The sequence below is a fragment of the Syzygium oleosum genome, unplaced genomic scaffold (assembly GCF_021117445.2).
Source record: "Syzygium oleosum isolate NSW1041296 unplaced genomic scaffold, Sole_v2.1 Sole_v2.01, whole genome shotgun sequence".
Taxonomy (NCBI): Eukaryota; Viridiplantae; Streptophyta; class Magnoliopsida; order Myrtales; family Myrtaceae; genus Syzygium; species Syzygium oleosum.
This window is the reverse complement of record NW_026607485.1, coordinates 4,855,771-4,927,859: the sequence shown is the minus strand read 5'-3', so window position 1 is coordinate 4,927,859 and position 72,089 is coordinate 4,855,771. Positions and strand designations below refer to the sequence as shown.

At 41.0% G+C, this 72,089-nt stretch overlaps 2 protein-coding genes, 1 long non-coding RNA gene and 1 pseudogene across 4 annotated transcripts; all 4 read left to right on the top strand.

The window, feature by feature from the left end:
• Positions 1–31,836: 31,836 nt before the first annotated feature.
• LOC130138406 (uncharacterized) lies at positions 31,837–34,243 on the top strand. Its single transcript, XR_008816810.1, has 2 exons — positions 31,837–31,992; positions 33,947–34,243. It is a non-coding gene; the product is annotated as an uncharacterized LOC130138406 (long non-coding RNA).
• A 7,289-nt stretch (positions 34,244–41,532) lies between these two features.
• LOC115663205 (peroxisome biogenesis protein 7-like) lies at positions 41,533–42,277 on the top strand (annotated as a pseudogene).
• An 8,420-nt stretch (positions 42,278–50,697) lies between these two features.
• LOC115684765 (low-temperature-induced cysteine proteinase-like) lies at positions 50,698–54,932 on the top strand. Its single transcript, XM_030609640.2, has 5 exons — positions 50,698–51,296; positions 52,957–53,198; positions 53,529–53,669; positions 53,769–54,287; positions 54,470–54,932. Exons 1-5 carry the CDS (start codon positions 50,768–50,770, stop codon positions 54,611–54,613), a joined length of 1,575 nt encoding a protein of 524 aa, XP_030465500.2. The 5' UTR covers positions 50,698–50,767; the 3' UTR covers positions 54,614–54,932.
• A 10,084-nt stretch (positions 54,933–65,016) lies between these two features.
• Positions 65,017–69,015, top strand: LOC115684758 (uncharacterized). 2 transcript variants are annotated; one of them, XM_056315760.1, is made up of 5 exons: positions 65,017–65,369; positions 65,506–65,617; positions 66,135–67,265; positions 67,589–68,506; positions 68,599–69,015. In XM_056315760.1, the coding sequence occupies exons 3-5, from the start codon at positions 66,288–66,290 to the stop codon at positions 68,635–68,637; spliced, it is 1,935 nt and encodes a 644-aa protein (XP_056171735.1). In that variant the 5' UTR covers positions 65,017–65,369; positions 65,506–65,617; positions 66,135–66,287; the 3' UTR covers positions 68,638–69,015. The 2 variants fall into 2 exon arrangements, with proteins under 2 accessions (XP_056171735.1, XP_030465483.2); XM_030609623.2 differs by having other exon boundaries at positions 65,017–65,408.
• The last annotated feature ends 3,074 nt before the right edge of the window (positions 69,016–72,089 follow it).

The window sequence follows — 72,089 nt, the reverse complement described above, 5'->3', positions numbered from 1 at the left end:
CACGAAAACAATTTTGCATACAAACCATTTGATTGATGATTCTGCGAATCAACACATTAGGGAATCTACGACGGTAACTGTTCAAACAATCCTGGCGACATCACCCACGCGGTCCTAATAGTTGGTTATGGCTCTAAAGGTGGCGAAGATTATTGGATTGTGAAGAACTCCTGGGGAACAGATTGGGGCGTGGAAGGATACTTCCTGATACGAAGAAACACCGACCTACCGTTCGGTGTATGTGCCATCAACGCGATGGCTTCTTACCCGACAAAGAGTCTTCCGCGCCGTCTCCCTATCCGTCGTTCCGCCACCCCCACCTCCCCCACCATTCACTCCCCCACCGCCGCCTCCGCCATCGCTGTTAGAAATTAAACCAAATTCATTATTTCAAGCTTGTTGAGGGAATCGATGAAATGTCGTTGATGTCGAGACCGTCGATAAACTGCCGAGTTGACGATATTGATGACTGTTCAGTGTCATGAGTTACATAGAGTTTTTATTATATTGCTGCTTTCAAAATGTCTCTTCATGTCTCGATGTCTATTTAATGTTTTGAGAGTTCCCAGGAGTCTATCTCATTGGAATGTTGGTCTTATTTAAGAGTCATTTACGAGTTTGTTCAAGAGTCATGTATCAAGCCTATATAAAGGCAAGTCTTATAATTATGTAAGATATATGATATAAGGTGAAATAAAGAGAATAGAAAAGTCTATCTATCTCCTTCTCCTCTCTGAGATTGTGTGAATTGTGAGTGTTTCACCTTCAAATTTATCCCATCAAATTAATATCAGAGCTTACGGTTTGTGATCATTGCCTCAACAAACAATCAACTTCCTCTTCAATACCCTTGTCTTACCAAAGATAGATATGGTAATTGGGCTACTAGAATGAACGCCTTGCTCGGTGCGCATGGCGTATGGGAGATTGTCAACACTGGCTATGATGAGCCAGAGGACAAAGCCACCTTGAATCAAACTCAGAGGAATAACTCGGAGAAGGTTCGCACAAAAGATCAATTAGCTCTATCGATCATCTGTCAAGCCCCGGATGATTCTATGTTTGAGAAGGTCTTGAATGTTTCTACTTCAAAGGAGGCGTGGGAGATCCTTTACAACATGCACCAAGGAGTAGAAAAAGTGAAGAAGATCCGTCTTCAAACTTTGCGAGGCGAATTCAAGGTAATCCGTATCAAAGAATCTGAAGTGATTGCTGATTATTTCACAAGAGTTTTGGCGATTGTCAACCAGATGAAATGAAATGATGAAGATGTTTCAGACGTTCGTGTCATTGAGAAGATTCTTTGGTCATTAGACAAGAAGTTTGACCATATTGTTGTTGCGATCGAAGAGTCCAAAGACATGGACGCTATGACAATTGATGAGCTTCTAGGTTCCTTATAAGCTCATGAAGAAAGACTTAGAAGGAACAAGAATGAGTCGGTGGAGGAAGTACTCCAAAGTCGGTTATCTATCCGAGAAGAGAAGGACCAAAGTAGTAATCTTGTGTAGTCTCGAGGGATTAATCAAGATCGTGATCGAGGTTGAGGCCGAGGTCGATTTCAAGGTAGAGGTCGTGGACGAAGCAGAGGAGATGTTGCCCGCAATGGAAACCAATACCAGAGTCAAAAAGGTGTTCGTGGAAGAGGAACGAACTCGAGACAATAATGGTATGATAAATCGAAAGTTCGATGTTATCATTGTAATAAACTTGGTCATTATGCTTTTGCGTGTTGGAATAAAGATGGTAGTGGAGTAGACGAAAAAGCGAACTTGGTAAATGATGCCGATCCAGTTCTTTTATTGGCGTTTAAAGAAGATGAAGGTGAACAAAGCAATACGTGGTATTTGGATACCGGATCAAGCAACTACATGTGTGGAAGAAAGGAAATGTTTGCCGAATTGGATGAGACAATCAAAGGGAAAGTCTAGTTCGGTGATGATTGTAAAATTCTTGTTGAAGGCAAAGGTACAATTTTGATTCGTCCGAAGAACGGTGCACATCAGTTTATTTCTAATGTTTATTATGTTCCAAAAATGTCAAGCAATATCTTGAGTTTGGGACAGCTTCTTGAGAAAGGTTATACTGTCCACATGAAAGATCTTAGCCCTATGCTAAGAGACCAAAATAATAAACTGGTTGCAAATGTGAAGATGTCAAAGAACCGGATGTTTCTTCTCAATATAAAAAATGAAATGGCTTGATGTTTAAAGGCATGTGTGGATGATCCTTCCTGGTTGTGGCATTTGAGGCTTAGCCATCTTAATTTTGGCGGACTCATTATGCTCTCTCGCAAGAAGATGGTGTATGGCTTACCACATATTGATCATCCCAATCAAGTATGTGGAGAGTGTGTTATAAGTAAGCATTTTAGAAATAGCTTTCCAAAGAAAGCAACATATCAAGCGAAGAAGCCACTTGAATTGATTCATTCGGACGTGTGTGATCCAATCACTCCTCAGTCGTATGGTAATCATCGATACTTTGTTACATTTATTGATGATTTTACTCGAAAAACCTGAGTGTATTTCTTGAAGGAGAAATCGGAAGTGTTTGATGCGTTCAAACAATTCAAGAGGTTAGTTGAAAAGGAGAGTGGCTATTTCATCAAAGCCATGAGAACCGATCGTGGAGGAGAATTCATTTCAGCCACATTCAACAAATTCTGTGAAGATCATGGAATTCGGCGTTTCTTGACGGCTCCATATTCTCCCCAACAAAATGGCGTGGCTGAACGGAAAAATAGAACCATTCTTGACATGGTTCGAAGCATGTTGAAAAGCAAGAATTTGCCCAAAGAGCTTTGGGGTGACGCTGTTATGTGTGCAGTATATCTACAAAATAGATGTCCCACAAATGGCCTTGAAGGCGTAACTCCACAAGAAGCGTGGAGCGGGAGAACACCTAGTGTTTCATATTTGAGAATTTTCTAGAGCATTGCATATGCTCACATCTCGGACCAAAAAAGATCAAAATTGGAAGACAAGAGCAAAAAGCTCATGTTTATTGCGTATGACTCGTCTTCTAAAGCCTATTGATTATTTAATCCGAACACTTTGAAAGTGTATATAAGCCAAGATGTCAAGTTCGATGAAGGAGGCTTGTGGGAAGACTATCCAAAAGATGATGTAAATGTTTGTGGTGATTCCAGCCAAATGGAGTTGAAGGATCACTCTTCACCTTCTTCTCCACTATCTTCTTCGAGTTCATCACCGTCGACTTCTTCAAACGGTGTCAATGAACCGTTGGTGCCAAGAACGAGGAGATTGTCCGAGATTTATGAAAGTACCGATGAGCTTCACCTTGTGTGTCTTCTTGCCGATTGTGAACTACTTCTTTACGATGATGCTGCCAAAGAAGAATAATGGAGAAAAGCCATGAATGAAGAAATTGAAGCCATCGAGAAGAATCAAACATGGGAACTTGCGGGTTCTTCCGAAGGACAAGAAATTGATCGGTATGAAATGGGTGTATAAAGCCAAGAAAAATGAGAAATGAGACATGGCAAAGTATAAGGCCAGGTTAGTCGTGAAGGGGTACAAGCAAAAACCCGGGATCGACTATGAAGAGATATTTGCTCCTGTCATCTGCATGGAAGCGGTTAGATTGATGATTTCGGTTGTAGTACAAAATAATTAACGAATTTATTAAATAGATATCAAATCAGCATTTTTAAATAGCATCCTCGATGAAGAGATTTATGTTGAGCAATCCAAGGGGTTCATTGTGAAAGGTCATGAAGACAAAGTGTTGCGGTTGAAGAAAACTGTCTATGGACTTAAACAAGCCCCGAGAACATGGAATTCTAGAATCGATGCCTATTTCAAAGCAAATGGCTTCTCTCAATGTCCATACGAGCATGTATTTTATTTGAAGCATGAAAAAGGTGATGTTTTGTTGGCATGTTTATATGTCGATGATCTTATTTTTACGGGAAATAATCCATCGATGATCGATGCATTTAAAACGTCGATGGTGAAGGAATTTAAGATGACCGATTGTTGCGATCTAACCTCCCGTGGTGCACTACATAGGGCTTCGGCTAATGGATTGCTAAGTCTAAACCTAGCTCGGGCTCTCCCAAGTCCATACCAATTCGCAACTTAAGTTCAAGTTATTTATCATGCAAGATCATTTCAATTAGGAGTCGCCACTAATCTATTTTTGGTGGGTCGATTAGAAACCCAAGTAAAGTATCGGGAGTTCTACTTTACTCCTACGAACCAGAGATTATGGATTCGGGGACCTGATTACACCAGGTTAACCTAATGCCCCTTTCGGTACCTTTTCACTTTTATTAAAAAAATATTTAGCAGGCAACTTGGATTGATTTTAACCTAGGTTACTAACATGTAGGGAGTGATCAAGCGAATGCGCAACCATTAAAATAACAATCAATTAACAAAGCAAGCTATTGAGTTGCAAGGAAGTAAAGCAAATAAACACACCAAAACAATCTAACATTTTTTTTGGGTTTTCTTTTATTTAAAAAATTAAGAGTAATCCTTACCTAAAAAAAAAATTAAGAGTAATCTATATGACATGCGATTTTTTTTGTAATTTTTAGGAAAATAATCAAAGATGAGAAAAATATCATTCACCAAAAATATCGACAATTCAAAATTGGAAACATTATCTCAACTTGATATTTTCGCAAATATAGAATCAATATCCTAATCTTAAGGCTCAAAGATCAAGATAAATTTTTTGACCGCGCAATCTAATAATTCTATCTAAGTGCTTATAGATAGAATCAAAAGATTATATTGCGTTGCGGATTAGGAGATAAATCCTAATCGATATATGCTTATCACTCAAAATATGCACATTAGATATTGATAAACATATATTAGGCAATAAATTATCCAAATCAAATTCGGATGAGATTTTACCTAATCTTGCGGATAATGTTTCTAACTTCGTAACACCTCGGGATCGTGGATCACGGCTTGCGGATGAGGTTCGGTATGGTGACAATAGCTCTCGGTAGGACTCACGTTTGTAAGTGCTCGGTCGTGAGAGAGGGCTTTTACGTTGACAACAGCATGGACAGTTCCACAAGGATATTAGCAAAATGGAGTTTGCTTGGATGAAGAATATTGACTCAATCAATGCTAGACCAGCCTTAAGTGATCCTGTAAAATAAAACTCGGGTGTGGTAAGAACAATAAAACAACAAGCTGTAGCGTCGGACGAGACTGGGACCAACTGAATTGTCGGCTTGCAATTTTGGGGTCGAAGATAACTGGTCGCGGGCTGATGCAAGCACCGGTTGAGCAAGCGGTGTCCAGGGAAGTAGCAAATCGCAGCACGAACAGGAACACAGTAGTGTTGTCGTTGGAGCAAGAAGCGCGGCCGCGATTGTCGAAGGATCCTCGGCTCAGACGGAAGCAGTAACTCGTCACAGTACGGGGCAGCAGGGATCAGTAGCTCGGCGTCGCCGTCGGCGCAAGCAGGAAGCAACAGCAGCGAAGCGGCAGCGAGACCCTCGCGGCCACAGGTCTAGCCGAGAGGAAGGTGGTGGCCCGGTGAGCAGCACGGGCGCGGCGCGGCGGGGAGGCACGAACGGCGGCAGCGAGCACGGCGTAGGCACGGGCACGGCGGCGGGGTGACGCGGCGGCGGTTGCGCACGTACACGGCCGGGTCTCTTTCTCTCCTTCCAATCTCGCGTGTGTTTCTCCTCGTGTGTGAAACTCTCCAATTTTTTCTTTTCTGGGAATTATCCAAGCCTCCTTTTTATATGCAAAGTAAGATGGCTCTCAAGGAAAGAACAGGATGTGGTTTCCAATTATGGGTGCATTGAAATATATGTTTTTTATTCTCTTCTTGCAACTTTCCTTTTCTGTTCACGCCACCGAAGACGTGGCTTTCGTTAACCAAATTCCTTTGCTTCTTTCCGCAAGTGCAGATATACTTTTCTTTTTTTCAACCCTTTCTTTGTTGACCAATTTTTTATACGCAATCCACAAAATCAATTTTGCCCTATTTCTTTATATTCACTTCCTCATAAGCACGTCCAAATTCCACGAATATTATTTCCGATTATTCATTATGTGACCAAATCTTAGTAATAATTTAAAGATCAATTTTTTTCAATTTGGCACACATAATTAAAATTTCGGCTATGTATTCATCGATGGGCTTGGTCGAATTTTTCATTGTGGGCTTAGTTTGATTAAGCTCGGAACCATTCACTCGAGTCTGTCCGCCGACGGTCCATACGCAACTATATGAGCCTATTACTATAAATGCTCCTAAAAATCTATATGCAGTTTAATTATTATTTTTGCTAGGTGTCGAGATTGACTCCTAATTTTTCTATGCAATTAATTTTAAATGGTAAGCCAAAATTTAGGTGTCAACACCGATAATGGTCTAATGAGTTATTTCCTTGGAATAGAAGTGAAGCAAAGTGCAGATGTGATTTTTATTTCCCAAAAAGGATATGCAGAAAATATCCTTGACAAATTCAATATAAAGAACTCTACATCGGTCAATGCATCGATGGAGTGCGGCGTCAAGCTTTCAAAATTTGTTGATGGAGATGACGTTCATTCGACATATTATAGAAGCTTGATTGGAAGCTTGAGATACTTGACTTGTACGAGACCAGATATCATATATAGTGTTGGAATTGTGAGTCGATACATGGAGAAACCAAAGTCAATTCATCTTAAAGCTGCAAAGATGATACTTCGCTCCATCAAAGGTACTATTGATCATGGCTTACACTACACTCAGTCTAAATCATTTCAGCTTAGAGCCTATTTAGACAGTGATTATGGTGGAGACATCGATGATCGAAAAAGCACTACGGGCTTTGTATTTTTCTTGTGTGACACTGCTTTTGCGTGGTCATCAAAGAAGTAACCCAGTATTACTCTATCAACATGTGAAGCTAAATATGTAGCAACGTCCTCATGTGTTTGTCATGCGATGTGGTTGAGAAGGTTACTCAAAGAGATTCACATGGAGCAAGTGAAATCGACGGAGATTTTTGTCAATAATGTTTTTCCGATTGCTTTGGCGAAAAATCCAGTTTTTCACGAACGAAACAAACATATCGATGTTTGATATCATTTCAATCGAGAGCAAGTAAAAGAGAAAGAGATCGAAATTTCTCATGTGAAGACCGGAGATCAAGTAGCCGATATTTTTACGAAACCTCTCAAGGTCGATGCATTTCAGTTGTTGAAGAGCCTACTTGGAATGATCGATGGAACGGAATTTGGTTTAAGGAGGAGTGTTAGAAATTAAATCATGTTAAATATGTCTTGAATTTTATGTACTCGGTCCAATTTATCACCCGACCCGACATATTTTTTGTGCGACTCGAAAGTGAAGAAAAATTGAGATTTAGGAGCACTATTTTTTGGGAGCACTATTTATAGTGCGGCTAGGGTTTTTTCATTGGATAGTGAGAGAATTTTGTTTTCAGAGAGTTTTGTGAGCCGTGAGCTTTTGTCGTTGTTTCGACTTCTGAAAACTGTACTCTCTTTGATTATAGTGGAATCTTGTCTTGCCTCACCCGTGGACGTAGATCACCTTGTGATCGAATCACGTAAATCCCTGTGTTCTGTATTTATTTTTCCGCGTCTATTACTAACAAATCAAATTCATTGTTTTAGGCTTGTCAAGGGAATCGATGAAATGTGTTGATGTCGAGACCATCGATGAACTACCGAGTTGTCGATATTGATGACTATTCAGTGTCATGAGTTAAATAGAGTCTTTATTATATTGTTGCTTTCAAAGCATCTCTTCGTGTCTCGATGTCTAGTTAATGTTTTGAGAGTTCCCAGAAGTCTATCTCATTGGAATGTTGCTCTTATTTACGAGTCATTTACGAGTTTATTCAAGAGTCATGTATAAAGCCTACATTAAGGCAAGTCTTGTAATTGTGTAAGATATGAGATATAAGATGAAATAAAGAGAACAAAGAAGTCTATCCATCTCCTTCTCCTCTCTGAGATTGTGTGAATTTTGAGTGTTTCACCTTCAAATTTATCCCATCAATTGCCGCCGTCCCCGTCTCCTTCCACTACAAAAAAACACGAAATTTGCGACGGAAATTTGCGACGAACGTTTTTCCGTCGCAAATTTGCGACGGATTATATTTTCCGTCGTAAATTTGCGACGGTTTATTTCCGTCGCAAATTTGCGATGGAAAATATAATCCGTCGCAAATTCCGTCGCAAATTTGCGACGGCATTGTAAGTCCGTCGCAAATTTGCGACGAAAACTTCGTCCGTCGCAAATTCGTAGTTTATCAGCCCGTGATATTCCAACCCTATCTCTCACTCTCGCTCTCTCTCGTTTTTCTCCCTCTTTCGTTTGTCTGAAATAAGCAAAATCCGCGCACGCACATATTAATCTCGGTGAAGCTTTTGTACCGGTAAGTGTCGTAGCTAGCTTCGTGACTATTCGCCGTTGCATTGTAATTTCCATTTTTTTAATATATGTTTATGTTTGTTTTTTTTTTGTATCTGCATCACCGGTTTAACGACCGGCGACACCTCGCCGGCCTTTGGATGAGGCCGAACGGCCACGCCTTTTTGCGACGGAAATAGTTTCGAACGCAAATTTGCGACGAATAAATGAAAATTCCGTCGCAAATTTGCGACGGATACCTGATGCCATCGCAAATTTGCGACGAATGAATGAAAATTACGTCGCAAATTTGCGACGGATACCTGATTCCGTCGCTAATTTGCGATGAATAAAGAAATTTCCGTCGCAAATTTGCGACGGATACCTGATTCCGTCGCAAATTTGCGACGAATAAAGAAAATTCCGTCGCAAAATTTGCGACGGATTTGAATATCCGTCGCAAATTTGCGACGGAAGACTATTTCCGTCGCAAATTTGCGACGGAACTTGGTATCCGTCGCAAATTTGCGACGGATACTAAGTTCCGTCGCAAATTTGCGACAAATAAATGAAAATTCCGTCGCAAATTGCGACGAAGTTGAGTATCCGTCGGAAATTTGCGACGCAAAACTAATTCCGTCGCAAATTTGCGACGGATACATTCCGTTTCCATCGCACATTAAAAATTATTAAAAAATGATTTTTAAGTGATTATTCTTTTTTGGGTATGTGCCTAATTGAAGGTCTCGCAATCCAAGTGGACGTTGCAATTCTCATCAAATTGATCACTTTCTCCTACAAATATTTCAGTCAAATATTTGGGTAAGTCTTCTTTACATTGTAGTTTTTTCTATTTTTGCAATTTGATATTAATTGTTGGGTGAATAACATAAATTATAATTTCCAAAATTTTATGGTTTTAATTAACAACAATAGATATGATATTTTAAATATTTTACCATAATTTTTTATTTTAATACAGACACAATGCAAAGAGAAAGGGCTTGGATGTATAATAAGAACTTACCTAGACGTCAAGGATTAACAGATGAGTTTCGTACTGGATTGGAACTATTTTTAGACTTTGCTAGTAGTAAATATGAGTTTATGGATGGAAATAAGTTAAGGTGTCCGTGTAAAAAGTGCGGTAATGGTAAATTTCTTGTGTGTGATCAAGTTAGAGAACACCTTATTAGATTTGAGTTTACTCCGAACTATTATAATTGGACTTCCCATGGTGAACCATTTATATCTGATGAAGGATATGGAAGAAGCGACCAATTTTCAGTTAGGGAAGAATGTGGCTATTATGAGCAATTGAACCCATACGAGAGGATGGTGATTGATGCAGCTAGTTATAATTTTGTCACAGAAGCAAATCATGCAAGTACTAGTTTTACTCCTACACGTGAACAAGTGGGTACTAGTCATGCTTCACAATTGGAAGATATAGGAGTAACGGGTTTTGAGGAGAATGTGTATAATGAAACTTTTCAATCTAATCAGTTCTGGGATGTCTTGAAAGCAGCAGATGAACCTCTATGGACAGGTTGTGAGGACCACACTAAGTTATCGGTGACAGCCCGACTATTAAATATCAAGGCAGAGCATAATGTGTCTGCAGATTGCTTCAACTCTTTTGTTGAAGTAATGCGGGAATCATTGCCTCGTGATAACAACATGCCAAGTGATTTTTATGATATGAAAAAGCTAGTGGATAACTTAGGTCTTCCGGTTGTAAGGATTGATGTATGTAGTAGGGGTTGTATGATATATTGGAGAGATGATAAAAATGCAGAATCTTGCAAATTCTGTAGCCAACCTAGGTACAAGATTAACAGGAGGCCGGGTCGTAATCAGAAGCGTAAACCATGCAAGCAAATATTTTATCTGCCCTTAATCCCCATATTGCAAAGGCTTTATGCGTCTAAAGCCACTGCTGAACACATGACTTGGCATGCAAATCATGAAACAGAAGAGGGTCTAATGTGTCATCCTTCAGATGCAGAGGCATGGCAACATTTTGATAGAACATACCCTGAGTTTGCAATGGAGCCTCGGAACATCAGGTTAGGTCTCTGTGCCGATGGATTTGCTCCATTTGGGAGAACATGAAAAAATTATTCATGCTGGCCAGTTATCTTAACGCCGTACAATCTTCCACCTGGTATGTGCATGAAGACACCTTATATGTTTTTGACATTGATCGTGACAGGGCCGCAAAATCCGAAAAAGTTGATAGATGTTTATATGCAACCATTGATTGAGGAGTTACAACGGCTATGGATTGAAGGTGTCCCTACGTATGACGTTTCTACCGATCAAACATTTGTTATGAAGGCTGCCCTTCTTTGGACGATAAATAACTTTCCAGCTTACGGAATGTTATCTGGATGGAGTACAGCTGGGATCTTAGGATGTCCGATATGTTTGGAGAGGACAAAGTCATTTAGATTAAAACATGGAAAGAAACCTAGCTATTTTGACTGTCACAGACAATTTTTACCGCCAAGTCATCCTTTCAGAAGGAATAAGAAAGAGTTCAGCAAGAATAGGACTGAAAGAATGCGTCCACCAATGAGGTTGACTGGCAAACAAATTTGGGAGCGTGTGCAGGACTTTCCAACTGTTGTTGAAAACCCGCACGGCACGACTTTTGAGTACGGAAGTACACATAAGTGGACAAAACGCAGTATATTTTGGGATCTACCATATTGGAAGGCCCATCTTATTCATCATAATCTTGACGTCATGCACATAGAAAAGAATGTTTTTGACAATGTCATAAATACTGTGATGGATGTCGCCGGAAAAACAAAAGACAACTTGAACGCAAGAAAAGATATGAGAGATATTTGCGATCGGTTAATACTAGCTGTGGATGTAAGCAGCAGGGGACCAAAACCGAAAGCAGTTTATACATTGGATAAGGAGCAGAGGCGAGTTGTTTGTCAATGGTTGAAATCTGTGCGGTTTCCTGATGGATATGCTTCGAACCTCGGGAGATGTGTTGATTTGAAGGAATGCAAGTTGACAGGTTTGAAGAGTCATGATTGTCACATCCTGATGGAAAGACTAATTCCAATAGCTTTGAAGGAAGTTTTACCGAACTTTGTATGGGGCGCCATTACAGAATTAAGCAATTTCCTCCATGATATTTGCTCGACAGTGTTAAAAGCATCGCACATGGAAAAACTAGAGAGAGATATTCCAATTATTCTTTGCAACTTAGAAAGGATATTTCCTCCGGCGTTTTTTGATTCGATGGAGCATCTCTTAGTTCACTTGCCTTATGAGACCAAAGTTGCAGGTCCCGTCCAATTTCGATGGATGTATCCATTTGAGAGGTAATGTTTTCTTTAAAATACAGTTCAAATGAGTTTATCATATAATATGTCCCGATAAGCTTCTTTCTATTTCAACTAGATTCTTATATCATTTGAAGAAAAAAGTGAAGAATAAGGCACATGTTGAAGCTTCAATTTGTAATGCATATATTGTGGAAGAAGTGACGACATTGCATCATACTATTTTGAGCCGCACGTTCAATGCAAGAGGCGGAGAGCAGACAGAAATGATGAGGGCCCCATTGATCCCAATTGCATAGCATTCTCTATTTTCAATTATCTGGGTCGACCAAGCGGCGGATGTCAGTTTCGTTACTTATCAGGCGAAGAACTTCATGCAGCCCTTACTTATATTTTACTGAACTGTCCAGAAGTCGAGCCATACTTCAAGTAAGTGTAAATTTGTAAATATATGTTTTGCATGTCAAATTTTTGCTAATAATGATATGGTTTTTAATATTAGGATTTTCCAAACTTCAATGTTTGGACTACAACCAAATGAGTTTGACCGTTTGTGCGATGAACAATTTGCAGCATGGTTCAAGAGATATGTAAATTGCCTATGGATCAAAATCACGTTATTAAAATTATATACATCATTTAGTTAAATATATATTATTAACTTTGCATGTATAACCTTAGGTTCACAGTAATTATGATGAAATTGGAGGGCAAGGATTGCTACATTATCTGTCATGGTGTCCACAGTTAAGAGTTCGAAGTTGGCCAGCATATTTCATAAATGGATATAATTTTCATACTCAAGAATATGGAATGGGAAAATCCACAATGAATAGTGGTGTGTCTGTTCGGTCATCCAATGGTGACAGTTCGAAAGATGATTTTTATGGCTTGTTGGATGAAATCATAGAAATAGAGTACCCTGGACCATTAAAGATGCGGGTTGTGTTATTTAAGTGCACGTGGTTCGACCCCGTCAAAGGAATGAAGGTGCATACGGAGTTCAATTTGGTTGAAATAAATCACAAGAAAAGGTATATGAAGTATGAACCATTTGTCTTGGCACAACAAGCAATTCAAGTATGTTATGCATCATATCCTAGTTTGAAACGTGACAAAGCTGATTGGTGGGCTGTATGTAAAATCAAAGCACGGAGGAAAATCGAGGAATACTGGACGGATAGAGCCTACCAACAGGAGGAAGTGTCTAACACGGTTGAAATTGAGGAATATAACATACCAACTTTACGAGATCCGTGTGGAGCAATGATAGATGTGGAGCCAACTGAAATTTGCGAGTTAAATGTACAAGAATGTTCAGAATCTGATTTTCAGACAGATGACGAAGACGAGGACGAGGACGAGTACGAAGACGAGGACGAAGATTAAAATTTTTGTCACAAAACACTACAGATGTGTAATTATTAATGTTACAGGTGCTATTTTGGTTGTTATCATTATTGTTCTTGTTATTACTGTTATTGTCGATTATTCTTTTTATTTTAATTGATCGTCCGAAATTTTGTCCCTAAATGCCGACAAGTCTAACATTATTAACGTGCCCTAACATTTCCGATATTCTAATTTCTATTGCAACATTTGAGATGCCTAAATTTTTGATTGAAAAAAAGATGTAGCAAATTTCGGACCCAAATAAATGAAATGCTAAATTTTTGACCGAAAAAAAAAATTCACAAATTTACAACGTTCATGTAGTATGTGCATATTTGCGCCAGACTCAAGCTATCCGTCGCAAATTTTGCGAGAGAATTTGTACCGTTCGAAATTGTATACGGATAATTTAATCCGTCGCAAATTTGCAACGGAATTTTTTTTATGTCGCAAATTTGCGATGAATTTTTATTTCTGCTGGAAATTTATTGTCGATCGCAAAATTTGCGACCGATATAGAAAGTCCGTTGCAAATTTGCGACGGATAGTTGATTTTGCGATGAGATTTTTACCGCTCGAAATTTTCGGCGTAAAAAAATGCATTGTAAATTGCGACGGACTAAGATTTCCGTTGCAAATATTGCGACGGACTATGATTTCCGTCGCAACATTTGCGACCGACGGCTGAGTCCGTCGCAAATTTGCCGTCAAAAATTTTCCGTTTAAATTTGCGACGGAAAAATCACTCCGTCGCAAAATTTGTGACGGACAGCTGAGCCCATCGCAAATTTGCGACGGACAGCTGAGTCCGTCGCAAATTTTGCGACGGACTGAGGTTGTCCGTCGCAAAATTTGCAACGGAGTGATTTTTCCGTCGCAAATTTAAACGGCAAATTTTTGACGGCAAATTTGCGACGAACTCAGCCGTCGGTCGCAAATGTTGCGACGGAAATCATAGTCCGTCGCAAAATTTGCGACAGACTCAGCTGTCCGTCACAAATTTGCGACGGGCTCAGCTGTCCATCGCAAATTTTGCGACGGACAACCACGGTCCGTCGCAAAATTTAGGAGGGAATTGTTACCGCTCAAATTTGCGACGGAAAAATTAATCCGTCGCAAATTTGCGACGGATTAATTTTTCCGTCGCGAATTTTTGTCGGTGGCAAATTTGCGACGGACCGAGCAAGTCCGTCGCAAATTTACATGTTATTACCCCTTCCCGACATCGGCCCCCGCCAGATCTGCGCATTCCCCCCGCCCGTTGCCGTCGCAGCCGTCGCCGTCGCCGCTCGTCGTCGGTTGGCCCGCAGAGCCCCCCGCCCGTCGCCGGCCGACACGCAGCCCCCTGCCCCGTCCCTGGCCGCCCCCCGCCCGCCGCAGACCCCCCGCCCGTCGCCCGCCCTCACTCCCGCCGGTCGCGCCTCCCCGCCTCGCCGACCTCCCGCATCGTCACGCCGTCGCCCGCCTCGTCGCCCGCCCCGCCTCGCCGCCACCCCTCGGCCCGTCGCCGGCCCCCCGCCGTCGCCCCCTAGCTCCCGCTCGTCGCCCGCCCCACGGCCGCGTCCCCAAAGAAACTCGGAAGCCTCCGTCGCCGCCTCGGCCTTTGCGCCACCTTTGCCGCCCGGCCTTGCTGCCCAAGCTCGGCGCCGCCGTCGCCGCCAGCAGGGCAGAGCCAGCCGGTCGCCGCCGCCGACGCCGTTGCCATCAAGCCGCACTGCCAGCCGCCGGCGCGGCTGTGCCGCCGCCGACCAGCCCGCCACCCGCCTCCTCGGCCGGCCGGCTATGGCCGGTCGGCCCACCGCCGCCGCCGCCGACGCTCGTCGCCGCCCCCCACGCCGTTGCCGCCGCGCTGACGCCGTCGCCGCCTCGACGCTCGCCGCCGAAGCTTCGCTGTCGTTCTCCTTGGCCGTGGCCGAGCACCGGCCGACTAGTCACCATTTGAGCTCAGGGCTTGCGCCGGACCGCCACCGTTCTATCGGCCGATTTTATTGTCCTTGAACCAAGTAAGCAACTCTCTAAACCCTAGTTAGTATAATTAGGTAATTAGTCGGACTTGTTTAAGGATTATCTAGAGTCACTTTTCGTTGGCTAAATGACTGGTCGATTTTAGGATTGCATGTGGCATTGATCAATGGTCGACTGGTTAATTTGTCTATTATGTGGATGATTAAGCGTTAAATGACGATAAGTTGATTGATTAAGCGTTTTCACAGAAAATGCTTGAAAATTGAATAATTCTATAAAAAATCAAGGAAAATTACGGAAAATGCCAACAATGGTATATGTTGGCAACAAATATGAAATTTGACCGTAAAAGTTTTTTAAACTTTTTAAAAAACAAAAATTTCAGAATATCACAAAATGGCAAAAATTAATAGTGACAACCCATTTTTAATGAAATTTAGATTTTTTAACGTTCCGGGGAAAAATATATTAAAAAATGAAAAATTTCAATAAAATTATAAAATGTGGTCACCCATTGTGAAGGAAATTTTTATTTTTTTTGGGTGAAAAAAAAATTAAAAAAATATAAAATTTCAATACTGCACAGAATTGCCTAGAAATGTAAATTTCTTTAGATGGCCAAACAAAAATTAGAATTTAAAAATTTTCAAAACTTCACGGAATGACTTATAATACCTGTGGCCACCCACTTTTAGTTATATTTAATTTTTTTAACGTGCCCTAAAAACTATTAAAATAAATAAGGACAAAAATGTTGGAAACTTTACCTAATAGCTTAGACTACCTGTGGCCACCCAATTTTAGTATGGACAACTAAAAAAATTTGTATGAAAAAATAATAATATAAAAATGCTTATAATTTTAAAATTTCAAAACTTTACAAAATGTCTTAGAATATCTGTGGCCACTAACTGTTAGTGAAATTTTTTTTTAGGGCCCAGAATTTTTTTTTGCAATAATAATAATTTTTTTCTTACAAACCGTATGTAATGACTCGTAATACTGCTGTGGCCACCCACTTTCGAGTGAAATTTAAATTTTTGTACGTTGTAAAAAAAATTTAATCAAAATGAATGCGATTCATATAGTGATGTTTAATACCTGTAGCCACCCAAGTCGTGCTCATACATTGATGTTTCATATCAAAATGAATGGGATTCATAGTATATTTGTTTGTAGGAAATTGCACGTCATAAACACTCGACATTGGCTCATTTCAAGGAAACATTTTCTCAGTCTTTCCATCAAAATGGTAAGCTTCGTCATGTACATCATTATGTGTTCGTAATACGTGTCAATAGTTTTGTACATATTCGCATAACCTTCCTACTTGTCAGTTTAAACGTGGAGGTCACATGCCTAGAAGACAAGGCTCTTCCTCGTCCTCGTCCCCGGCCCTTTCCTCTTCCCCTGTCCCGGCATCTAACCCTCAACCACAGTATGGTCCGTCACAATATGGACACGTTGGCCCTTCCTCCAACGCTCAACAACATGTTACGGGACTTGGCCACATGCGAACTGAACGTTCTCCAGTTCAATCTCCTTTAGCTCCCTCTCCTTCCGTTCCACCCCATTATTCGGCGGAACAATCGAATTTTGACGGAAACATAGGTCAAGAAGATAACCGATTCTTCATATGCCCATTTGGAGATTCGTAAGTACTTCATTTTTATTTTAGTATATGTAATATTTAGGGCTTTAGATATTGATGTCAATTGAATTGTCCATGTTGCACAATATTCATATGAATGCAGATTCACGGATGCTCCATCTGTTGTGAGGGAATTGAACAAAATAGTAAGAAACTTTTGGATGGGAGAGTATATTACTTACAGAAATGTTCCACAAGAAGTGAAAGAAATGTGGTGGAATGAGTTCAAGGTAAGTTTTACATATTTTATTTTCTCACCAATTAAGTGTGGTGTAGTATATTGATGGTCAAGAATGATGTAAAGGGACCAGAACAACTCCGTAGTTTTCGATACCTAAAGGACCAGATATTTTCCCTGACATGAACTTTACAAAATCTGTCTATATTTGTCTGGTGCATGGTTATGGATATGTAATCATCATAATAATTTTTAATTTGTGTTTTTATTCATTGCAGCGGAAGTTCAAGTGGGAGGAATCGGAAGACAATGAAGTGAGAAGAATTTTCGATAAGAAAATAAGTGATTTTATGCGAAATGTCATGAATAGAGCGAAGAGCAAGCAAGCGAAGCCGTCTTTCTTTACAGCTGACAATTGGGAGGCAATTAAGACATTTTGGGCATCTGAACAGAGTCGGCAACTCTGTGAGCGGAATAAGAAGAATCGATCTTCTAGTTCTAGTGATGGGTCAGCCACATATGCTGGGGGCTCTATCAACATTGTGGAGCATCGCAAACGAATGGTAAGTCTGTTAAATGAGTTATCAGTTAATTTAACTCAATTACTCATGTTTACATTTTGTAGGCACATGAATTGGGGACGGAACCCACATTTGCAGCTACATTTGAACGCACATTTCAAAAGAAAGATAAGACATGGACTGGCGATCGAGCAAAAGCTGTTAAGGTATGTAAGGTTATACTTTGGCTTATATGTAAACTATAATGAAAACCGTGAATGCTTTCAATATTTTCGGTAGATATATATATAGTGATTTTATTTTCATCTATATTGTTAATGTAGGAAAAATATGATGAACTTTTAATGAGCAGTGCTAGTGGTAGTGATGATTGTCCTGAGTTTGGGCCACCAGTTGATAATATGGCATTATGGATGGAGGCAACGGGTGGGGCGAAAAAAGGGAAAATATTTGGGATGGGATCATTATCAAGGATGTTCATGCCGAATGGTCATGGAAGTTCATCATCCACTGGGACTGGTCGAAGGAAGTCACGACCAGACGAGAATTTGACCCAAGAAGTGCATCGTCTCAATAATTTACTTGTTAAGAAGGATGAACAAATACAAAACTTGGAAGAACAAATGAGAGTCGTTATGCAACACCTTAACATCAATCGCTATGGCGATCCTCCCGTACCTCCAAACCAATCCAAAGAGGTGATGGGTACAATGATGACCAACACATTGATGCCGAGAATGCTGCTGATGATGATGATGATGAAGATTTTCTCCGGTCTTTCTAGTTAAATTTCTCAAAATCGGGGGTAAGCTTGCTTCATAATATTGATTTTTCATAATTTCACTCATATTCATATGTAAAAACATTTATGTTCGTCCCTAAACGTATTTTTGTTAACCCTTTTGTTATTTTACTCCTAGTTCCACATCCATGCATAAACGCTTTTTTTATATTCTGGACTGATTTATGTATCGACATTTCCTCAGGTCTCGACAAAAGTGACTACTTTTGGTGTCCTGCCATCGTACCAAAGCCGCGTCTTCTTCTGTATGATTTTTTTGCGTCTTCTATGGTTGTCCCGTCTCTTAGTTCATGTTTTGACTGTATTGTAATATTGGATATCAAATAGTATAATGTAAGACTCTACAACTTTCCTTCTGTTATTTGTTTCAATTATATGTCATTGTGGCTGGTTTGTCAGAATTTATGGTTTGTTCGTTTTTCTGTTTCAATTATATATCATTGTCTCCTTTGATTGATATGGATAAGAATTTATGGCCGAAATGATATAAAAATAGCGACGAATATTTTAAGCCGAATTTTGCAATCATTAAAGTTTGTCACTAATTTGCGACGAAATTCGCGACGAATTTGCTAACGAAATTCGCGACAAATTTTATGACGAAAATTGCGACGAATTTTGCGATGAAATTGCGACGGATTTGTGCAATGAATTTTGCGATGGACAAGCGTACGTCGCAAATTTTGCGACAGACAAGCGTTCGTCGCAAATTTTGCGACGGACAAACGTTCGTCGCAAATTTTGCGACCAATTGCGACGGATTTTTTGCGACGAATTTTGCAACGAACGGACAAACGTTCGTCGCAAATTTTGCGACGAATTTTGCGACGGACAAACGTGCGTCACAAATTTTGTGACGAAATTTGCGACGAAATTGCGACGGATTTTTGCGACGAATTTTGCGACGGACAAACGTGCGTCGCAAATTTTGCGACGAATTTTGCGACGAAATTGCGACGGATTTTTGCGACGAATTTTGCGACGGACAAACGTTCGTCGCAAATTTTGCGACGAATTTTGCGACGGATATTTGCGACGGACAAAGTTCGTCGCAAATTTGCGACGGAATATTTGCGACGAATTTTGCGACGGACTATGTGCCGTCGCAAATTTGCGACGAATTCTTTTTCATCGCAAATTTGCGACGAACTTGTGAATTTTCCGTTGCAAAATTTTGCGACGACCGATTAGCGACGGAATTTTTTCCGTAGCAAAATCCGTCGCAAATTCGATTTGCGACGGATTTTTCCACGTTTTCCGTCGCAAATTCCGTCGCTAATCCGGTGTTTTTTTGTAGTGTTCGCCCACCGAATGCGGAGACTTCTCGTATTGCCCCAGCGACGAGACGTGCTATTGCCTCTTTGAGTTCTACGATCTCTGCCTAATTTACAGCTGTTGTCCTTATGAGAATGTGGTGTGTTGCATCGGGACCGGCGATTGCTGCCCGAGTAATTATCCGATCTGTGATGTTGAAGAGGGACTGTGTCTCAGGGTATGTGAACTTGAATCTTAAGGCTTCAGGTTCTTTAGTCAATTTCAACATCGCTCATTCATATTACAAATTCACTGATCATATTTCACAACTGAAGTACATAATCATCTGTGCTAGGAATTTAGTCCTATCTTTTTATACCTGCGTCGAACTCTTACGCTTCTCTTGCTTAATCCTAACAGAATGTTGGAGATTACTTGAGAGTCGCCTCAAGGAAGCGAAAGATGGCAAAGCACAAACTCCCGTGGAATCGGTTTGAAGAAAACCAGAACAAGATTTACCGACCATTGGTGTGGAAGAGGAACCGTCTCGCGGCAATTCGCTGACCACTAGGGAAGCGCCAATTGGGCCGAACATCTCTCAGTTTTGATACTAGTAATCGTCGGCACTAGGCATCGACCAAAACCCTGTATCAGGCTCATGTAGATATGTATGGATTTGAGCATGTCCTGGCTTCAGGTCAATGGTTATTTTTCTTCACTACATCATATGTATTATGTACACTACTTGCAATTACTGCTACCGGTACTTATTGTTTCGTTCTAGCCGAAGTCGATGCTTGAACATCTCTGCGTCATTCCGGAATCTGAATATAAGGAGTATATAGTCAAATAATGTGTTTTTCATCTTATTTTTCTGCATTTTGGAGGGTTGGGTTGGGGGCACATTTACCAATGAGATCGGAGAATCCTTGCTCGGCCATAGGCGAGAGCAATAACCCTCGCGCGTGGCGGCGGCAGTGCCACCACATGCTTGAAACAACGAGAGGTTTAATTGACCCTCATTTGATCGTCGTGAGGACCTACCGACCCTCACTTGTAATGTAACGACTTGGTCCGACAAGGGGAGAGAGTGGTCACCGGGGATAGAGAGCTTAAATAAGGAACAACTCCTAGCAGGCTTTTAGGACGACAAATGAGGCAAGATAAACCGAATTGTACTCCGAAAGGGGCAGAGCATGCCTATGATAAATATGTGTGTGTGCACGCGCGCGCACGCACAAATTAGAATTAATTCACGAAGGCACCTTTTGAGGTAAATGCTAACTTTGCTTTAAAACTCCAAAGTTAAGTGTGCATCTTGATAGTGTTCTAACAAGTACACCAAAGGACAAAACCACGTAGCTCACTTCCTATGCAATCAGAGATATATAAGGTCAGGGATTTGATTATACTAGTTATCCGACTAATGCGTTTTCGATACCCAAAATTGATTATTTGTCAACTAAGTGTCACATACGGTCTTTCATTATATTATGAGTCCTAAAGCTGCCGTCAGCTAAATGTTTTATGCGATGTTTTTGTAATTATTATGATCCTAAAAATGTAACCTAATATTTAACTAGAACACGCAAATGACGACGCAAAAGTGATATAAAAGAATCACAACCAATTCGTCAAAAAAAATAATAAAGGTACATTAAAAGATAAAGTGTAGTAAATTAACACTAAAAAAAAACATGTAATTTGCGACGGAAATTTTTCATCGCAAATTTTGCGACGAAATTTGCGACGGATTATATTTTCCGTCACAAATTTGCGACGAACTTATTTCCGTCGCAAATTTGAGACGGAATTTGCGACGGATGAATAATCCGTCGGAAATTTGCGACGGAATTTTTATACGTCGCAAATTCCGTCGCAAATTTGCGACGGAAAAAAGTTCGTCGCAAATTTGCGACGGAAAAAAAAAACCGTCGCAAAATTCGTCGCAAATTTGCGATGGAAATAAGTTCGTCAAAAATTTGCAACGGAAAATAAATCCGTCGCAAATTTCCGACGGAAAAAAAAACCGTCGCCAAATCCGTCGCAAATTTGTGATGAAAACGCACGTCCGTCGCAAATTTGTAGTTTATTAGCCTGTGATATTCCAGCCCTATCTCTCTCTCGCTCTCTCTCGCTCTCTCTCGCTTTTCTCCCTCTTTCATATGTCTGAAATCAGCAAAATTCGCTCACGCATATATTAATCTCGGTGAAGCTTTTGTACCGGTAAGTATCATTAGCTAGCTTCGTGACTATTCATCGTTGAATTGTAATTTTTTTTATTTTATATATGTTTATGTTTGTTTTTTTTTCGTATCTGCATCACCGGTTGAACGACCGTGGACACCTCGCCGGCCTTTGGATGAGGCAGAACGGCCATTTCCGTCGCAAATTTGCGACGAATAAGTGAAAATTCCGTCGCAAATTTGCGACGGAATAAATGAAATCCGTCGCAAATTTGCGACGGAATAAATGAAATCCGTCGCAAATTTGCGACGGAATAAAGGCAATCCGTCGCAAATTTGCAACGGATGAATTCCATTTTCCATTGCACATTAAAAATTATTAAAAAATGATTCTTCAGTGATTATTCTTTTTGGGTATGTGTCTAATTGAAGGTCTCGCAATCCAAGTGGACGTTGCAATTCTCATCAAATTGACCACTTTCTCCTACCAATATTTCAATCAAATATTTGGGTAAGTCTTCTTTACATGGTAATTTTTTCTATTTTTGCAATTTCATATTAATTGTTGCGTGAATAACAAAAATTATAATTTCAAAAATTTTATGGTTTTAATTAAGAACAATAGATATGATATTTTAAATATTTTACCATAATTTTTTATTTTAATACAGACACAATGCAAAGAGAAAGGGCTTGGATGTATAATAAGAACTTACCTGGACGTCAAGGATTGACAGATGAGTTTCGTACTGGGTTGGAACTATTTTTAGACTTTGCTAGTAGTAAATATGAGTTCATGGATGGAAATAAGTTAAGGTGTCCGTGTAAAAAGTACGGTAATGGTAAATTTCTTGTGTGTGATCAAGTTAGAGAACACCTTACTAGATTTGGGTTTAGTCCGAACTATTATAATTGGACTTCCCATGGTGAACCATTTATATCTGATGAAGGATATGGAAGAAGTGACCAATTTTCAGTTAGGGAAGAATGTGGCTATTATGAGCAATTGAACCCATATGAGAGGATGGTGATTGATGCAGCTAGTTATAATTTTGTCACAGAATCAAATCATGCAAGTACTAGTTTTACTCCTATACGTGAACAAGTGGGTACTAGTCATGCTTCACAATTGGAAGATATAGGAGTAACGGGTTTTGATGAGAATGTCTATAATGAAACTTTTCAATCTAATCAGTTCCGGGATGTGTTGAAAGCAGCAGATGAACCTTTATGGCCAGGTTGTGAGGACCACACTAAGTTATCGGTGACAGCCCGACTATTAAATATTAAGGCAGAGCATAATGTGTCTGCGGATTGCTTCAACTCTTTTGTTGAAGTAATGCGGGAATCATTGCCTCGTGATAACATCATGCCAAGTGATTTTTATGATATGAAAAAGCTAGTGGATAACTTAGGTCTTCCGGTTGTAAGGATTGATGTATGTAGTAGGGGTTGTATGATATATTGGAGAGATGATGAAAATGCAGAATCTTGCAAATTCTCAGAGCCAACCTAGGTACAAGATTAACGGGAGGCCGGGTCGTAATCGAAGCGTAGACCATGCAAGCAAATGTTTTATCGCCCTTAATCCCCAGTTGCAAAGGCTTTATGCGTCTAAAGCCACTGCTGAGCACATGACTTGGCATGCAAATCATGAAACAGAAGAGGGTCTAATGTGTCATCCTTCGGATGCGGAGGCATGGCAACATTTTGATAGAACATACCCTGAGTTTGCGATAGAGCCTCGGAACATCAGGTTAGGTCTTTGTGCCGATGGATTTGCTCTATTTGGGAAAACAGGAAAAAGTTATTCATGTTGGCCAGTTATCTTAACGCCGTACAATCTTCCACCTGGTATGTGCATGAAGACACCTTATATGTTTTTGACATTGATCGTGACAGGGCCGCAAAATCCGAAAAAGTTGATAGATGTTTATATGCAACCATTGATTGAAGAGTTACAACGGCTATGGGTTGAAGGTGTCCCTACGTATGACGTTTCTACCGATCAAACATTTGTAATGAAGGCTACCCTTCTTTGGACGATAAATGACTTTCCAGCTTACGGAATGTTATCTGGATGGAGTATAGCTGGGATCTTAGGATGTCCGATATGTTTGGAGAGGTCAAAGTCATTTAGATTAAAACATGGAAAGAAGCCCAGCTATTTTGACTGTCACAGACAATTTTTACCGCCAAGTCATCCTTTCAGAAGGAATAAGAAAGAGTTCACCAAGAATAGGACTGAAAGAACGCGTCCACCAATGAGGTTGACCGGCGATCAAATTTGGGAGCGTGTGCAGGACTTTCCAACTGTTGTTGAGAACCCGCACGGCACGACTTTTGCGTACGAAAGTACACATAAGTGGACAAAACGCAGTATATTTTGGGATCTACCATATTGGAAGGCTCATCTTATTCATCATAATCTTGACGTCATGCACATAGAAAAGAATGTTTTCGACAATATCATAAATACTGTGATGGATGTTGCCGGAAAAACAAAAGACAACTTGAACGCAAGAAAAGATATGAGAGATATTTGCGATCGGCCAATACTAGCTGTGGATGCAAGCAGCAGGGGACCAAAATCGAAAGCAGTTTATACATTGGATAAGCAGCAGAGGCGAGTTGTTTGTCAATGGTTGAAATCTGTGCGGTTTCCTGATGGATATGCTTCGAACCTCGGGAGATGTGTTGATTTGAATGAATGCAAGTTCACAGGTTTGAAGAGTCATGATTGTCACATCCTGATGGAAAGACTAATTCCAATAGCTTTGAAGGAAGTTCTACCGAACTTTGTATGGGGCGCCATTACAGAGTTAAGCAATTTCCTCCATGATATTTGCTCGACAGTGTTAAAAGCATCGCACATGGAAAAACTAGAGAGAGATATTCCAATTATTCTTTGCAACTTAGAAATGATATTTCCTCCAACGTTTTTTGATTCGATGGAGCATCTCTTAGTTCACTTGCCTTATGAAGCCAAAGTTGCAGGTCCCGTCCAATTTCGATGGATGTATCCGTTTGAGAGGTAATGTTTTTTTTAAAATACAGTTCAAATTAGTTTATCATATAATATGTTCCGATAAGCTTCTTTCTATTTCAACTAGATTCTTATATCATTTGAAGAAAAAAGTGAAGAATAAGGCACGTGTTGAAGCTTCAATTTGTAATGCATATATTGTGGAAGAAGTGACAACATTTGCATCATACTATTTTGAGCCGCACGTTCAGTGCAAGAGGCGGAGAGCAGGCAGAAATGATGAGGGCCCCATTGATCCCAATTGCACAGCGTTCTCTATTTTCAATTATCTGGGTCGACCAAGCGGCGCATGTCAGTTTCGTTACTTATCAGGCGAAGAATTTCATGCAGCCCGTACTTATATTTTACTGAACTGCCCAGAAGTCGAGCCATACTTTAAGTAAGTGTAAATTTGCAAATATATGTTTTGTGTGTCAAATATTTGCTAATATTTATACGGTTTTTACTATTAGGATTTTCCAATCTGAAATGTTTGGACTACAACCAAATGAGTTTGACCGTTTGTGCGATGAACAATTTGCAGCATGGTTCAAGACATATGTAAGTTGCCTATGGACCAAAACCAAGTTATTAAAATTATATACATCATTTAGTATAATATATATTATTGACTTTGCATGTGTAACCTTAGGTTCACAGTAATTATGATGAAATTGGAGGGCAAAGATTGCTATATTATCTGTCATGGGGTCCACAGTTAAGAGTTCGAAGTTGGCCAGCATATTTCATAAATGGATATAATTTTCATACTCAATAATATGGAATGGAAAAATCCACAATGAATAGTGGTGTGTCTGTTCGGTCATCTAATGGTAGCAGTTCAGAAGATGATTTTTATGGCTTATTGGATGAAATCATAGAGATAGAGTACCCTGGACCATTAATGATGCGGATTGTGTTATTTAAGTGCACGTGGTTCGACCCGGTCAAAGGAATGAAGGTGCATACGAAGTTCAATTTGGTTGAAATAAATCACAAGAAAAGGTATATGAAGTATGAACCATTTGTCTTGGCTCAACAAGCAATTCAAGTATGTTATGCATCATATCCTAGTTTGAAACGTGACAAAGCTGATTGGTGGGCTGTATGTAAAATCAAAGCACGGAGGAAAATCGAGGAACACTGGAAGGATAGAGCCTACCAACAAGAGGAAGTGTGTAACACGGTTGAAATTGAGGAATATAACATACCAACTTTACGAGATCCGTGTGGAGCAATGATAGATGTGGATCCAACTAAAATTTGCAAATTAAATGTACAAGAATATTCAGAATCTGATTTTCAGACAGATGACGAAGACGAGGACGAAGACGAAGACGAAGACGAAAATTAAAATTTTTGTCACAAAACACTATAGATGTGTAATTATTAACGCTACAAGTGCTATTTTGGTTGTTATCATTATTGTTCTTGTTATTATTGTTATTGTGCTTTTTTATTATTATTATTGTCGATTATTCTTTTTATTTTAATTGATCATCCGAAATTTTTTCCCTAAATGCCGACAAGTCAAATATTATTAACGTGCCCTAATATTTCCGATATTCTAATTTCCATTGCAAAATTTGAGATGCCAAAATTTTGGACTGACAAAAAGACGTGGCAAATTTAGGACCCAAATAAATGAGATGCTAAATTTTTGACCGAAAAAAAGACGTCACAAATTTACAACGATATGTAGTATGTCCATATTTGCGACGGACCAGTATATTCCGTCGCAAATTTGCGACGGACTCAAGCTTGAGTCCGTCGCAAATTTTCGCAAATTTTGGGAGGGAAATTTTACTGTTCGAAATTTGAGACGGATAATTTAATCCATCGCAAATTTGCGACGGATTTTTATTTCCGTCGCAAAGTTGTCACGGATTTTTTTTTGCGTCGTAAATTTTTTGTCGGTCGAAAATTTGCGACGGACATAATTTAATCCGTCGCAAATTTGCGACGGAAAGTGGAGTTCCGTCGCAAATTTGCGACGGATCAGTATAGTCCGTCGCAAATTTGCGACGGATTAAATTATGTCCGTCGCAAATTTTGCGACGGAACTCAACCTATCTGTCGCAAAATTTGCGACGGACCATACTGATCCGTCGCAAATTTGCGACGAACTATACTGATCTGTCGTAAATTTTGCGAGGGAATTTTTGCAGTTCAAAATTTGCGAACGGATTTTTTTTACGTTGCTTGCAACTGATTTTTTTTTCCGTCGGAAATTTTTTGTCGGTGGAAAATTTGCGACGGACATTCAAAGTCCGTCGCAAACATTCAAAGTCCGTTGCAAATTTGCGACAGAAGGAGGAGTTCCGTCGCAAATTTGCGACGGGACATAGAAAGTCTGTCGCAAATTTGCGATAGAACTTAAAGTGTCCGTAGCAAATTTGCGAGGGACCTAATGTCCGTCGCAAATTTGCGACGGAACTCCAATTTCCGTTGGAAATTGCGATATTATTACCCCCTTCCCCGACGCCGCCCAAGCCCGATCTACGCTGCTCCCCCGCCGCCGTCGCCCTTGCAGCCGTCGCCGCCCAGCCTCGCAGCCGCCCCGCAGCTCCCCCGCCCGTCACTGTTCGCCCCGCCAGCCCCCCGCCCGTCGCCCGCCTCCCCCACCCCGCCGGTCGCGCCCTCGCCGTCGCGGCCGTCGCCGTCGCCGCCCGGCCCTCGCAGCTGCCCCAGCTCCCCCGCCCGTCGCCGGTCGCGGGCCAGCCCCCCGCCCGTCACCCGCCGGCGCGCCGCCCCGCCCCGCCGCCCTCGCCGCATTCGGCAGCGGCCCGAAGTCTCGCCGCCGCGCCAGCGCCAGACCGACGCCGTCGCCGCCCAGCCTCGCCGTCCTCGCCCGCCCGCCAGGAGCCGCCCACGCTGTCCTCCCGCAGTCGCCGCCATCGCCGCCACCATCGGACGGCCGAGGCTCTCCATTGGAGGCCCCCGCCCGTTGCCGCCCTCGCAGTAGCAGCCCACCGTCGCCGCTTGCCCGGCCCGCCGCCGACGCCGTCGTCCACCGTCGCCGCCGTCAGCGCCGCCTCGCCGCCACCGGCCAGCCGGCCACCCGCCTCTTAGTCGCCGGCCAACGCCGTCGCCGTCACCGCCTACCGACACCGTCGCCGCCGAGTTCCGCCGTCGTTTGCCCGGTCATGGCCGAGCACTTGGCCGACTAGTCACCATTTGGGCCCACGCCCGCGTCGGGACTGCAACTGTTCGATGGCCGGTTTTTGTTGTCCTTGAACCAAGTAAGCAACTCCCTAAACCCTAGTTAGTATAATTAGGTAATTAGTCGGACTTGTTTAGGGATTATTTACGATCATTTTTCGTTGGCTTACGGGTCGATTTCAGGATTGCATGTGGCTTTGATCGATGGTCGACTGGTTAATTTGTCTATTATGTGGATGATTAAGCGTTAAATGACGATAGGGTGATTGATTAAGCGTTTTCACAGAAAATGCTTGAAAATTGAATAATTCTATAAAAAAATCATGTAAAATTACGAAAAATTAAAAAAACGGTATATGTTGACAACAAATATGAAATTTGACCGTAAAAGTTTTTTTAAATTTTTAAAAAACTAAAATTTCATAATATCACAAAATAGCAAAAATTAATAGTGACCACCCATTTTGAGTGAAATTTAGAGTTTCTAACGTTCCAGGACAAAAAATATTAAAATATTAAAAATTTTCATAACCTTGTAAAATGGCTTAAAATAAATGTGGTCACCCATTGGAGGAAAATTTTTATTTTTTTGGGTGAAAAAAAATTAAAAAAATATAAAATTTCAAAATTGCATAGAATTGCCTAGAAAACATGTGGCCATCAACTTGCAGTGAAATTTAAATTTTTTTAGATCGCCAAAAAAAAATTAGAATTTAAAAAATTCCAAAATTTCACGGAATGGCTTATAATACCTGTGGCCACCCATTTTTAGTTATATTTAATTTTTTTAACGTGCCCTAAAAATATTTAAAATAAAGAAGGACAAAAATTTTGGAAACTTTACCTAATAGCTTATACTACCTGTGGCCACCCAATTTTAGTATGGAAAATTTTTTTATTTCACAGGAAAAATTTTATATTAAAAAATAATAATTTTAAAATTCTACAAATTTTTAAATTTCAAAACTTTACGGAATGTCTTAGAATATCGGTGGCCACCAACTTTTAGTGAAATTTATTTTTTTTAGGTCCCAAAAAAAATTTAACAATAATAATAATTTTTCTCTTACAAAATTTTACAGAATGACTTAGAATACCTGTGGCCACCCACTTTCAGTGAAAAAATTTAATCAAAATGAATGCGATTCATATAGTGATGTTTGATACCTATGGCCACCCATATTGTGCTCATATATTGATGTTTCATATCAAATGAATGGGATTCATAGTATATTTGTTCGTAGGAAATTGCACGTCATAAGCACTCGACATTGGTTCATTTCAAGGAAACATTTTCTCAGTCTTTCCATCAAAATGGTAAGCTTCGTCATGTACATCATTATGTGTCCGTAATACATGTCAATAGTTCTTTACATATTCGCATAACCTTCCTACTTGTCAGTATAAACGTGGAGGTCATTCGTATAGAAGACAAACATCTTCCTCGTCCTTGTCCCCGGCCCTTTCCTCTTCCCCTGTCCCGTCATCTAACCCTCAACCACAATATGGTCCATCAGAATATGGACACGTTGGCCCTTCCTCCAATACTCAACAACATGTTACGGGACTTGGCCACATGCGAACCGAATCTCCTTCGGCTTCAATCTCCTTTAGCTCCTCTCTCCTTCCGTTCCACCCCATTATTCGGCGGAACAATCGAATATTGACGGAAACACAGGTCAAGAAGATAACCGATTCTTCATATGCCCATTTGGAGATTCGTAAGTACTTCATTTTTATTTTAGTATATGTAATATTTAGGGCTTTAGATATTGATGTCAACTGAATTGTCGATGTTGCACAATATCCGTACGATTGCAGATTCACGGATGCTCCATCTGTTGTGAGGGAATTGAACAAAATAGTAAGAAACTTTTGGATGGGAGAGTATATTAATTACATAAGTGTTCCACAAGAAGTGAAAGAAATGTGGTGGAATGAGTTCAAGGTAAGTTTTACATATTTTATTTTCTCACCAATTAAGTTTGGTGTAGTATATTGATGGGCAAGAATGATGTAAAGGGACCAAAACAACTCTGTAGTTTTCGATACCTAAAGGACCAGATATTTTCCCCGACATGAACTTTACAAAATCTGTCTATATTTGTCTGGTGCATGGTTATGGATATGTGATCATCATAATAACTTTCAATTTGTGTTTTTATTCATTGCAGCGGAAGTTCAAGTGGGAGGAAGCGGAAGACAGTGAAGTGAGAAGAATTTTCGATAAGAAAAACAGTGATTTTATGCGAAATGTCATTAATAGAACCAAGATTAAGCAAGTGAAGCCGTCTTTCCTTACAGCTGATAATTGGGCGGCAATTAACAGATTTTGGGCATCTGAACAGAGTCGGCAACTCTGTGAGCAGAATAAGAAGAATCGATCTTCTAGCTCTAATGATGGGTCAGCCACATATGCTGGGGGTTCTATCAACATTGCAGAGCATCGCAAACGACTGGTGAGTCTGTTAAATGAGTTATAAGTTAATTTAATTCAATTACTCATGTTTACATTTTGTAGGCACAAGAATTGGGGACGGAACCCACATTTGCAGCTACATTTGAACGCACATTTCAAAAGAAAGATAAGACATGGACTGGCGATCGAGCAAAAGCTGTTAAGGTATGTAAGGTTATACTTTGGCTTATATGTAAACTATAATGAAAACCATGAATGCTTTCAATATTTATGGTAGATATATGTATATATATATAGTGATTTTATTTTCATCTACATTGTTAATGTAGGAAAAATATGATGAACTTTTAATGAGCAGTGCTAGTGGTAGTGATGATTGTCCTGAGTTTGGGCCACCAGTTGATAATATGGCATTATGGATGGAGGCAACGGGTGGGGTGAAAAAAGGAAAAATATTTGGGATGGGATCGTTGTAACAGTATGAATTTTCGATCCTTTTTCTCGGGATTTAGGAAATGAATTTGACCAATGCGCTATAGTGAGATCTCACCTGGGAACCGCGCCTTCTCGAGATGCTAACCTTAGGGGTAGGGCTATTACGGGATTGAGTTCGCACGACCAAAGAACTCGACCTGGGTTTGATCTTCGACTATATGGATTGACGAGGGAATGTTTTGAGCCAACCGAGATCGGTCTATTTGATTGATCGTGTCCGAAGGGCACTAATGACAGACTCTCGCAATTATATGACGATCGAGGTCGCCTTGGTTCGAGCAAACTTAAACGTGATTTGACTTAGTGTCGGTCACGGGTCGAGAGCGCGTAATCCTAATGAGCCACCCGTTAGCAAGAGATAAGCTAAAGTCGCGATTGGTCAATTTTAGTCATTTCTTGGAATTCGGGCCCGGGAATCGAGAATTTTGAAAGTGACAATTTTGAGCGGCCGATGACGTTTTCGGCTTGGCCAACCTTGGGGCCACCCATTTCTGCAAAAAAAAATAGATTTCGGTCCGGGGCCGGAAAAATTACGGTTTTGCCCCTGTGGACACCGATGTTGGATTTTGAGATCGTTTGAGGTTATTTTTCGAGGCCAAGGTCATTTTAGAGTGGCCACGCATATTTGGAGTGGTTACGGCCAAAAATTAGAATTTCGACAAAAATTGAAAAAATAATATTATTTTATTCCCGAACTTCGCAATGATTTTCGAGGACTTAGAAAGTGAATTTTGCGATTCTGACGCCATATTATGTTGGCCACGCACATATGGAACACGTACGTGCAAAAATTGGAATTTCGCCCCGGGACCGGAAAATTACGATTTTGCCCCTAGGCTTATTTTTGGGTATTCCGAATTTTGGGGATTTGGAAATTGAATTTGGGGATTAAGTGTTGATAAATATCAGCCCCAAAATATTGGACAAAAACGCCCTTAGATATTTTGGTTTGGAAGAATGTGGACCAAGTGTTTTAGGGGCAAAATTGGAATTAAGAAAAAAATTGGTCAAACCTTAGACCAAATATTTAATTGTTTCTCTCCTCTCTCTCTCTCCTCATTCCCTCTCTTCTCTCGGCAGCCCCCCCCCCCCCCCCCAACAGAGAACTCTCTCCCTCTCTCCCTCACCAAAAATCCTCTCATCTCTCTCTCGGCCTTGGATCGCCGATCATCGCCGGAGCATCACCGGAGCAAGCCGCCACCGCCGATCGCCGCCAGCCAGGCGTTCCCCCTTGCCGCTCTAGCCGAGTTAGTCTAGAGTTCGGGTAAGTCGCGATCTAATCCCTATTTAGGACGTCGGGTATTTTCGGATTCGTTCGGGTATGGTTTAGACGATTTAGAGGTTGATTAAGGTGTCGATAATGGTTTTTGGTGGTTGATCGTGGTTATTGGTGGCTGATCATGACTATTAGCAGTTGTTGCGGGTTGGATTAGACGTCGGGAAATGAGTTTAGGCGGTTGGAATTCGGTAGAAATCGGTTCGGGTTTGAATCCGTGAGGTTCGGGTGAATCGCGGATTCACGGTTACTGTACCCGCTCGGTTTACTATTTTTGTAGAAAATTTTGTGTGCCGAATTTGAGGAAATTTTCTTCATGAAAGTTGTTTCCAACATATTGATGTATGACATATTTTAATTTGGGAATTTTTGTAAATCATTTGATACCATTCGAAAGTCTATCTTTGGACCGAAATAAAACTGCCCGATTTACTGTTCACCCGACCCTCGGGTCTGTTCGAATTTTTATAAATTCTTTTAGGCCTATTTTCAAAATACTTCCTTCACAAAAGTTGTTGGGGACATTTGTGATTATAACATATAAAAATTTCAAAGCTTTTCAAGGTGATTTGTGTGTTTAAATAAATGTATTTTGAGGACAAAATATTCTGTTGGAGCAAACTGATTTTGGTCTGATTTCGAGGGACAAAAAGGCATGGTTGCAGTTTGAACCGGATTTCGTGTTCTTCATAAGAAATGTTTATCGGGGTGTGTTTTGTGACATATCCAAAATTGAGAATTTTTGGAGTTCGTTTACTATTTATTTTGATGGGATTTTGGTCACTGTATAAACTGCCCAATTTTACCCTGATTCTTTGGATGTTCGTTTTTATGAGCGGAATGGTGGGGGTGTCGAGGTTGAATGGTTGCTGCCCTTGTGGCGGGAATTGAGCCTGAATGTGTGTTTGAATGTGGATTGGTGATATGCCGTTTGTGTTTGGCCGTGAGATGTGGTGGTGTGATAGTGCATTCGCGTATTGTATTCGCGTGCCAAGAATGTGTGATTGGGTGGCGTGTTCGTGTGACGAGAATGTGAAATTGTGAAATGTGTGTGAGGTGTGCGTGTTTGGCAGTGTGTAGGTATGGCCGTGTGACAAATGTGATTTGAGTGGAACGAAGGTACTGGAATGTAGGATTGGTTTGAAAAGTGAGACCCTGAGGCGTGTACGTTTACGCGGGGTGAGGTCCGTCCTGAGGCGTGTACGTTTACGCGGGACGATGCCGTCCCTGACGAGGTGACGATGCCCGGCCCGATGGGGTGACGATGCCTGACGTGGTCAGAAGACCGTTGGCCTGATGCGTTTTACGCGGGCGCGGTAGAAGGAAAGTGTGTGTAGGATTCCGTCCTGAGGCGTGTTCGTTTACGCGGGATGATGCCGTCCCTGACGAGGTGACGATGCCCGGCCCGACGGGGTGTCGATGCCTGACGAGGTCAGAAGACCGTTGGCCTGACGCGTTTTACGCGGGCGCGGTAGTGGTGGGAAAGGTTGAGAACGAGCGGGATTTGGCTTGACATGTGAGGATTGTGAAAGTGATGCATGGTGTGAGTTAGTGTGCGAGTGTGTTTGTATCGCGTGATGCAAAGGCGCGATTATGGGGTAAAATCTGCTAGGCATGGTATGGGACGTGCCCAAGTAGGTTTTGCTTTATAATCGAGGCACGCGCGCGGCTGTGATGTACTGCTGTGGTATGATTGGCGTGTGTATTGATATGTGGAAAGTGTGTGATGGCATGTGTGCAAGAATTGTATGTTGGGATTGTGGGCTAACGTGCATGGTGCGTATGCAAAGAGTCCAGGTATGTGTGAATGTTTGATTGCTGGCTGTGTGGTTGTTTGGTTGCGCGTTTGGATGTGTCTGGAATTACGTGATAGCCTAGGTGGGGCTTAGGTTGTGACTTATTGAGATGTGATCTCATGGTTGTTTCAACCAAACCATTTCAGAGCCCCCGCCTGAATGTCGAGATTGAGGTCGACTCGAAGTCGTCGGGTGAGCAGACAGCTGCGGAGGATTCAGGTGGTGATGCCGAGGACAGTGAGTCAGAGTGGACGCCTTCGAGAGGGCGTAGGGGATAGTTCTGGGAGGAGGATGCGCCCCATTTTTGGATAGTGCTGACCTAGAGAGCTGATCTTGATATTTTGGTGGTTTGGAGTTCATAATTCGGTGTGCTTATAAATTATTTTGTGGTTTGTATTGGCGGATGATGTAAATATTTGGAAGTGTAATATATGCTTGGTGGTTTGTCGATTTGTTCCTTCCTGGTGTTCTCCAATTTTAATGTCCGGGATTTTTGATTGCTTCCGCCGCGAGTTAACTCTGATGGATCGTTGGGTCGGCGACGTTATTCCTGGGACGTCACACTCTGTTCGACCGGAGGCGGGATGTCGCGGGCTCGACGGGGGTTCGGGGCGTGACATTCACAGTGTTGAATTGGTATCAGAGCAAGGTTAGCTCGATTTAAGTCGATCGAAGCTTGGAGTGATAAGGAGTGGAGACCCAGGATAGCTGTAGTTAGTTAGGGAGACCTTAGTGAACCATAGTGTGTCTAAGGCTACATTTTATTTCTAGACTGTTGTTGTGATTGTTGAGTGAATTTGGTGTTTTATTGGAATGCAGGTGCATCTGGACGTTAGGTAATTGCACAAACCCTTCTGATGTGGTTTGGTGCTGTATGATTAATTGCCTGCTAAGTGGATTACTGTGTCAACTCACTGCCTAGGACTAGACTGGGTTAGTTGGCCTAAGTCTTTAATTCCTAGATGGAATTATAGCAGATAGGAGAGTGATAGAAAGCTGGGACGATGAGCAGCCAGGGAAGAGGTGCAGGAAGAGGAATAGGAAGAGGTACAAGAAGGGGTGCAGGAAGAGGAGTATGGGGTCGAGGTCATGCTCGAGCTAGAGCTGTAGAGTACATTGATATGGGTGCTAGAATGGTAGAAAACCCTGGAGTTGGTGTAGGAGCTGTAGTGGACCCCCGAGCTGGTGTTAGACCTGCGAAAGATCTGCGTATGGAAGAAGTCCTCAGAGTATTAGAGAGGATTGGGAGTATGATGGATAGGCAAGCCCAAGAACGAGATAATGCGACTGCCCAAGCTGCTGAGGCTGCAGCTGCTATAGTTAATGAGATATGAGTGTTGTTGGAATGTTCAGGCTGTGAAATGGTGTTTGGTGGTGTAGAAAACGGGATAGGCTGTATTGATCATGTGTGATTTTGAGATAATCGTGGGCTTGAATTGGTTAGTTAAACAGAATGCTGTAATGGAATGCAGCAGTAGGGTGATTCAGTTTAGTCTGGCTGGACACCTTAGATTTGAGGTTGTAAGGAGTCGAGGAGGAACCTCGATAGTTGCGTTGTTGACGGAATTTAAGGGAGAAATTCTTATTGACCAGTTTGGAAGGACTATACGGACTGTAAAAGATATGTTGGGAATATGTATATTGGATTTTAGGGGCAAATGGGAAGGAACAGGTTTTAAGGTATAAGACGGTCCCATTGGTCAAAGATGTTTGAGATTATTACAGGACAGAAGGTACCATTTGAGAAAAAGGAATAATAAGACGTCATCACCCCCATCTGTTTGGATAGAAGGTATAGTTGTAAATTTCGAGGACGAAATTTTTATTAGGGGGGGAGAATTGTAACAGTCTGAATTTTCGATCCTTTTTCCCGGGATTTAGGAAATGAATTTGACCAATGCGCTATAGTGAGATCTCACCTGGGAACCGCGCCTTCTCGGGATGCTAACCTTAGGGGTAGGGCTATTACGGGATTGAGTTCGCACGACCAAAGAACTCGACCTGGGTTCGATCTTCGACTATATGGATTGACGAGGGAATGTTTTGAGCCAACCGAGACCGGTCTATTTGATTGATCGTGTCCGAAGGGCACTAGTGACAGACTCTCGCAATTATATGACGATCGAGGTCGCCTTGGTTCGAGCAAACTTAAACGTGATTTGACTTAGTGTCGGTCACGGGTTGAGAGCGCGTAATCCTAATGAGCCACCCGTTAGCAAGAGATAAGCTAAAGTCGCGATTGGTCAATTTTAGTCATTTCTTGGAATTCGGGCCCGGGAATCGAGAATTTTGAAAGTGACAATTTTGAGCGGCCGATGACGTTTTCGGCTTGGCCAACCTTGGGGCCACCCATTTCTGCAAAAAAAAATAGATTTCGGTCCGGGGCCGGAAAAATTACGGTTTTGCCCCTATGGACACCAATGTTGGATTTTGAGGTCGTTTGAGGTTATTTTTCGAGGCCAAGGTCATTTTAGAGTGGCCACGCATATTTGGAGTGGTTACGGCCAAAAATTAGAATTTCGACAAAAATTGAAAAAATAATATTATTTTATTCCCGGAACTTCGCAGTCGATTTTCGAGGACTTAGAAAGTGAATTTTGCGATTCTGACGCCATATTATGTTGGCCACGCACATATGGAACACGTACGTGCAAAAATTGGAATTTCGCCCCGGGACCGGAAAATTACGATTTTGCCCCTAGGCTTATTTTTGGGTATTCCGAATTTTGGGGATTTGGAAATTGAATTTGGGGATTAAGTGTTGATAAATATCAGCCCCAAAATATTGGACAAAAATGCCCTTAGATATTTTGGTTTGGAAGAATTTGGACCAAGTGTTTTAGGGGCAAAATTGAAATTAAGAAAAAAATTGGTCAAACCTTGGACCAAATATTTAATTGTTTCTCTCCTCTCTCTCTCTCCTCATTCCCTCTCTTCTCTCGGCAGCCCCCCCCAACAGAGAACTCTCTCCTCTCTCCCTCACCAAAAATCCTCTCATCTCTCTCTCGGCCTTGGACCGCCGATCATCGCCGGAGCATCGCCGGAGCAAGCCGCCACCGCCGATCGCCGCCGGCCAGGCGTTCCCCCTTGCCGCTCTAGCCGAGTTAGTATAGAGTTCGGGTAAGTCGCGATCTAATCCCTATTTAGGACGTCGGGTATTTTCGGACTCGTTCGGGTATGGTTTAGACGATTTAGAGGTTGATTAAGGTGTCGATAATGGTTTTTGGTGGTTGATCGTGGTTATTGGTGGCTGATCATGACTATTAGCGGTTGTTGCGGGTTGGATTAGACGTAGGGAAATGAGTTTAGGCGGTTGGAATTCGGTAGAAATCGGTTCGGGTTTGAATCCGTGAGGTTCGGGGTGAATCGCGGATTCACGGTTACTGTACCCGCTCGGTTTGCTATTTTTGTAGAAAATTTTGTGTGCCGAATTTGAGGAAAGTTTCTTCATGAAAGTTGTTTCCAACATATTGATGTATGACATATTTTAATTTGGGAATTTTTGGAAATCATTTGATGCCATTCGGAAGTCTATCTTTGGACCGAAATAAAACTGCCCGATTTACTGTTCACCCGACCTTCGGGTCTGTTCGAATTTTTATAAATTTTTTTAGGCCTATTTTCAAAATACTTCCTTCACAAAAGTTGTTGGGGACATTTGTGATTATAACATATAAAAATTTCAAAGCTTTTCAAGGTGATTTGTGTGTTGAAATAAATGTATTTTGAGGACAAAATATTCTGTTGGAGCAAACTGATTTTGGTCTGATTTCGAGGGACAAAAAGGCATGGTTGCAGTTTGAACCGGATTTTGTGTTCTTCATAAGAAATGTTTATCGGGGTGTGTTTTGTGACATATCCAAAATTGAGAATTTTTGGAGTTCGTTTACTATTTATTTTGATGGGATTTTGGTCACTGTATAAACTGCCCAATTTTACCCTGATTCTTTGGATGTTCGTTTTTATGAGCGGAATGGTGGGGGTGTCGAGGTTGAATGGTTGCTGCCCTTGTGGCGGGAATTGAGCCTGAATGTGTGTTTGAATGTGGATTGGTGATATGCCGTTTGTGTTTGGCCGTGAGATGTGGTGGTGTGATAGTGCATTCGCGTATTGTATTCGCGTGCCAAGAATGTGTGATTGGGTGGCGTGTTCGTGTGACGAGAATGTGAAATTGTGAAATGTGTGTGAGGTGTGCGTGTTTGGCAGTGTGTAGGTATGGCCGTGTGACAAATGTGATTTGAGTGGAACGAAGGTACTGGAATGTAGGATTGGTTTGAAAAGTGAGACCCTGAGGCGTGTACGTTTACGCGGGGTGAGGTCCGTCCTGAGGCGTGTACGTTTACGCGGGACGATGCCGTCCCTGACGAGGTGACGATGCCCGGCCCGATGGGGTGACGATGCCTGACGTGGTCAGAAGACCGTTGGCCTGATGCGTTTTACGCGAGCGCGGTAGAAGGAAAGTGTGTGTAGGATTCCGTCCTGAGGCGTGTTCGTTTACGCGGGATGATGCCGTCCCTGACGAGGTGACGATGCCCGGCCCGACGGGGTGTCGATGCCTGACGAGGTCAGAAGACCGTTGGCCTGACGCGTTTTACGCGGGCGCGGTAGTGGTGGAAAGGTTGAGAACGAGCGGGATTTGGCTTGACATGTGAGGATTGTGAAAGTGATGCATGGTGTGAGTTAGTGTGCGAGTGTGTTTGTATCGCGTGATGCAGTGCGCGATTATGGGGTAAAATCTGCTAGGCATGGTATGGGACGTGTCCGGGTAGGTTTTGCTTTATAATCGAGGCACGCGCGCTGGCGTGATGTACTTGTGGTATGATTGGCGTGTGTATTGATATGTGGAAAGTGTGTGATGGCATGTGTGCAAGAATTGTATGTTGGGATTGTGGGCTAACGTGCATGGTGCGTATGCAGAGAGTCCAGGTATGTGTGAATGTTTGATTGCTGGTTGTGTGGTTGTTTGGTTGCGCGTTTGGATGTGTCTGGAATTACGTGATAGCCTAGGTGGGGCTTAGGTTGTGACTTATTGAGATGTGATCTCATGGTTGTTTCAACCAAACCATTTCAGAGCCCCCGCCTGAATGTCGAGATTGAGGTTGACTCGGAGTCGTCGGGTGAGCAGACAGCTGCGGAGGATTCAGGTGGTGATGCCAAGGACAGTGAGTCAGAGTAGACGCCTTCGAGAGGGCGTAGGGGATAGTTCTGGGAGGAGGATGCGCCCCATTTTTGGATAGTGCTGACCTAGAGAGCTGATCTTGATATTTTGGTGGTTTGGAGTTCATAGTTCGGTGTGTTTATAAATTATTTTGTGGTTTGTATTGGCGGATGATGTAAATATTTGGAAGTGTAATATATGCTTGGTGGTTTGTCGATTTGTTCCTTCCTGGTGTTCTCCAATTTTCATGTCCGGGATTTTTGATTGCTTCCGCCGCGAGTTAACTCTGATGGATCGTTGGGTCGGCGACGTTATTCCTGGGACGTCACACTCTGTTCGACCGGAGGCGGGATGTCGCGGGCTCGACGGGGGTTCGGGGCGTGACAATCGTTGTCAAGGATGTACATGCCGAATAATCCTGGAAGTTCATCATCCACTGCGACTGGTCGAAGGAAGCCACGACAAGACGAGCAATTGACCCAAGAAGTGCATCGTCTGAATAATTTACTTGTTCAGAAGGACGAACAAATAAATAACTTAGAACAACAAATGAGACTCGTTATGCAACATCTTAACCTCAATCGCTATGACGATCCTCCTGTACCTCCAACCAATCCAGTAGGTGATGGGCACAATGATGACCAACACATTGATGCCGAGAATGCTGATGATGATGATGATGATGATTTTCTCCAGTCTTTCTAGTTAAAATTCTCAAAATCGGGGGTAAGCTTGCTTCATAATCTTGATTTTTTATAATTTCACTCATATTCATAAGTAAGAACATTTATGTTCGTCCTGAAACGTATTTTTGTTAACTCTCTTGTTATTTTACACCTAGTTCCACATCCATGCATAAACGCTTCTTTTATATTCTGGACTGATTTATGTATCGACATTTCCTCAGGTCTCGACAAAAGTGACTACTTTTGGTGTCATGCCATCATACCAAAGCTGCGTCTTCTTGTGTATGGTTTTTCTGCGTCTTTTATGGTTGTCCCGTCTCTTAGTTCATATTTTGAATGTATTGTAAGATTGAATATCCAATAGCATCATGTCAGACTCTGTAACTTTCCTTCAGTTATTTGTTTCAATTATATGTCATTGTGGCTTGTTTGTCAGAATTTATGGTTTGTTCGTTTTTCTGTTTCAATTATATGTCATTGTGGCTTGTTTGTCAGAATTTATGGTTTGTTCGTTTTTCTGTTTCAATTATATGTCATTGTCTCCTTTGTTTGATATGTACAAGAATTTATGGCCGAAATGATGTAAACATAGCGACAAATATTTTAAGTCGAATTTTGCGATCATTACAGTTCGTCGCTAATTTGCGACGAGTACATTTTTCAACGAATTTTTGCGACGAACTTTGCGACGAATTTTGCGACGAAATTGCGATGAAATTTGCGATGTAATTTGCGACGAATTTTGCGACGGATTGTATTCGTCGCTAATTTTGCGACGAAATTTGCGACGAATTTGTGCGACGAAATTTGCGACGAATTTTGCGACGAATTTTGCGACGGATAGAGTTCGTCGCAAATTTGTGACGAAATATTTGCGACGAATTTTGCGACGGATTGTATTCGTGGCTAATTTGCGACGAATTTATGTTCATCGCAATTTTGCGACGAACTTTTAAATTTTCCGTCGCAAAATTTTGCGACGACCTAGTAGCGACGGAATTTTTTCCGTCGTAAAATTCGTCGTAAATTCGATTTGCGACGGATTTTTCCAAATTTTTCGTTGCAAATTTCGTCGCTAATCCGGTGTTTTTTTGTAGTGTAATCTAATACGAGTTAGTCAAGAAAAAAACTTGGCCTTATTATTAAGCCCCATGACAGCAACCTGATGAGCTAAATTTAGATAAAATCCAATTTCATTTCTAAAAGATTAATCTTCCTAAACCTAAACTAAATCAAAGGTATTAATTAAAATCCCTAAAATATACGTATACAAGCTAAAAGAAAGAATTCGATAAAAAAAAACTAAATGAAACTAAGATAAATTTAATATTAAAATCTAACAACCTAATCAAGGCCTATTTTCCTAAGCATTTTCCAAATTTTCATTTTTCGATTATTTTATTATTATTTTTATTGTCACCACGCTTAAACGTAAGCTGCACACTCTAATATGTTTTTCCTATATATTTTTTTTATTATTTTCGATTTATTTATTATTTATTTGTTCTAATAAAGGAGACACGGTCTGGGCCCTTGGGCCTGGTCCTCACATGGATACTTGATCAGCTAGGGTTTGGGCTGTAGATACAAATGGGCTCTTACATCAAGCCCTTTTTCAATTAGAAAAAAATCAAACTCAGCCCAAATCTATCTAAACTATAACCAAGCCTATACTTTCTAAAACTAAACCAAACCCAATTCAGTTAATAACCCAAACTGAGCCCATTTAGGTTTTTTTCTCATTTTCCTTTTTTTTCTGTTTTTTTAAAAATTAATATCATGAAAAATCCTAAACTGATACGTTGATAAATTTATCTAAAATTAATTTTTTAACTACCGAAAATCTCAAATTTTTATACTTCTATAATAAATTTACTCAAAAATAATATTTGGGATTGTACCCATCCGCCGTGACTCATTCCTCTCCGCCGCCTAGGACGACACCATCAAGCTCTGGACCGTTGACCGCCCCGCCAGCCTCCGTACCTTCAAGGAGCACACCTACTGCGTCTACTCCGCCGCCCCTTGGAACCCCCGCCACGCCGACGTCTTCGCCTCTGCCTCCGGCGACTGCACCGTCCGCGTCTGGGACGTCCGCGAGCCCGGCTCCACCATGATCATCCCCGCCCACGAGTTCGAGATCCTCTCCCTCGACTGGAACAAGTACGACGACTGCGTCGTGATCGTGCACAACGGGCACGGGTACGCAGTGAGGAAAGGTGAGGTTCTCGCCGCACAGGGGGAGCTTGATGGCGTCGTGCTCCTACGACATGACGGTGTGCTAGTGGGATTACATGGTGGAGGATTCGCTCGTGGGGAGGTATGATCATCACACGGAATTCGCTGTGGGCGTCGACATGAGCGTGCTCGTCGAAGGGCTTCTCGCTAGTACAGGTTGGGACGAGCTTGTTTATGTTTGGCAACATGGGACCGATCCTAGAGCTCCTTGAATTAGGATAAGAAATTTCATTTTTTTGGGTCGTCCGCTCATTGAGCTGTATCAACTTGGGATCAGGATTCTGAATGGCCAAATTTGAAAGCGTAATTGTCGTTCTACGGTTGATCTTGATAAATTACTCGCAAATAAATAGACTGTAAATTAGATTCAATGAAGCAGGGAAAATTTCTATTTGCATTTTCAGAATGATGAGTTTGCGCTCGTTATGTTCACCTTGTATGGGATGGCATCAGTGATGGTTCTCCTGTGTTTGTTTATTGCTGCGATTGTTTTAACTCAGCTTTGTAGTCTTATTATAAGGATCTAGTTGCCGTTGCTGTAGTGAAATTAATGTCTCGATTATGAATTTTCAGTATTACCTTGTTTGATCAAGGAAAGACCATGTAGCTGCCTCTTCTTTGTCATGTGAGGATGAGGTTGACTTTCAATTTTATCGGTTCCTTTGTTTGGTTAGTGCAGCATTCTTTGACACTTCTTACTTTATGGTCACTCTTTCTAACTTGTATATCACCTGTTCCGGGCATGGGAGTTCCAACTTCTTTGACAAAATAGTTCTGGTGCTTGTCTCAAAACATCTTTTCTTTGTTAATTGTGTTTTTTGAGCATTTCAAATGATTTGAAAGTGTCATTTTAATGCCTCTCTCTGACGTGTCTAGTTGGGTTACTTACTATTCTCTGATCTTCTTATGGACAAAATGGGCACTTTTACTTATAATGATCTACTTACATTGAGTGCAACTATTGGCCGAAAGTTCATGTTGTCATTGAGTTTGGTTATAGCTTTGCTCAGTAACTCTGCCAAAGACAGTCTTTGATAGAAACTGATATATAGAAACTTTTGGCAATATGAATCTGTTGTTGATAAGTGTGGGAGATCCAGCAAAAATAGTTTTTCTGAACCGATCTTTCATAAATATTTGAAGATAGAAATTGCTCATAGTTATCTTCTAAAGCTGAAGTGATCTAAATGCAAGATTCTGAGAATACTGTGTGTTTTTCAAATTTTAGCTTTCTTCTCTTTCTTTCTTTTTTGGTGAATGTCTTATCTACATGCTTGTCAGTGCTTTTTGCTGGGCTCTGTCCCCAGCTTTGGTCTTTTAATTCTCCTAGAAAAGTAGAGCCTTACAAGGAATGTGATCCCCATGTATGTCTAATGCTGGTCCCCGAGTGAGGCGATTCTCTTTCTGATTTTAGTTGCTAAGTCCAGGATGATGTTGAGGATCTCTTCTTTATTCATGGCAGAACAATGGCTTTAATGGAATTGCCTCCTTAAGCTTTTGTAATATTTTGCGTGGAAATTTCTGTAGTGTTGCGGGATTGGTAGTACGCTTCTAGGCATTCTTTGTTCTTATGAGTTCCTTGTTGGCTAATCTTCATAGAAATGAAGGATGCATTGTCAAAATTGTGGCTGCCTTACCCTGGAGCTTGATTTTCGAATCGATCTCTTGCTTTTAAATATAAATATGGCTTTTCATCAGTTTGTTTCCATCTAGGAGGTCAGGTCTTTCAATTGCTAGCAAAAAAAATTACCATTGGATGCTCCTGGTTCGAGTTATAAAGAGTTTTGCATTATCTAGCTGCGAAATGGTATTTGGATCTGAGTGCCAGTTGGAGTTTGATCCTGTCTTGCTTGTACAATATGACTGTGTTATTATTGGATTACATGGTGGGGGATTTGCTTGTGGGGAGGGCATAACCAACGGACGGGATTGTGGTTGGTCTTGACATGGGTGCACTTGTCAAAGGGCTTCTTGGGAGTACTGGTTGGGATGAGCTTGTTTATGTTTGGCAAATTGGGACTGATCCTAGAGCAACTTAAACTAGAGTTAAGTTCTTTTTTTCTTTTTCTTGTGTGTACCCTCTTTGAACTGATTTTGCTGTGGTTGTTTAAGTACTTGAAGCGGGATTTTGAATGGTCGACGTCAAAAGTGTAATACGAATATGATTGTGCTTTGGCTTCTTCAGTCCGGCGATGTGGGTATCTGTATTGCTTGTTTCGCTGTTGATCTTGCTTGATAAGAATAATTTACAAACAAGTAGACTGTATATTTAAATTGAGAAAACAGCAAAAATCTTTGTTGGAAATTGGATATCATGATTTATTATCTGCTTATCGAATTCATTGTAAATGGTATAGCAGTAAATAGCAGTTGTTCTGTTTTCATTCACTATGGTGTTTAAACTAATTGGTGCCATCTTCTAATGTGAACAAAAGTGCGATAGCAATAGTTAAAGTAATGTCTGTTCCATGGAGTTTTTGTCAGGTTTAACAAAAGAAAGACTTTTAACTGTGTATTCTTCTTGTGATGAGAGTAAACTCGAGTTTCAGTTTACCAGTTCTTTTGTTTGGTTGTGCAACAATCTTTTGGCTCTTACTTAAATTCACTGTCACTGTTTTCCACCACGGAACGACAAAAGCTAATTCTGTGGCTTTTCATTTGTTCGTTTCTGCCTTATTAGTGCAAGTCGTTCACCTGCTAGCTAAGAACAATACTATTGAGATGGTCCAAGTAATTGAAATCTAGAAAGTTCTCTCTTAATCAAGCTGTGAAATGGTATCAGTATTTGTATGTCGGTCAAAGTTTTAATGTTGAGCTTACTTTAGCAGCATGTGATAAAGTGAAGCTGTGAACTAAATCAAGTTAACAAGTTGCATCTAGTCAGGCAGCAAGTTTGGTTTAGATGTGAATAATGTGTGGTTAGGTACCTGTGATTATTGGTGCTTTTCGTACAGTGGTATACACACGCAGTTTGTAGCTCCTGAAGAACTGTAATTGCTTATCAGGTTTTTGATGATTCTATAGGGCTTTATTCAGGATCTTTCTGACTTTTAAGATTAGCGAAGCTGGAGTCTTTTCCTGATCTTTTGTTCTTTACTGTCAATTGTCTCCATATTGGGTCAGTCGAGAATTGTTTTGAGGTTTCTAATCATGTAAATCACACATAGAGTGAGTGGAGGTCGACGAGTGATTTATGTAGGTATTTTCCTATCAAATTGATGGCCTGGTATTCACCATGGAGTCAGAGTCATTTCTTTATCTCTATATTTAAAGATATTCCAATTTTTCCAAGCTAGTATTCTCTTATTATGTTCTATAGCCCAGAAACCCCCTTCACTGCAGCTCCCTTGCTTTGTCCTTCTGTAGTTGATGTCTACTCTTAGTCTTAGTTTTTCTATCATTTGGTCTTTGCCATATCTCCTTGTCATATCCTAACTGAGCTTAGGTTTTGAACTGTGTAAGGCTGATTCTATTCCTGCATTCCAAACTCCTCTTAACCTACAATCCTTCTTCAATTCAAACTGTGATGGATTATGTCGTCATAGACTGTTACTTTCGTTTTACTATCGTGTCCAAAGCATAAAGCATATGATCTCAAGTTTATATGACCTTGGCAGCTGGTCAAACCCGTTTTTTACCTGCCATAGAATATTTAATCTTCTTTTTCCCCCATATTGAGTTCCTGTCAAGATTTGCTTCTTTGTGTTCTGCCGCTCTATCTAGTTTTGTGTGTATGTTATACTTTCCTGTGAAAGATCAACTGCATTTGACACCATTGATATAAATGCTTGCTCAAGAATGTCACGGAAGATCTGCAGTGTGAGGTCTGGTGGAAGGGGAATACTGCAGAGGCATTAGCAAGTGTGAGAGAGTTAAAAAATTCAATTCCTTGGGGGAGATCAACTGCTATGAGTCTCGTCAATTTCTCACTCTCCTTGCCTTCTTGCTTAAGGTTTGTGTCTACAGGATCAAATCTTAAGAGGGCCTTGCTTTGACTAGTGGATAGTATATGCTGACAAGAGACTTTTTGGTACCTAATACCGTGGGGAGATTCTCATCGACGGAAAAATTTCAACAGATTTATTTGTCTTTAACCCACGGTAAAAGCTATTTATAACTCAGGCTTTTGTTCATGACATTTGGTTGCTGGGTTTTGTGGATAAGGACATTCATCTACTGGTCTTGTAGTATGTGGTTCAGAAGATGAATACTCTGCCATATGAAAGGAACGAAAAATTATTGGTTAGTTTTGTCCTTGTGAAGTAATTAGGTTCTTTTTGGTTTTTCGAATAGTTGTCATCGCATTGCACTTGTTTTCACTTACCAAAGTCAAATTGTTGATTTGCACCAAGGAATTGATTTTGCCTAGAATTGTTAGCTGAAATAATTGAAAGGATTATGTTGATAAGTCCGAGTAGATTCAGTGAATAATCCTTTGTCGGAAATGCATCTCGAAATTATGCTGATCATACTGTCTGGGAACGTTTTGAGATGCTTGCTTAGGGCGCCTTGTGTGCTTTGATGAATCATGTGAATGTCCAACATTGATCAAGAATTACCATACACCATATTGCATTGTTATATCTTGAGATTTCTGATATTTTCCGTCATTTTCCATTTTGTGACGAGCAATGAAGGTGGCAATACGCAGGAAACTGCTTTACGGTAATCGAATAAGCATTCTTATGTTTAGCTCCAAGGCTGAAACCTTCTTACTCAGAATCTTAGTGCTTGAGATGCAATCTAATTGTTCATTTCAATGTTTTGGCAGATGATTATTTGTTCTTCTTTTTTTCCCAATACACCGTATATTTATGTACAATGTGATGCTAATGTGGATTGCTCGGAATATGAGTGTTCTATTTGTATTTCTCTCTCTTTGCTAGCTAGTGATGCATCGCTCGAATACCGAACCTAGAGCAGCGAACCACGTCTGGTTGCAGGAATAACTGAAGATGAATTCGCTCATCTCTCTGTCAGGAAGACTTGCGGGATATGATGACCTGACCATCGTCCTCCGATTGCTGGAAATACCATTCAAACTATGAACCAATTTTTGGTCTCTGTTTGTGATAGACTAAAGCTGTATCAGTAACTCCATTCTGCAGAAAATGGAGAAGTAAAAGAGAACAACGAAAATATGAGGGTTAGACCCTTTTTTTCTTTTGGGGGTCCTCACCACTCATTCAAATCTTTCAGCCCCACAGAACATGAATGCTCTGCCCTAGTTGTTGGAGCAGTCGATGCAATGAATTGAGCACTTTTCTTTCTCTGTCGTGCAGTTGCCGAAACGTTTTACACATTCACAGTCCTGATGATTGTTACTTCTTAGCTTTGCCAGAAAAGCCTATATCAGTAGTATAATCAAGGGTGCAATCGAGTCTGAGTTGACAAAGTGTCAAGTTTGAGCTTGACTCGATTCGCTCACTCAGGCTCCGTTCGTTTGGCGGAAATATTCTCCCGGAAAATATTTTCCGGGTTTTCCGGTGTTCGGGGGTCGGAAAACGTTTTCCGTGGGAAAATATTTTCCTTGCCCCCTCACAAAATAGCCTAAGTCTATGGAAAATGACTTCCGCTTCTTCAAAATGGGAAATCATTTTCCGGAGCTTCTTCTTCTTCTTCTTCACTAAGGTCGCCGCCCGCCGCCGCCGGTCGCCGGTCGCCGCCCGCCGGTCGCCGCCCGCCGGTCGCCGCCCGCCGCCGCCGGCGAAAAATATTTTTCAAAACTTTTTCATATTGATCACCGAACAACGGAAAATTATGTTCCGGGAAAACATTTTCCAGGAAAATGACTTCCGGGAAAATATTTTCCAAAAGGAGAATATTTTCCGCCAAACGAACGGAGCCTCAGTGCTGGAAACTCGACTCAAGCTTGATTGAGTATCAAAATTTAGGCTCGAGCTCGAATTGACTTGAAACTCCAAATACTCAGAGCTCGACTCAATTTAAATACAGTTATATATGTACTCGAGCTCAAGCTTAATAAGCTCGGATAGTTTTCTAGCATTTATACATGTGATGTGATGGTACAACATGTAATTTTAAAGACTTTTGTGTCTTTTTATGTAATTGTAATGTATTTCTTGGCAAAATAATAAAAACATGATTAGGCTCGCTAGCTTCCCAAGCTACGCGGTGGTGAGCTTTAGCTTGACTCAACAAAAGACTCAAAATCCTTGAGCTTGAGCTCGACTTGAAATGGGGTGAGTCAATTTCAAGTAATCATCGAGTCGAGCTCAAAGCTACTCGAGCTCGAACTATGGGTGAGTAGCTTCGAGCTTGACTCAGATACGTCAGCAAAAGTATCAAAAAAGTCTTAAACCTTTTACATTGATGCCAATTTAGTCATAAACCTTTTTTTACCAATTCGGCCCTAAACCTTTCGTATTGATGCCAATCTAGCCTTAAACCTTTTTTTGCATCTAGCCTTAAACCTTTGCATCGATGTTAATTCGCCTCTAAACATTTATGCATTGGTAGCCAATTCACCCTTCGACATGTGAATAGCTATTCGCCGAAAGGACTAAACTCGGGCACCAATACAAAAGATTTAGGATTGAATTGGTACAAAACCAAAGGTTTAAGACCGAATTGACACTAAAAAGGTTTAGGACTGAATTAAGATCAATGCAAAAAGCTTTAGAACTTTTTTGACACTTTTCTCTAGATATGTCCATGACAAGTTTAACATCTCCAAATCCGCAATTCTCACTGCAAAATTGAAATCTCAAGACATGTTTTCATTACCAGCATCTATGTCCATAGGAAGCGACTCATCTCAAGTCTTATTCAATGGATCTAAGCAAAATAAAGACATTCTGGTGAAGTGAAGACTTGAAGGATTGTCCTCTACTAGAATCTTGCAATTACTATCACATTGTCTATTTGGAAAAAGAAAGCAGCAAGTGATGGTCCCATTTGATTTGACTAGAAAATCACGTTCTTTTTCCCTAAACAATCCTCACCAGCTCACGGACAAAGCCTCAACGTCGAAAATCAAAGCCCCACCTCCCATCTAATCTTCCTCCATGCCTGACCTCATTCTAAGCTTTTTCGCCAAGTAAATTTGGTTCGATTACTGGTAATTCATGCAAGTTGAATGGCAGTTGTACCTGCCCAAATTCTGCTCGGACCAAAGTTAAGGTTGTACCTTTTTGTTTATTTCATTTTGGAAGAGTGGGATTTTCAATTCAGTTCAGAACGGAGAAGGGAAGAAACTTCTGATTCTGTTGATGCTATTCCCAATTTATGGGGAATAAATAAAAAATAATTAGCAGATCTTGAGCATCCAACTTTCAAATTAAATAAATCCTCAGACCCAAAAAAAAAAAAAAAATCCAATTAATAATGTTTTTTTTCCTCAAAATCCAATTAATAATGTTACTCATACATAACATGGCCATAAACAAAAGACTAGACTACTTGTCACTGAGATTCTATGTTTTAGTGTGCTAACCCTTTCTAAGGTTTTGCCTCCATTCTAGAGAGGGGCTTCTCTTATAGTAAATAGATGATTCGTTTTTTTCAAAGTAAAATTAGGTATTGGAGCCTTTCAAAACATTCAAGTAATTCTAGAGGATCTCGACGATTTTCAGGCGCCGCCAGTATCGAATAGTTATCGACAGAAAAGATTTCAAGGGCTAGCACCAACCCAAAGAGAAGAGCATGGTTGCGCTCAAATTTCACGATTGGCGTTGAGTTTTGATCAACTTAGAGGTGCCCCAACAACACTCGATAACAATTTAAAGATAAAAACACGAATTTGAAATTAAAACTAATATTTCTTATCAAATGTCCTGCAGATATTATTTTTTTAACATAACCCATGAAAAAATATGAGCCGTCAATGATATTTAAATATTTCCCATCTAGACATATTTTATTTTCGCACATATTCTTTTTACGAACATGCATGGGAGAAATATATCCTCAAATAAACTTTCATATGTATGGCTCGTTCTATTCACCACATTCTTAGATAAATAAGTCTATACAATATTTTTCGCGAAATCTAATACGACATCATCTAGATAGAGAGAGAGAGAGTAGTTGGATTCGACTGGTAGATTTCTCCCCCACTTAACTACCTAGTCAAGGACCCATCAGAAAAAGGAAAAAAAAAACCCTAGTTAGAACTGTTCAAAAATGTGGACCTATGCCAACTAAAAACACTGTTTGAGCTTGATATGCAGAGACTGTGATGTATAAACCTTGATAGAAGCAGCTTCATCATATATGTTGGAGTGCCTCCTTGCTTCAATTTGGCCTCATTGTTGCTACCAACATTACTAACATGGGCTCACAAGAAACACTTCCATTTTGGATTCAAGAAGTTAAATAAGAAAATACACAGTTTTAAATGGGGGTCCTATTGTTAGCCAAATGTTGCATTTTATCCTTTTTTCCCCTCTGGTGGAGCAAGTACTGCAGTTTCAAAATTTATAGTACCTAAATTTATGTAAAGTTATAATCTACGTATATATTTCGATAAATTCGATGACTTTGACATGCCGTTGTCAAAACCTTTTACATGGAAAGATCCGATAGAAGTGCAAAGAGAAATATATAACGATACTCAAAAGTCAAATTTCGATTGATCATACAGCTCCGAAAAGAACTGCTTATTATAAATTTCGAAAGTCCTTGTCATTGTGGAATATGTTGATTTTTAATCTAATGGAATTAAAGCTTTTGTCATCCGTCATTGAAAACGTGGGATGGTGAAGCACGGACAGGGAAAGTGAAAAGAGAAAAGAAGTTGTTGAGCTGACTGGTAGGCAATGCTGCGAATTCCCATCTTATAAACAAACCCTATGCAACGAGAGAGAGACCAGCTCTCACACCAAGTTAAGCACTGTTCTCTCAATCCCAGTTGAGAGAACATCATGGGTTCTTCTTCAAGAACTCACCATCAACTAGGTCTTGCCTTCCTCTTCTTTGCTTCACTTACATACCTGTCTCTGTCACATACTTCTCTCCCCAGTGAGTATTCGATCATCGGCCAAGGACAGGACCAAAACGACGCCATTTCGGACGAACGGGTCGTCGAGCTCTTCCAGAGATGGAAGGCGAAGCACAAGAAGGTGTACAAGCACGCGGAGGAGGCCGAGAAGCGGCTCGAGAACTTCAAGAGGAACTTGAGATACGTAGTGGAGAGAAATAGGGAGGGCAAGAGGTCAGGCGATGACAAGAGGCATGGCGTGGGGCTGAACAAGTTTGCTGACCTGAGCAACGAGGAGTTCAAGCAGCTTTACTTGTCCAAGGTGAAGAAGTCGGTCAACCAAAAGTGGAGGACCAAAAGAGAGAGCTTGAGGAGGAGCAAGAGGAAGGGAGTGGAGTCTTGCGAGGCACCATCTTCTTTGGATTGGAGGAACTATGGCATTGTCACTGGTGTGAAAGACCAAGGAGAATGCGGTACGTCTTTGACGTGCTAATTTGATTTGTTTTGCTTCTTTCATCATAATTTTTGGGGTGTGTTTTACTGATCTCTAAGTTGACATCACAAAATCATTAGGAACATACCTTATCCTATCTTCTAGATTTATATGTTTATATCGAGTGGTTCATATATAGTTCAAAAATCAGAATGACCCACGGTTGACCGTGTTATTTTCAACGCCGTGATTTGCTTTGTTCACCTCATCGTCCCTATAACACGAGCATGCGCGAAGTTAGATAGACACCAAGTCTAATCGGACTTCAAGCTGTATCTAAAGTTTGAGATTTGTATTCAATCTGATTCGGACTAATCGCCGTGTTAGCTTAATATTAAGCTTTATTATGCTTGAACATACGATAAAAATTTTAGCGAATTCTGTTTCCAATTTTTTTTTTTTTGGGTCAGAATTCTGTTTGCATAGTTGGCAAGTGAGATAGTGAGAGAACATGGTCTGCATGCACGTGAACAAGATGCCATTGACTTGACCTCTAGAAATTCTCCTTTGTCGTATGTTATTGGTTTGGTCAAATATAAGAAGGTAAGACCATTAGGTTCAAAAACATCGAATTGTGTTTTCCGAATACGACTATATAAAATAATTAGTGGGCCCTTGGTGTTGTCGGGTAACTTAATGATAAACGTGGCCAGGTTTCAACCCAATCACTGCGCTGCAAGAACATTAGGTAAGCTTGGAGGGCTGGGTTTGGACTGATTTCGTAGCGATGCAATCCATCGTAGCAATCAAGGGACATCGAGGTCTTTAAGAATTTTCACTGTAGAAGGTCCAAATTGTAAGAGAAACCCGCGAAGTTCACGGGACTGCCGATAAATGTAAAAGCTTAAGTTGTTAGGAAAGAGGGAGTCACATGGTGTTGCCTGTGTGAAGGCTAGAAATAGTAGGATGGAATGGTGAAATCTTGGAGCGTTTTGATCTATGAAAGTGGTTTTAAGAAAGTTAAATATGCCTGAGAAATGAGCAGAAAAGAATTGCCTGATCTTAGTAAAATTTAATCTGGTAAGATTAGAAGAGGATTGGCAAGCCTCACTCGACTTGACAACCCTAAAGTTTCTTCTCATACGCTTCGACGTTGACGACGAGAAAATTTGCTGATCAACCAGAAATAAATGATTGAGCTTCGGAATCGGGCTGTGGCCGTATGGATTATTCAATATTCGCATCCTGGTTTTGTACCACTATGCAGGTTAGATATGCGCAGAAACAAAATAAAGAGCTTGTAGCTTATATATGCGATTTAGTTTAGCAGAAATAGAAGGGAGAGAGCTTTTCGGCTCCATATTTTCTGGAAGAACGAAGTAAAAATTCTCGGTGTTTGAAGATCCCGATTCAAAACCAACAATTTGTAACGTGATACTTGAAATTTGATCCTGTGTTTAGGTTATCTGTCGCCTGATAATATCAACAATTCTTTAGGATCAAAATGTTTTCCCAAGCATATTATTAAACCAATTGCTAGATTTTGTTACAGTAGGGTGTAAATTATGGGTTCTCAATCTTATGGATGCAAATTGTGATCGAAGTCGTAGTTCAGGTACTTAGGTTCTTATTTGTTGTGTGTTTTTGGGTGATTTTCTCTCGAATACCGCTTGATTTTTGCACTCGATCCACGATCATAGGAAGTTGCTGGGCATTCTCTTCCACCGGAGCCATGGAAGGAATCAATGCACTCAAAACCGGGGACCTGATCAGCCTTTCGGAGCAAGAGCTCGTGGACTGCGACACCACCAATGATGGATGCGATGGCGGCTACATGGACTACGCCTTCGAATGGGTCATCAACAACGGCGGCATCGCTTCAGAAGAAGACTATCCCTACACCAGCATCAACGGCGTGGGAGGTGTCTGCAACGTCACCGAGGTTCGGTCCCATATGTTTCCTATCTTGACATCCTGCATGTGCAAGTCTGAGAGTTCATAAATCTTCGTTTATGAACATCATGTGCTTATGTTTCATTGAATTCACTGATGAGAAAGTATCTTTATCCAATTTCCCCTGAATTTATTTATATACGGTCTCATTTGGTCTCCAGGCCATGTAGGTTAAGACAAATGCAATGAGTGAGTTGTTTTGGAGTGAATTTGATTCGCATTTTCTTGAGGGAATTATGTGTGACATCATAGGAAAACATGATGAATAACATTAGTATATTAACTTGTATCTGATTTAGAGTTGATTTTGTTCAATCAGGAGGAGTATGACAAAGCGGTGAGCATTGACGGGTATGTGGACGTGTATCCGTCGGACAGTGCTCTTCTCTGCTCCGTTGTTCAACAGCCGATTAGCGTCGGCATGGACGGCTCCGCATTAGATTTTCAGCTCTACACTTCAGTAGGTCTTGATTCGTTATGTTCTTGTGTTCTACACTTGCACGAAAACAATTTTGCATACAAACCATTTGATTGATGATGCTGCAAATCGACACTTCAGGGCATCTACGATGGTAGCTGTTCCGACAATCCTGATGACATCGACCACGCGGTCCTAATAGTTGGTTATGGCTCCGAAAGTGGCGAAGATTATTGGATTGTGAAGAACTCCTGGGGAACAGATTGGGGCGCGGAAGGATACTTCCTGATACGAAGAAACACCGACCTGCCGTACGGTGTATGTGCCATTAACGCGATGGCTTCTTACCCAACCAAAGAGTCTTCTGCACCGTCTCCCCATCCATCTCCAGTCGTTCCGCCACCCCCACCTCCCCCGCCATTAACTCCCCCACCACCGCCCCCGCCATCGCCGCCGCCACCGTCTCCTTCCCCCAGCGAATGCGGAGACTTCTCATATTGCCCAAGCGACGAGACGTGCTGTTGCCTCTTTGAGTTCCATGATCTCTGCCTAATTTACGGCTGCTGTCCTTATGAGAACGCGGTGTGCTGCACCGGGACCGACGATTGCTGCCCAAGTGATTATCCGATCTGTGATGTTGAAGAGGGACTTTGTCTCAGGGTATGTGAACTTGGATCTTAAGACTTCAGGTTCTTTAGTCAATATCAACATCGCTCATTCATATTACAAATTCACTGATCATGTTTCACAACTGAAGTACATAATCATCTGTTCTAGGAATTTAGTCCTATCTTTTTATACCTGCATCGAACTCTTACACTTCTCTTGCTTAATCCTAACAGAATGCTGGAGATTACTTGGGAGTGGCCTCAAGGAAGCGAAAGATGGCGAAGCACAAACTCCCATGGACTCGGTTCGAAGAAAACAAGAACAAGATTTACCAACCATTGGCGTGGAAGAGGAACCGTCTCGCGGCAATTCGCTGACCACTAGGGAAGCGCTGATTGGGCCGAACATCTCTCAGTCTTCGTACTAGTAATCATCGGCAATCTCATTTTACTCCCGTCGCTAGGCATCGACCAAAACCCCGTATCAGGCCCATGTTCATATGTATGAGTTCGAGCATGTCCTGGGTTCAGGTCAAAGGTTATTTTTCTTCACTGCATCATATGTCTTAAGTACACTACTTGCAATTACTGCTACTGGTTTGTTTCGTTTTTGCCTGAGTCGATGCTCGAACATCTCCGCGCCATTCCGGAATCCGAATATAAAGAGTATATAGTCAAATGATGTGTTTTCCATCTTGTTTTTCTGCGTCTCGGGGGTTGGGTGGGGACTCATTTACCGATGAGGTCAGAGAATCCTTGCTCAGCCACAGGCGAGGGCAACCACCCTCGCACATGTTGGGGGCGGTGCCACCACTTGCCTGAACCACGTGAGGTTTAATTGACCCTGTTTGATCGTTGTGAGGACCTGCCGACCCTCACTCATAATGTAATGACCCGGTCCGACAAGGGCGGAGAGTAGTCACCGGGGCCAAAGAGCTTAAACAAGAAACAGCTCCTAGAAGGCTTTTAGGACGACCAATGGGGAAGGATAAACCAAATTGTACACCGTACACCGAAAGGAGGAGAGCATGCCTCGGATATATATATATGTGTGTGTGTGTGTGTGTGTGTGAAAATTAGAATTAATTCACGAAGGAGCCTTTTAAGGTAAATGTAAACTTTACTTTGGAACTCCAAAGTTAAGTGTATATCCTAGTAGTGCTCTAACATGTACGCCAAATGACAAGACCTTGTAGCTTAGTATGGGACGAGCCAAAACGTAAAATATCTCGAATAAGTTAATCCAACGATGTAATTGTTATGTATTTGATGAAGTTGATTTCGACTAACTAATTAACTCATGACATGGTGAATTTGACCGACAAATTAACCAGTGGCATGTGTCGTGATATTGCCTATGAGTATGTACAAGATGGCAAGATGTGTCTCGAGCACTTGAGCCGACGAGTAAACCTAATTACTCAACATGATGTCCTTGACAAAACACCACTTTAATATTAAATTATTGAAGCATACAATGGTGCTACCAATATCTAAAAAGTTGGACGTGCACTAGGCTTGACAATGGTATGAATGCCATTTGTCGTGACTTTTCACCACTTGTCATTTTTATAGATCGCCACCTGTTCAACACAATCTGACCACCGGTCAACAGAATTATATAAATAGTAATTTGACTTCATAGGTATGGGCTCTTTCCAACTCTCTCTCTAGAAAGACATCTCTCTCTTCTTCCTTAAGCTAGTATCCTCTCTTTTTTTCCTCTTAATCTCCCTCATTTTCGATGCTAACGTAAGCATCGGAGGGCTGTCGCAACTCTCCCGACGGGAAAAGATAGGTTTTAGAGGTAATGTCAGATTGACGAACAACGATCCGCAATCACTGAACTCTTCCAAACCCTTACCTCGCGCAACATTGAAAGATTCCTTTTAATTTGATTAACTCTATAAGAAATTTATGTGATGAGTCGCCATTAACCTGTTGGGGCTAGTTAGGAGTTAAGTGAGGTACAGCAGTATACCTCACTTCCTACACAATCGGAGATATAAGGTCAGGGATATGATTACGCTAGTTATCCGACTAATGCGCTTTTGGTACCTAAAATTGATTATTTGTCAACCAAGTGTCACATACGGTCTTTCATCCAATTATGAGTCCTAAAGTTATTATCCACTAAGTGTTCATGTGATGTTTTTGCAATTATTATGATCCTAAAAATGTAACCTAACATTTAATTAAAACACACAAATCACGACGCAAAAGCGATATAAAAGAATCTCAACCAATTAGTCAAAAAAATAATAAAAGTACGATTAAAAGATAAAGTGTAGTAAAGTAATCTAATAAGACTTGGCCTTGTTATTAAACCCCGTGACAACAACCCCCATGAGCTAAATTCAGATAGAATCCAATTTCTTTTTCTAAAAGATTAATCTTCCTAAACCTAAATAAATCAAAGGTATTCATTAAAATCCCTAAACTATATGTTTACTAACTAAACGAAACTAAGATAAATTAAAAAAAAAAAGATTAATATTAAAATCTAACAACCTAATCAAGGCCTATTTCCTAAGCATTATCCAAATTTTCATTTTTCAATTATTTTATTATTATTATTTTTATTTTCCCTACGCTTAAACGTAAGCTGCACACTCTAATATGTTTTTCCTATATATTTTTTTTTATTTTCGTTTTATTTATTAATTATTTGTTCTAATAAAGGCGACACGGGCTGGGCCCTTGGGCCCGGTCCTCACATGGATACTTGATCCGCTCGGGTCTGGGCTGCAGATACAAATGGGCTCTTACATCAAACCCTTTTTATTTTCTTTCTGTTTTTTTTATTATTATATCCTTTTCTTTTTTTCTTTCTTTTTATTTTTCATTATTTCTTATTCTGTTCCTATGCTCACAGACCTTTGTTCCCAAATCTTATCTTATAGGATTACTAACAAATCTTCATCTAACTCAGCACATCAAAGGATTGACTTTGAACTCTACCGTTACCCAACCTTAACCTTTGCTGGACCACTGCCATTGGCCGTCACAGAACAACCATCTCCGTTCGCCGGCCTTCTGCCGATGCGAAATATACACAGAATACTTGTGAATATCACAGGAGATTGACAATACGTGTATCGGTGGCTCGGGTACATTTTCCTCGCCGGTGATTCCATTGAACGCCACTTGATTAGCGAGTGGAACTGAGGCTGCGATTGATGATTAAAGCACCTGTAGGAGCTTTAGTATTTCGTCAACAAACGCAATCCGGGGCATTAGTGATGAACTCTAAATGAGATTTGATCTCCCTGGATTTCTCGACCATGGAACAAAGCACAAACAGGGTATATAGCTTTTGATGATGGAGATGACCGTCAAACAGTGGTGACGGCCAGCGAAACCGACTCAGGACTTCATGAATCGCGAATAGAGTCGACGGAAATCGCTTCTTGAAGGGAACTTTCGCAAATTCGCATGTCCTTGATATGCTCTGTGAATCCGACTGATGAACGATGGAAAACGATCGATGATACGTGCTGGTGACCGGAGATGATAGTTTCCGGAGATTGATTTAATGAGTAGCTCTTTTTTAGCCATTTATTCACATCTCTCGTTTTCTTTTATATTTGTACAAAAATGCACGTGCAACTTGCTGGCAAAAAATCAGGTGTCATCCTATTTTGAAAAGGAGCTCAAAGAGATTACTTTCAAAGACGAGGAGATAGCTGCATTTTGTCAACGAATGAAGTATTGAAATTTGATTAATGCCCTACCTAAAGATACTCACTCTGGACATTTTTTACCTTGATATTGCTTACCGTGCTCACGGTAGTCCTCCTTACTCACTCTTTTTCTCTTTCTACCATCTTGAAAAACAAGGTTGATATGCTCTTAGATGCGTACCGGCAGGTTTCGCCGGGTTAGGTCGCGTTGGGCATTGTCTAAGGAGGTGAGTCGGCCACTCACCTCCTTAGACAACCTACAAGATTCAAAAGGAGACGTCAAGTCAAGCCAGAAGCTTTCAGCTCCACAAACCGAGTGGATAAAAATGGTGTAGATCGGCGATTTATGGAAATTGGTAGTAGGGGTGAGCACGGGTCCAAGATAGAACCGAGAATCGGAGAACTGGACCGATGGTCCAATTCAATTCTCGGTTCTAGAGAGGGAGGGAGGTTCCGGTTCTCGATTCCATCATTTTAGGAACCATCGATTCCGAAACCGAAATCGGGAATCAGAATTGAGAATTGAGAATGGAACCGGGAACCCTAAATCTAAAATCTCTAATTTTCTTACTACTCCTCACTTCTAACTTATTAGCTCTCAAATTTTCATCTCTGTCCGCAAGCTCATTGCTTTGCTTAACTTGTCATGTAGAACATTTCCAAAGGTTTGTTTAGACCTTTTATTTATTGTGGTTTTAGAGTACCCACTATTCACATGCTCATTGCTTTGCTTAACTTGTTATGTTTGTCATGTATCTATGCCAAGTTTTTATTGTTTAGTGAGGTTGATTGTTTTTGTCATTCACTCTTTCAAGAAACATGTTAAGCTTGATGGTTGCATAGTTAGAATTATGGTGATAATGGATGGTGAAAGGAGAAAAGAAAAAGTTTTAGTTGCAAATAATCGATACGCGATACTTCAATTTTAAAGTTAAAACTATTATTAAGTTATCAACTATGATTGTTGTTTCTTTTGATTTTAGGTGGTCAGAATTTTGAACAAATTTTCATGGATGTTTGAGGACCAAACGCTCATCTTTCTTCCCTTTTTCCTGGTTCCCATTTTATTTGTGGTCTTGTATATGGATATTGTCTTGATCAACATGCTAATCCCTTGTGAATTCTATTGCGTATCGATTCACACAATGACTTCTCATTTTAATTGTATTTATTTGAACCGTAATGTTAGGAAACCTAGTCTTTTGTATTATCTTTAGTGAATGATAAGCTTGTTCGACATTGTTGTGTTCATTTTCGTGTTGTTTAACTAAAAATGAAATGAAAAAAAAAAAAAGAACCCGTTGGACCTTGGAACCAACCATCGAACCTGTGACAGGATAGGTTCTAGGTTCCAAGTTCCAAGTTCCGATGGGTAGGTTCCAGGTTCCAAAAAATGAAGAACCTGTACCCGAGGGTAGGGTACAGGTTCCATTAGGAATCTGGAATCGCTATTGATAGATGTGATCCAAAGTATTGATTATATGAAGTCATGGCAGCAAACTCCTATCACCGTGACCGAAAGTTCACAGATGAGACAATGGTTGCTCCCCTTCCAAGAGGGTTTAAATTGCCCGATTTACACTAGTATGACGTTCATGAGACCCTTTTGATCATGTAGAATGGTTTTGGGTTGACTATGATGTTGAGCGCAGCACTGGATTCGATTTGTGTTGGGCTTTCCCGGTAACTTTGCCGAAGGCAGCGAGAATATGGTGTAGTGGATTGAAACCGCGGTCCGTCGGCTCTTTCTATCTGCTGGAAGATATATTCATTACCCATTTCTCCGGCAGCTGATGTTTCCAAAGAACCAACAATTCGCTCCTAGTAGTCAAGCAAGAGTTGGGAGAATACCTAAAAGATTATCTTCGTTGGTTTAACAAAGTGGCCATCAAAATCCCAAATCACCTTTCTGATGTCGCCTTATTAGCTGCCGTAGCCGGTTATCAGGCTTCTCCCTTCATGTTTTCTGCCCACAAGAAGCGGTCAATCACCTTGAAAGAACTCTACACCAACGATGCAAAAGAGCCTGCCGGTGCTGTTGGCACACTCATCGACCTCCTGCCACGACGGTTCAAACAACAACTGTTCCACCGGTTGACAAAAGAGTGAAAAAGGACGAGGAAAGTCGGCCCTTCATGCCTCAGAGAATGGCTAAAATTACAATGCCAATGATTAAGCCCCAAGGCCAGATCTCAGTGGAGGTGAAGGATTGCGGAATCTTGCGCTAACCAGGTCGTCTTAATGCTCCTCCGAGACAATGGTGCCACAACACAAATGATTGCTATGAATTACATATCGAAATCGAACAGATGATCTAGAGAGGCGACCCTATGAAGTACATCAAGAAGGAGAAGGAGGTGTGATCCAACACTGTTTGCGCAAGTAGTCCGGGAAGAGGAAGAGAAGTAGGAAGTCAGCCCCGTCCCCCCTACTGCAAACAAAATGTGTCTGAAGCACCGCCGAGTAACACCCAGCCAAGTAAGCACTCCAACCCTCTTGATAATGCTCAAGTATCGATTCTCCATCGGTAAGGTATGGTAGAAGTTATTAGCGGTAGCTAGATGGGACTGTTCGTCTAGCAGCGGAATACACTCCATTTTAGAAGGTTTGGTAGGCAAAAGGCGTCGTTTCTTTCAGATATCTTCTCAGACAGATCACCTTTGAGGTGTAAAATTCCCGCATGATGATGCTCTTGTCATTAGCACGCTTAGAGGCGAATATGAAGTCGGACGTCTCCTAAAAAACAATGACCAGCTCCGTAGACGTTTGGTACTTTGACGCGTTTCGGAAGATAGAGGGGCACATCAAGTAATTAAGAGCTTATGAGGGCTCGCAAAACAGGTTTTCAGAGGATGTAGTTAGAGTCAAGGAGGTTGTTCGATTGCCAATTACCTTAGGGACACCCTTAGGCAGGCACACATAGATGTCTGATTAGCCCATAATGGCATTATCGGTAGACCAGTGCTGAATGCTACTCATGCCGTCATCTCAACTTGTCACCTGATGATGAAGTTTGAAACTGAGACCAGTCAGAGTGAAGCTCGCCGAGCCCAGTTGATGGCCAGACAATGCTATATGGTGGCCACCGAGGGGAAGATGCCTGATCAAATTATGATTATAGATACGGATGTTAGAGATCCATTTACTTTCAATCGCCTTCCTTTGGGCGAGCTGACGGTGCAAAGACGAAGATCCCCATAAGACACATATGTAAATAGGAGTGAATCTCCGGGCAGACCTAGCCGTGCAGATCACCGGTCTATCGAAGGGTGGTGCAGATGTTTCCGGAAGGGAGCCATTAGACATGGTGCTGGCATCGACCCGACGGTGATATCCCGTAAGCTCAACGTTTCAAAGGACTATAAGCTTGTTGGGCATAAGAAAGCGCTCGTCCGGATGAGAAACAGCGAGCTAGACGACGAGCCATCAAGGAAGAAACAAAGGAATGTATCTAGAATGGCTGGGGAACGTGGTGTTAGCAAGGACATCAAATGGAAAGTGGAGCATATGCGTAGACTTTACTAATCTCGATGCATTCCACCGATGAAGAGTAAATAGAAGTGAGGCATTCTAATCTTCACGCAAAATGGCACGAACTGTTAAAGGTAATGTGCAACATACTAGGAGGCATTCCAACTAAATTCAAGGGTTAAAATGGTGTGTTTATTTGGGGGAAAATTTCACAATAAAAGAAAATGTTTTTTCGGGAAATCGTTTTTCAGGAAATTGTTTTCCCCTTTTCAAGTTAGTGAATTCATTAGCCTAACCTTATGCATGCATATTTTTTTTAATCATCAATGGTTTTCTGTTGACCAATCGTTTTCAGTAAACCAAATGCACGAAAGTCTGGAGAACTAACTTGCGAGAAAAAATATTTCACTCGAACAAACAAGCCCTAAGCCGACAGACGAAATTATGTGAATGAGAAATGACAAACTTGAAGTATGTACATAACAAGGTCGCGGGCCAAAAAAAAAAATCCTTGAAATGCCCAAGCGAAAAACGTAATTTACATGTATAGCTTGAAAGATTCGTTAAAGATGTGTTTTGATTACGGCCAAGTACTTTCAAGATCTTTGGTCGAGGAGCATCTCGGCCATTCGGAACATGTTTGTTTGTGCGTCCGTATATCATGTAGACCGATATCATCTTAACCATTAATTGTATAATGACACATTGACACCCACCGTGGGGCCCTTTGTGATAGACGGTGGACTTGAAGAGGGGTTGATTGGTGGTGGCTCATTGGTTCAGTTTTCAGAAGCTCATGGGCTGTGATTTTAGCCCATTTTAGTATTGATCTAAAAGGGCCCATTAGTAAGAAAGCTAGAAGTGCATTATCATTTTCGTCTTAAATAATAATAAAGAAAAAAGGCGAAAAGTGGTAATTTATTAAATTAATTAAATGAGGTACCTAGTTGCAATAAAACAAGAGGAGAGAGAGTTGTGCGCTTTGAATGGGCAGGGACAGATAGTGGCAATACACTCCTCTTAAGTCGAGGGAGAATTACATAAATGATCCATGAACTTTAGCACAATGGATAATGTCGTTTCTGAACTTTTAATTTGTTTAAAATGATCCATGAGCAATTGGTAAATAGTCAATGTAATCCTTTCTATTTGCTCAAAGACAAATTAGACGTTATATGATGATTTGAACTATTACATGCCAGTCTAATGCATTTCAATCCGTGAGATTCACTAAAATCAATGATTGGAAAACATTGGGTCACATGCATCCGAAGTACGTGAGAATTTTTCCTAGGTGGCAATAGGGTCCGACAACCCTCGTTCGCACACGTTAATTGCCCATCATGTAGGTAATGTCACGTCGACCGATCATTAGTCTTCGGCTATACTTGTGTTGTGACTTGTCACCCCTCCACAAAATCATCCTACCTTTTGCCATTTGTGGAGTATTCAACTAGCTAGGTAGGTTACACTCCTTTGGAAATAAAGGTTTGAGATGCAGAAATATAGCAAGGAAACAAAGTATCTTGAGCACATGCCGACCGCAAAAAGGACTTGTTAACTTTTGAGATTGCCTAATCAATATTACATGCTCTAATTATATTTTTGTCACGGGTATGTTTGGACTATATATGTAGTGGACAAGCCTATAAAGGTCGAGTCACAAGAGGGCGCCGACCAGCACTTGTCTTTTGTGGTAATTTGCTTTAGGATGAATAGAATGTTATCAATTATGTTTTGAGGGCATCCAAATAGATCACAAGTAGATTAGGTGAATATTCAAGACATGTTTTATACTCATCGATCATATTATGCTTGAAGGAATTAAATTCTAGCATTTTGTCAAGAAGTAGCTACCCATGCTGAATTAATGGAAGTTGAAAATATAAACCATCATTTGATTTTGGGTTAATATCATTTAAAAATCTCAAACCGGAACTCACATGATACATATATCCCAAACTAAAATTCGTTTAACAATAATTCTAAATTGGTAATCCGGTGAAACTTAACCCAAATTAATTTTTTTCTCACGAAAAATCTCAAATTTGCATGCTAGACCCAAATCTACCCTCCATTAATAGTTTGAAACCTGATGTGGAGGGTTTATTTAGGTCCAGGGTACTGGTCTGGAATTCTATCTCAAACTAAAATTCGTCACACAAAAAATTCTAAATTGATAACCCTTTGATACCTTTTAACTCAAATTAATTTTTGTCTCACGAAAAATCTTAAATTAGTTCCTCAAGACCTAGACCTCCATTTTCCATTCGTCAACAGCTTGAGATGTGATGTGGAAGTAGGATACCAATTTGGAATTTTTCATGGGAAAAAGCCCAGTTCAATTGTAAATGTGTCGCGGGATATCGGATTGAGATTTTTTGTAACACGAAAATCAAGTCAGATCAAACACGTCGTGACTGACGATGGACCGGTTTGGGATTTTTTAATAATATTTCGAATATATAAAAAGAAAAAAGAAAATTGAGACCATTCGAGGGGGTTCTATCCTTACTGTTGTTTTCACGACGTGTGTGGGTGAGAGAATTATTGGAGAGTGCAGATCGATGGTTGGACAATGTGCCGATAACTGTCTCCATCTCTCCCCAACTGTTTTCCCGTGAACCTTTATCAAATAATCCCATCACCTACAAAAAAGAAAAGAAAAAGAATCATTAGTAAATTATTTTAATTATCCCGAAAATTCCTCGAATCAAGCGTGTTCGGCCGCCCCCACTCAAGACCTTAATTTGTGTCGTTTCCTATTAAAAATTCCAAACCGTGATCCCACCACGCATTTATCCTAAATTAATTTTTATCTCATGAAAAATTACAAGCTGGGTACCCCATGACACATTTATCTCGGAGTTATTTTCATCTCATAGAAATCTCAAATCAAGACGACTCGAATCTATGTTGCTGTCAAAACAGGTGTGCGTCAACACACACGAATTTTTCCTTGTCGGATTTGTCATTCTTTATGTCAAATTCATCTTACGGTTGTTTGCCACGTATGTTGGCATGTATGCATTTTATTGATAGTAGATTTGGCTCAGGGTTACCGATTTGTATCTTTTGTGAGAGTAAAATTAGTTCGGGGGTACCAACTTGAGATATTTTTACGAGGCGAATTGCATCATGGAGTACCGATTCCAGATTTTTTTTTCTGGTATCGACCTTTTTTATATTTACAAATTTATAAGACCATTTCAACCTATATACATAGTTGGTCCTGAGCAGGATTTTAAAATGTTCAATGGGAGACATGGGAAGAAATTCCCCGGCACGGTGGAGAGTCTTCCCTGGAGGGAACAGCGGGGGCTTTGGGTGGAGAAAATGAACTCCGCGTCAACTTCAGATTAGCTATCGTCGGGTAAGCAGATTTAGTAACCTCCCACCCTTAAAGGCCACAAGGTGGAACTCTTGGGTTCCTACTGGGTCGGCCTGTGCTTCGCAGTGTCATAAAAAAAAAAAAAAAAAGGAATTCAGAGCACTTTTTATCAGGGCATACAAAAGAAAAATGAAAAATAAAAATCAGAGGCGCGTGTCCCTCAGACGCGACAGCCCTCCCGCTCCAGGAAGCAGCACGAAGCACACTCGTGTCTGGTCTTCTCTCTCTCTGTCTCCCTCTCCCTCTCCCTCTCTCGTCACAAAGCAAAAAAGCGCAAGCTTTGGAGACTTTGAATCTCCTCTCGCTGAAAATTCTTCTCTCTTTCCTTCCTTTCTTTAATCTTTGCTGTTGCCGCTCCTCGATGTTTTCTTTGTTCCCACTCATTCCCCTGAATTCTCGCCATCATTCTTGGACCCCAATAGGAGAAAAAGCATCACCAAACAAGAAGCTCTCTCTCTCTCTCTCTCTCAAAACCCAACAATGGCTCCGAGTTTTCTTGATTTGATTTAGCTTCTGATGATGATCAGTTTGAACGGAATTCACTCCGCTCGTGCCCTCCCCGTGATTCCGTGCTGATTTTGGTGTCCGGGTTCGTGCTCTTCTTGACTTTCTTGCGTGCTTTCCGCCGGTTAGTCTCTGTTTCTTGAATTTGGTGATCAGCACATTTGTGATTCGGAGATCAGGTGGCGTATACCCTTTAGCTCAATCGTGGTGTGCTGGTGCAGATGTGTGGATCGAGTTCGTCCTTCTGAAGCTTCGTTGCTGCTTCGCTTGTCGCTACCAACACTGTTGACTGGCTTGACTGCGACAGCCGAGTCTTTGTAAAATCTCCATTGGGTATGCAGATGTTATCTAATCTGTACTGTTTCTTCTTAGCTTGAGCTCCATTTGCATAGCACTTTCTCTCGGAAGTAAGAAAAGAACTAACTCAAGGTTGTGCGATCATCTGACTTTCTTGTATTTATTTTCATCCTGAGAAATGAAGCAGAAAGATGGGTTTACTTGCGTAGTGTCAGGGCCGATTTATCGATATTTCTTTTCTTCTTTTTCTTCCATGTTACTCGATCTGCAAAAGAGACCATCTCGTTATTTTCGGGAAATAATTTCGACAATTCGCTTCATCGTTTTCAATATATGGCTTCTGGACGGATCCGTAACTGCGCTTGTTCACAGAATTTTGTAGCTTCTTTTCGACAATTTTGCATTAGTTGCGCCATCATAATCAATTTGAGGAGTTCCCATTTCACTTTCTTGCTTATGCTTACGGTTACTACTTGGCTAGGACTGGGTTTTCAAGTCGAAGTTAGGCTTTTACTTTTTGTATTGTTGTTCTTATTTCCTTTTCTGTGCTCAGATGTTCGCGAAAAATACCATTCAGAGGTCATTTACGAGCTTCCTTCCTTGGGTCCAATTTACGTGCCAAGAAACTTGAATGAGCTGGTGACCATTTGAGTGAAGCGAGGGACAGAATCTGCTAGCCGTGACAAATAAGGGAAGAATCGCCGTAATGGAGGAAAGAAAACTGAATTTCAACAGTCCGCTCTTGTCTGTGCGGCGATATTCGATGCCTGCATCTTCGAGTTCAGACAAAGGGAGGAAAATTCAGAAATCCTTATCCAATCGACAGCACACGCTCCCCTCGAGTGATTCGGACTCGAACATGGATCAAGTAACTGAACCAGTCGCTGTGCCTTTTACATGGGAACACATTCCTGGCAAAGCTAAGGACAATCGTGAGAAATCAGAGGTCTTGCTATTAAAAGGACCTAGTGTTTCTCCAAGGCTTCCTCCACGAAGGTCTCGGGAATTTGCAGTTGCAAGACACTTGGAAGGACCTAGCTCAAATAATATCGCCGCTAAATTAGATAGCTTCAAACAGGAAATAGCAGATGAAAAAGAAGGTGGTTTTGTCGAGGATGATGATGATGATGAGGATACTTATTCTGATGCAGTCGAAACATTGTCTACTACTGATTCACTCTCATTTCCTGTCAATTACAGCGTAAGTGGTTTGAGTGGAACAGACGGGCCAGTTGTGAAGCCTTCGGGAACCTTCTCGGTAGATTCACAGACTCGAGACTTCATTATGAGTCGCTTCTTGCCAGCGGCGAGGGCAATGGCCTTGGAGCCTCCTCAATATTCTTCCAGAAAGCAACCTGCTGCAACTGAGCAAACAAGAGATGTTGTTAAGAAGCTCATTGTTAGTGAAAGTCGACCTCCCCCGAAGCAATACAGTATGGAAATTGTACAGTACTATAAGCAAGACACATGGGAGGAGGAAAGTGTAGACGAAGACGAAGATAAAGGTGAAGGGAACAATGATTATGGGGGTATATCAGCTAAAGGTTGTGGGTTACTTCCTCGCCTATGCCTCTTAAATCCAGTTCCGGGAATGAAACCAAGGGCGCTAAGTCCTATGTCTTTCATGTCCCGAATGAAAGGAGTGAGCAAGGATGGTTCTGCTCGATCGCAAAGCCAGCCTAAGGTATTATGGTATTCTGCTTTATGCTCTTGTAAATCATGATTTTGCAGACATGACTAGTTTGTGTTAATTATATCACAGGAAAGTTACCCTTATACCTTGAACTATAGGGGATCCTGCATTTGGCAACCTAAACAATAAAACATGGGACATCACCATCCTATGGTTTCACATGACCACAAAACTCATGATCACACCAATAATTTTTATATTTATGCTTAAAAGGACCACCACTATATATGGGTGTGAAAGCAAATTTCCTTTTCTTAGCAATAAAGAATATTATTAGTCCATTGCTCAGAGTGCTCTGTATGTCAAATTTGCAGAACGCTGGTCCTGAGTACAAGTTGGACCATGGTAATCCCACTCCTAAGTTACCAGGCGTCGAGAATAGGATGCTCAGCAGCTCTAGTCGGTTTAATTTCTCTGGTGAGCTGAGGGCGAGAGGTGGATTATCTCCTTACAGGAGTTCTAGAAAGGACAGTGTTGCTCCACAACAAAACAGACCAGCTCTGCCTCCTCCTGAAGGATTTGGATTTCTCGGCCTATCGAAAGAAGCCAATAACATTGACCCAAGCAGGTTGAAGTTGCTTATAAAGAAAGTCGACAATATGCAAAAAGTTTCAACAAAGTATAAAGCAAATCAAAGCAATAGTTTGGTCAGCCCTGCTGCGGAGAAAACTTTATATGTAGATACTGTAAATGCTGAGGCAAAATCATGTTGCGATTCAAGTTCCTCTAATTTGGAGGTGCTCTTGAATTGTTCTGCAGAAGACATGGAAAGCCATTCTGACACAAGAAAAACAGAAGAGAATCCTTCCGAAGAATCTTGTTTCCAAGATATAGAATGCTTGGATTTACAGAAGTCAGGGACTGCCTCGGGACAAGATCTCGCTGTGCTGATAGATGCTAATCCCTCTTCTTGTTTCACTACTCTCACAGGCCAAGAAGAGACAATGTGCATGTCGGCTGATGGAGATTCAAACATCACCTCTGCGATGGTGAAAAAGGTTGATAAGGAGGAGATGGATGTCGCTTCACTTCCCTTGCCTTTACTGAAATCTCCTTCCGAGTCTTGGCTTTGGCGTACCCTGCCCTCAATTCCGTTGCGACATCCATTGTCACATTTGACCACAATCACTTATTCCAAGAAGCAGGATGCAATAGTATCCGGCACTGATACCAAGTGGGAAACCATTGTAAAAACTTCGAAGCTTCACCATGATCATGTCCGGTATTCTCAGGTAACATCAGTATATGAAACTATACTTCTTCCATATCATTATGAGCTCACTGAGTGACGAGAGAATTGATTACCTGATGAATTACACTGCAGGAACTAATTTCTCATGTTTCGGAGCAACCCAAGTTCTAGATGTGCAAAATCTCCGTTCAATGATTGAAGAAGTCAAAATGGCACTTAATTATTTTGGGTAAAATTCTTTTGGGACTGTTCTTTTGTTCTGCTACAACGGATGTTTCATGTGCTCATTTTTAGACTGAGTTACACAATTATTGTTCATAAGAGAGAGGTTATGGAGCTGAGCTTGGAGAAACAGCAGCTGATGAAATTCTGAACAAAACCAAAGTGCCTCAGCCACTCTCTCTTTTACTTTCTTTTTTTCTAGTTAAATTTTATGTATAGGTCAACTAGATATATTCCAATTGCGAGCCCTCTTTGGAGTGGCGATGATAGTGTTGTCCATGATACTCGAGGAATCCATTAATTTGATGATTGGAATTTGTTGGTTTTTGCTTCATTGCATATTTAGAAAAATGTGCTTTACGCATAGAACTCCCTGCAAATATAATATTCTCTGTTCATTGTACACATTTGTGCTCCAACCTCATCTAGTCATAACATAATCTAGAGTTTGATTCTAACAAGTTAGAAGTCAAATGAATTGTTGTTAAAATGTGGTAATTGTTGTGCTCAAAGCATATTGATTCATCTTTGATTGATTATGCACCGCCAATGAGCAGATGCATTCAGAAGAAAAAGCATACCAAGGAGTCTGCGGAGGTTCTGAGATACTTGAAGTTTGAAACATACAGCAGCTCTGTTAGAAAATATGCAATCCATCGTCCGATTTTTATTGGTTTGTTTAACTGAATACTAGTAGAGTGCCTCCAATTAACTTTCTCAAAGTAGATATGAAATCCAAAGATGGGTCGGCTTAGTGGCCGCTGTATCGAAATGGAGCTCTATTATTTCCCACATATAGGTATAATGTGCAGTGTTTGGTTTAGCCTTGGCCAAGGATCACATGTCATAACAATGTCAGTTGAAATCTCTATCCGTGTTATTTTTGGTTCTGCATTTGTTATTTTAGTCCGGGCATTGGTCTGTTTTGGTGGGACCTTCTCGACTCCCAAAGCTACTGAATTTATAGATGATATGGTGTACGAAATCTGTGTGATATTGTATTTTTTGCGAGTCTATTGTAGAATTGTGGAACCACCCGTTTCTTGGTAGACGGTCTAGTAGAATGGATCCGGACAATATCAAATCGATTACAGTTAAAATCTTTTACACGTGATTGGTTTGATCTGATATAATCAGCCTAGATAGATCTTCTAGATAGACCCGCTTCTATTTCTCGAGGGAGGTAGACGTTATGTCAACAGGCAAAAGCTCTATGTTGCTTGTAATGCAACTTGGCCAGACAAGTATCTTGAACTCTTAATCGAAATCAACTTTCATTTCTTTTCTGCTAGTATATTACAATGGAAGGAGCTAGGGCAGTATTATCCGGCCTGGCTCAACACACAGTGATAGAATGTTCGTCGTTCCGTTACAAAGTTAGGCTCACCTTAGGTTCTCAACAGTCAATCGACCCAAACGAAAAACTAACCACTGCCATACAAGTACAGAACTCCCCTTTTTTTCTTGATGTTTTGACATTGGCGTCCACGCAGTCAAACCAAAAACAGGGCTTTCTGGCATGTTATTCTCACTTGCATTGATGTCTCACACGGTGTAAACAAGGTTTTACACGGATACATAGATCACCCTATTGCACACTCGCGAAACACGCAGTGCAAATGCACGCTCAATGATGCAAGAAACAGAGAACTTTTCTTAAATTTAATTGATGGCAAATGCAAAATCTCTCTTGCAAGAACACTGTCCAGAGATTTGTATAATTGTAAAACTCTAAAGAACTAGTTAAGTTTGAAGGAAGTGCAGGGATGAGATCCAAAGTGCTTTCTGATTCGTGCAGACAACTTTGCTCGATTTGGAGGATTGTGATCTAAGTAATTGTTTGGCTTCTTGATGTCTAAGTTGCTTTTGGCTAGTACTGGTTGCAATTGCTTTATCTTGATTGAGTTTACATGTAGCTGTTTGTTTCCTGGAGTGATTCGCCGTGTAAGTCTCAGGAGACTTGATCATGTAATGGAATAGTTGTGGCACCTATGAAATTTTGCAATAGAAGGATGTAGTTACTCCTCAGAGAAAATAAAAACTGGGGATTTCTATTCTTTTTAAATGCTAGATATCTAAATGGGTTACCATATTTGTTTTTACTATCACCTAGAATTCCCAGAAATAATATTTAAAATCCTAGAAAGAAGGAACTAAAATTCAATAGCAATGTCGATAATCTAGTACTATGTCGTTCTTCTCCATTAGGGAAAAACTCGGACTCTGAATTGTGCACGCTTCTTGCCCCCTCAATAGGAAAAAACTCCATCTCAGGATAGAGTCAATTTCAATAAGTCCAGCATCTTTTTCAACCCAATTGTCAGTGACTTGGAGAGGCAGGTTCAGTGAAATTCTTGGCATCAAGCAAGTCCAAAACCCTGGCAATTATCCTGGGTTACCTACCTTGTGGGAAGAGCAAAGAATGAAGCATTGGGGCTGTCAAAGAGAGGATTCTGAGGAAACTCGACGGTTGAAAGGCCATACTTCTATCTAAGGATGGAAAGGAGACACTGATCAAGGCAGTAGCTTATGCGATCCCTACTTACTCTATGGGATGTTTCCTAAAAAGTGGTGCCAATATTTTGATGCAGCTGTGGCTAGATTTTGGTGGGGACAGAGGAATGGTGAAAGAAAGATCCATTGGAAGAATTGGGAGTCTCTTATAGCAGGCAAGGCAGCAGGTGGGCTTGGTTTTAGGGACATAGTGCTATTCAACTTAGCTCTTCTAGCAGAACTGGTTCGAGAATTTATCACAATCCAATAAGCTGTGGGTTTGCATTCTAAACGGACTCCACTTTCCTAGGAGTTGATTTCCTTGAGGCCAGAAAAGGAAGAGGATCTTCATGGGCAAGTATCTAGGAAGGGAAGGTCTTGAAGGATGGTGCTCTCAGGCAGATTGGTGATGGTAAGCAAGCTTATGTTTGGAATAGTAGATGAAACCCAACTACCTGGGACCATAAACTGCATCCTATTGCTATCAATCCTTAACTGGCTGATATGAAGGTTGTGGAACTCATTGATACTGATATAGGATGCTAGGAATTATCTGTGATATAGGATTGTCTGACTGATAAGGAAACCAGGCATGCCCTATGTATTATTTTGTACAGTGTTAGACGTCCTGATCGACCGGTGTGACCATGGGAAAGAAGAGGGACTCTCTCTGGCAAATCTGCCTATCTTTTTCTCAAAAAAGCTGCTTCCCCTAATGTTCATACTAAAGCTTCTAGCTCAACTCGGGTGCATAGCAACCTTTGGAAACAAATCTGGAACAATATTTTACCCCAACAATCCCTCCCCAACACCACCACACCACACCCCCGCCCGGTCTCAAACAAACTTAGACACTTCCTTTGGCAAATGTGTTGTAGAGCCATGGCCACTGGTGCCAATCTATTTTA

What these genes read in the sequence shown, in the direction of transcription:
- LOC115684765 (XM_030609640.2), top strand. Translation starts at nt 50,768, where the DNA reads ATGGGTTCTTCTTCAAGAACTCACCATCAACTAGGTCTTGCCTTCCTC. An exon ending in GTGTCTGCAACGTCACCGAG is followed by an intron (nt 53,199 to 53,528) that starts GTTCGGTCCCAT and finishes TTGTTCAATCAG; the next exon opens with GAGGAGTATGACAAAGCGGT. An exon ending in ATTTTCAGCTCTACACTTCA is followed by an intron (nt 53,670 to 53,768) that starts GTAGGTCTTGAT and finishes TCGACACTTCAG; the next exon opens with GGCATCTACGATGGTAGCTG.
- LOC115684758 (XM_056315760.1), top strand. Translation starts at nt 66,288, where the DNA reads ATGGAGGAAAGAAAACTGAATTTCAACAGTCCGCTCTTGTCTGTGCGG. An exon ending in GATCGCAAAGCCAGCCTAAG is followed by an intron (nt 67,266 to 67,588) that starts GTATTATGGTAT and finishes TCAAATTTGCAG; the next exon opens with AACGCTGGTCCTGAGTACAA. An exon ending in ATCATGTCCGGTATTCTCAG is followed by an intron (nt 68,507 to 68,598) that starts GTAACATCAGTA and finishes ATTACACTGCAG; the next exon opens with GAACTAATTTCTCATGTTTC.